This window comes from Saccopteryx bilineata, chromosome X (genome assembly GCF_036850765.1).
Source record: "Saccopteryx bilineata isolate mSacBil1 chromosome X, mSacBil1_pri_phased_curated, whole genome shotgun sequence".
NCBI classification, from domain to species: domain Eukaryota; kingdom Metazoa; phylum Chordata; class Mammalia; order Chiroptera; family Emballonuridae; genus Saccopteryx; species Saccopteryx bilineata.
The window spans coordinates 110,165,848-110,237,571 of NC_089502.1; the positions used below are offsets into that span (position 1 = coordinate 110,165,848).

Consider the following 71,724-nt stretch of genomic DNA (forward strand, 5'->3'; position numbering starts at 1 on the left):
TGGATGCCCATAGAGATTTTTTTCTAATACGGGGTTTGGGTCTTAAGATGTTTTCAATAGGCCCTGGCCAGTTTGCTCAGTAGTAGAGCGTCGGACTGGTGTGCAGGAGTCCCGGGTTCAATTCCCGGCCGGGGCACACAGGAGAAGCGCCCATTTGCTTCTCCACCCCTCCCCCTCTCCTTCCTCTCTGTCTCTCTCTTCCCCTCCCACAGCCAAGGCTCCATTGGATGTAAGCTGGCCCGGGCTCTGAGGATGGCTCTGTGGCCTCTGCCTCAGGCGCTAGAATGGCTCTGGTCTCAACAGAGCGAAGCCCTGGATGAGCAGAGCATCGCCCCCTGGTGGGCATGCTGGGTGGATCCCCGTCGGGCGCATGCAGGAGTCTGTCTGACTGCCTCCCTGTTTCTGGCTTCGGAAAAATACAAAAATAAATAAATAGATAGATAGATAGATAGATAGATAAATGTTTTCAGTAATAAAGAAAACTTACACAAGTTTCAGAGAACTACCAACTCTCTAGTTCATTTTCATGATGTCTGGATAGTAGTATGGTTTAGTATTAGTGTTTAACCTTAAAAGAAGAAATTGGTTCTTATTTGACACCTTTTTTTTATCTGCCAAAATGCCATTTCAGAATGTATTGAAGTACTTTCAGAATTAGGGAAAAAGTGAAAACTTCAACAGAACATACCAAGTTATTAATAATGGGCTGAACCTTATATTTAAAAATTAACTCTTAAGTGTAAATGTAAATTAAAATACACATGATTTTGAATTTGAATACCACTAATAACTTGACTGTTGCAATTAATACAGTGATCTATCCAGGCACAGGATACTAATAGTTTGTTAGTCATTGTGTGGATTGTGGTTAATTTGATAATTTCAAGAATCATAATTTTACTATAAATTCAGACCCAGTTTCAACATAAAAAGTTGGTTTGCCTGACCAGTGTTGGCTCAGTAGAAAGTCCACCCAGAACACTGCAGTCACCAACTAGAGTGTGGCATTGCTGGCTCAATCTTGAGATTGCTGGCTTGAGCACAGGGTCACCGGCTCAAGCCTGAGGTTGCAGGTTCAAGCCTGAGGGTGGCAGATTCAAGCCCTGGTCAAGGCAAGTATAAGAAACAATCAGTGCACATCTACATGGAGCAATAGACTGATGCTCTCTCTCTCTCCCATCCTTCTTCCCTCTCTCTCTTTCTCAAAAAAGTAATTGATTTATAATAATATAATAAAGTCTTTTTTTAAGTTGTTTCTTTCATTTTTCCCTCAAAGAAATACCTATTACATTTTGCTTTAATGTTTATTACCCAGATGTTCTTGATATAAAATCAATACACTGAAAATTTTTAAGAGAACTTACAGTCAGGGAAATTAAGGGATAGAAAAGGAAAATGTTAATGTATATTTTATTGTTTCTTGTGGAATTTTCTTTTTCATTTATTTGATGGGAATGGACAGTGTGTCTTAAGGGAATGATTTGAAATTTATTTAGGATAGATTTAATATTAAGGTTAAGAAAAAAAACAACCAGCATTGTGCTACACAGTTCCAGGAGACCAAGATCTCACAAGTTTCTGTAAATTGCCTCCACTTCCAAGTGGCTGTGATTTTGCCCAGGAATAGGACTGATTGATGAAAGGGCACATTTAGGGCAATATAAAATAATAGCTAATATTTACTGAGAGCTTACTATTGCCAGGTACTGTTACAAGTATTTCAGTGTGTATTTAATGCTCACAACAGCCCAAATGGGGTAGGTATTAATATCTTCCTTTTACAGGTGAGTAAACCGAGGCCTAGAGAAATTTGCTGAGATCAAATTTAAGATTGCCTAAGATCAAACAGCTAGGAAGAGGCAATTTGGGTTCAGATCTAGTTCTGAACACTGCCACTTTGCCATGAAATAGGAAGTCAGGACAGGATTCAATGTTTAGAATCTTCCCTCAGAGCCTTTTGACTACACACAATTTAACATGTTTTCCAAGCTCAAGAAGCTCACTAAACATTGCCTTCTGACCCTCATGGCACAATTATTTGGAACTTAACTCAGGTTCCCTTATGGGAGGAACACTAGTTATCGTGAAAACAATGATCTAAGCTCAATGCTTCAGAACCAAAGTAGTAGCCTTTATGTGGCTCGGGGCAGTGCAGCCTTCCAGAATCAGGTGATGTGTTGTCCACTTTGCTCCTACTAGGTGGCCTAATGGCGAACGTTTTTGTGCTTTATGTCACCTCGGCACACTGTAAACCAGGGGTCCCCAAACTACGGCCCCCTGAGGCCATTTATCCAGCCCCCACCGCAATTGCGGAAGAGGCACCTCTTTCATTGGTGGTCAGTGAGAGGAGCATAGTTCCCGTTGAAATACTGGTCAGATTGTTGATTTAAATTTACTTATTCTTTATTTTCAATATTGTATTTGTTCCCATTTTGTTTTTCTTACTTTAAAATAAGATATGTGCAGTGTGCATAGGGATTTGTTCATAGTTTTTTTTATAGTCCGGCCCTCCAACGGTCCGAGGGACAGTGAACTGGCCCCCTGTGTAAAAAGTTTGGGGACCCCTGCTGTAAACGTGTGTGGTACAGGCCACTAATTTCACTAATGCCCCGATTTACTACGGCCATTCTGTGGGTTTAGGAACCAGTTAAGGAAACTTCCTAGAATTATATAATGCAAGTAACATGTAATTCAAGAAGTGAGTTAAGCACATCCCTACCATAAAAAACAGGAGCATAGACATCAGGAGAAGGAGGAAAGGACAGTCTGGCGGGGAATCTCAGTTTGGGGTAATAGAGAAAAGGGCGTAAGAGGTTCAGGTAGAGGATTTCGGGCTTATACGTCTGGGGTCCCCTAAGACTAGGGTGGGGCCCACGAGCACCGGAAGCCAGAATGCCTGCCGAGGACGCCGCGCTGTACATCCCGCTACCCACCCTTGTACGTAGAGGCTGCTTACTGGCTGCGCCGCGCTGCTTCCGGCACCGCCTAGGGTTCTGCGCCTGCGCACTGCCGTTCGCCCCGCGGCGCCCAGTCCAGGAACCGGACGTGGTGCTGTGTGAGTTTGATGTTCGCCTCAACTGCGCGGAGTACAAGAACTGGTTGAAGGCGGGCCACTGCCTGCTGCTGCTGCGCGGCTGCCTGCAGGGCTTCGTCGGCCGGGAGGTGCTGGCCTTCCACCGCGGCCTGCTCGCCTCGGTCCCCGGCCTGGGCCCCCGCGCCACCTGCCGTAGCGGCTGGCGGTGCAGCCCGCAAGCCCGCAAAGGTGAGCACCTGGCCCCGGGCCTTGACCACCGCCTACCAGCCCCTTGACCACCGCCTACCAGCCCCTTGACCACCGCCTACCAGCCCCATCCCTGGCCCCATCCCAGTCCCCGATCCTGTCTCCGTCCCCGATCCTGTCTCCGTCCCCAGTCCCGTCTCCATCCCCAGCGCATTGTCCGGTGCCTTCCCTGGTGCGGGCGACCGCAATGCCTGGGGCTCAGATGCCCAAGTATCCCCCCAGCTCCTCTCACCGCCACCCCTTGTGGTTTCAACCTCAGTGTCAGGTGTGCGCAGAGTGGAAACGCGAGATTTTAAAACATCACACCAACAGAGATGGAGAAACTGCCGGCCGGACCGCTGGCCGGTGGACGCTTGGGAAGTTGCCAAGGTAAGCACCTGTAGTCTATAGAGTTGGACACACCAGGTAGGAGTCCCTGGAGCCTGGGACCTCATAACCAGATCCAGAGAAATTGGGTGTTTAATATAAGGTCTGGTGTCTAGGAGGTTTCAGGGTTGTATTGTACCCAACCCAGCTTAGTGGAATAGAAGTTTCTGTCTGCTTCCTGAAGGCATCCGAGTTTGCTACCCCTGCTTGCAAAGCTATAAGAAGGATTTCTTTCTTTTTTCTTTTTTCAAGATTTTATGTTTATTCATTTTAGAGAGGAGAGAGAGAGAGAGAAAGAGAAAAAGAAAGAAAAGGGGGAGAAGCAGGAAGCATCAACTCCCATATGTGCCTTGACCCGGCAAGCCCGAGATTTTGAACCCGGGACCTCAGTGTGCCAGGTGGATGTTTTATGGACTGTGCCACCACAGGTCAGGCCTTTTTTTTTTTTTTTTAAGATTTTATGTTTATTCATTTTAGAGAGGGGAGAGAGAGAGAATGATTTCAACAAGAGATGCTGGGGCAAGTTACAGAGTGAGCATCATGAGCAAAGGCACAGAGGAAGAAACATGAAATGCATTTTTGAAGTAAGATCCCACAGCAGCTCATTTTGGTGCTAGGATACCAGGAGGGTGGCAGAGTAAGCTAAAGGAAGAAAAGGCTAACATATAAAAGATTTTAAGTGCCCGTCTAAGCTATAAAACTTCGGAGATGTGGTGGGTAGCCAAATGGAAGGGTACTATTAGGCCTGTGTTTAGGTTTTGGCAATGTGATTTAGTAGCTGGGTCAATTGGGGATTTATTTTCTTTTTTGTCTTTTTTCATTGTTGATATTTGCCAGAAACAAGGTAGGGGGTGGGAAGGGTCAGTCAAAGTGGTCTCCTAACACAAAATAGCTTTTGGAGTCAGCCGTCATGCCAGTCTTGCCAGTTAGCAGCAGGCACAGGCTTGGTGCTGGGAAGCAGAAATCAGAGTCCCAGCTCAGCTGCTGTGATGTGATACTAGGCCAGCCTCTGTTCCTTAACCTCAAAAATGAAGTTGAACTGTATCACCAGCCCCCAGACTTTTGGCTGTCATGGACCAGCAAACCCACCACACCTGCACCCTCTTCCCATTTTATTTTAAGCTGCTATAGAATTGCCAGTTTTTCCTTTTACCTAGAAAAAAACCCACAACTCTACCTTTTATTGTGACTTGCTCACCAGTTTGGTCTCTGTTGTTGCTTTCATACCCTCGGAATCCTCTTGAAGCACAAGCCACCTGTTTATGCCACTTTTTGTTGCTGTCACCTATAGTCCAACCCTATATTCATTTTTTTTTCCAGTCCCATTCTCCTTTTTTCTCCTTTCTCTGAACTTACCTGGCCCAGCTACAGCCCTAATTTCCCTATTTTTTTCTTTAATGACAACATGCTTATTTATTTATTCCCCCCACCCCACCCCACCCCTTTGGCAACCATCAGCTTGTTCTGTATATCCATAGGTCTGTTTCTGTTTTGTTTTGTTTATTCATTTGTTTTTCTAGATGCCACATATAAGTGAACTCATACAGTATTTGTCTCTCTGTCTGACTTATTTCACTTAGCATAATACCCTCTAGACCAGGGGTCTCAAACTCGTGGCCCGTGGGCTGCATGCGGCCCGCCAAACAATTTTGTGCAGCCCACAGACTAATCCACGAAGTTCAAAATATTTTGGATAAAATTAAGTAAGCCTAGGGGCCTACTTGTATTTTTCATTTCTCTAGCATCCTAGCTAGATATTAGCTTAGTTAACAGCAGTTGTGATGCGAACTACAGTTTCTGGTCGTTTTGTGACACTGAGTAAACTGCATGTACGATTGTGCTTGTTGTACTGATTTTTTTTTGTTTTCAACTGCAGTGAGAAAAGTGTTGCGTAACAGTTGCCTTTTGTAGACCTAGTGCGGCCCGCCGAACGGCTGTGATCTTGCTCTGTGGCCCACATGCTGAGTTGAGTTTGAGACCCCTGCTCTAGACCCATCCATGTTGTTGCAAATGGCAAGAAGAGAACAGAAACACATTCAAAAAGATATATGCACTCCTGTGTTCATTCTAGCACTACTAGTAATAGCCAAGATATAGAAGCAGCCTAGGTGTCCATCAGTAGATGAATGGATAAAGAAGTTATGGTGTATATATAGATAAACAATAGAATATTATTCAACAACAACAACAAAAAGTGAAATCTTGTCACTTTTAGTTTGGACTCAAGAGCTTCAGCAGTCTGACCATGTCTCTCTCTAGGCTTCTGTTCCTGGAGAGAACTTGTTGCCTTTCCCTTGCCAAGATCCCACTCGTGTTCCTCCACCCTCAATCCCAGCTGCTTACCTTGTTCACTCTTCCTGGAGTTGATGAATGTCCCCAGATGCATGCTTCCTCATCAGGACCAGACCTACCAACCTACCTCTGTGAGCACCATCTTCGTTCTGCTATAAAGGAAGAAGGGTGTCTCCTCTCGTCGCCCCGCCCCTCCCCATGTGCGTAGGACTTCCCCTCCCATCTGCCTAAGGACTTTGAGTCTTCATTTATCCAGTCTTCCTACCAGCTTATTCCCATTACCATACAAATAGCTTTAATCATGCCTTGGTTTATTTATTTTTTAAAAAAGAAAAGAAAAGATTAAACATAGAGTTACCATAAGACCCAGCAATTCCACTCCTAGCTATATACAGTGTGTCCGTAAAGTCACGGTGCACTTTTGACCCGTCACAGGAAAGCAACAAAAGACGATAGAAATGTGAAATCTGCACCAAATAAAAGGAAAACCCTCCCAGTTTCATACTTATTCAGTGCAGTTCGATGTGGGCTCACGCACAGATTTTTTAGGGCTCCTTAGGTAGCTATCCCGTATAGCCTCTACAGACTCGTCACTGACTGCTGGCCTACCAGAACGGGGTTTCTCCACCAAACTGCCGGTTTCCTTCAACTACTTATCCCACCAAGTAATTTTATTCCTATGTGGTGGCGCTTGGTTATAAACGTGCCGATATTCACGTTGCACTTTGGTCACGGATTCGAATTTAGAGAGCCACAGAACACAGTGAACTTTCCTCTGTACCATCCACATCTCAACTGGCATGGCTGTGGGCTGCTCCGCTGTATACATGGTGTTACATCATCATCTGCACGTGCGCACATGCTGCCACATCATCCTACAGAAACTGGGAGGGTTTTCCTTTTATTTGGTGCAGATTTCACACTTCTATCATCTTTTGTTGCTTTCCTGTGTGCCGGAGTCCAGCCCCGGGGGGGAGGGGAATCCAGGGGTCCCACAGGAAGAGACGGCGTCGGCACGAATCGAGTGAGAGAGCCGAATTCTGTTCTTTCTCTTTATTCTCTGGTTAGCATTTACTGCCAGGCATCTCCGCCAATGGCTGGTCTAACTTTACTTTTTATGCACACACACTAAGTTACAATCACATGGTATTTTGAATACATCATTGTTTTAGTTTCACTATGGTTACATATTTCCAGATAACAGTTAATTCATATCTATAAGCTACAAATCAGGTGGTAAGTCATTCAAAGTACAGTTATACAATAACTTGAATAGTAATAACAATATCGGTACAAACTTCTAAAAGATTAGTACTAATTAATAACTCTATTTTACTGTTGTTGTGAGTCAAGGGCGCAGAAAGAGATAGCAGACCAAATCATCAAGGACTAGCAAAGGACCACCGCTTGCTCAGGCAAATAGCCTTGAGTTCATGTAGTGTCCTAATTCTTTTTTTCACAAGACTACAAAAGGCTTGCTATTTAAGAAACTGACATAGCATTAAGAGTAACTTTTACTTAAAGATACATAGAGTGCACCTGCAAGATAGCTAGTAGCAACATATATCAGAAGGCATTAATTGCTATTGCTGCTATGAATCCTACCACATTCCTCTCCTTATTCTTGGAAAATACAAAAATCTCATGAGAATGTTTTACTGAGAAAAACCCAGCAACTGCCTTCAGTGATAAAACAAGTCTTTTAACAAAACATTCTTTACTTGCCAGCTGTGCTCCCATCCAAGGCCACTCAACGGGCCACTCCACTACACTTTACCTAAGATTCTAATGTCTAGTTAAACTTTATTCATTTACTATATTCATACACTAGTTAAGTTCTAACTTTATTCTTTCTAACATGATTAATAAGAAGAAATTCTCCTACAAACTTAACCCTTTATGAGGGATATCATGGCCAGCCTCTTATGTTTATGAGCCCAGTTCAAGGGGCTTACAGGCTTTTCTGTGGAACTTACACCTTCTGTCTCATTTCCAAAGAAATTACTACGAATCTACATGGAAAGCATGGTACTATTATCCCTGTGCCATAAATAATAGCACACACCCAGAAAAGGGGGGAATATAAGGCCAGATTAATTCAAAAGATCAAAGGGGAAAGTATTGTTGTGCCTTTCCTATGCAGCCGTTGGCCTTCACTGCGGTGACTATCAAACAGTAGCCATCGATCTTCTTTTGCTGTGACTTTGTCAATCAGCAGTTGTGGATCTTCTCCTGCTGTGACCTAGTTAGCCAGCATTAGTGGATCGGCTCCCGACACCTATGGCCCGTCAAAAGCACCATGACTTTACGGACACACTGTATATACCCAATGAAATGAAACCATACATCCACACAAAAACCTGTGTATAAGTATTCATAGCAGCACTATGTATAATAGCCAAAAGGTAGAAACAACACAAACGTCCATCAATTGATAAATGGATAAGCAAAATGTGGTTTATCCAAACAATGGAATATTTAGCCATAAAAAGGAGTGAAATATGATACATGCTGCAACTTTGGAAGAACCTTGCAAACATTATAGTAAGTGAAAGAAGCTAGGCATAGCCTGACCAGGCAGTGGTGTAGTGGATAGAGCATCAGCCTGGGAAGCTAAGGACCTAAGTTTGAAACCCCAAGGTCGTCAGTTTGAGTGCAGGCTCATCCAGCTTGAGCGCAGGTTCACTGGCTTGAGCATGGGACCATAGACATGATACCATGGTCACTGGCTAAGCCTAAAGGTCACTGGCTTGAGCCCAAGGCCGCTGGCTTGAGCAAGGGGTCACTGACTCGGCTGGAGCCCCCCCACCCCGGGGTCAAGACATATGAGAAAGCAGTCAATGAACAGCTAAGGAGCTGCAACAAAGAACTGATGCTTCTCATCTGTCTGCTTTCCGGTCTGTCCTTCCCTGTCCTCTCTTTCTTGATAAAAAAAAAAAAAAAGAAGCAGCAGTAGCTTGGTATATATTGTATAATTCCATTTCTGTGCAATGCCCAGAATAGGCAAATCCATAGAGAGTAAATGGATTAGTAATTGCTAGGGTCTGGGCAGAGAGGGAGGTGATAGGCAATAGAGGATTTCTTTTGGGGGTGATGGTTGCACAATTCTGAATATACCAAAAACCTCTGAACTGTATACTTAAAAAATTTTCTTGAGGTATAATTGGCATATATTAGTTTTTGGTGTACAATGTAATGATTCATTCAGTATTTGTATATATTGCAAAATAATCACCACAGTAAGTCTAGTTAGTATCTGTCACCATACAGTTACATATTTTTCTTGTGATGAGAACTTTTAAGATCTACTGTATTAGCGACTTTCAAGTATACAACACAGAATTATTAACTGTAGTTGCCATGCTGTACATCCCTGAGACTTAATTATTTTATAAAAGGAAGTTTGTACCTTTTGACTCCTTTCACCTATTTCTCCCACCCCTGCCGCTGGCAGCCACCAATCTGTTCTCTGTACCACGAGCTTGGTGATATGTTTTGTTTTTTAAATTCCACAAAAAAAGTGAGATCATACAGTGTCAGTATTACTCTCTCTGACTTATTTCACTTAGCACTTGCCCTCAGGATCTATCCATGTTGTGGCAAAGAACTGTACATTTTAAATGGGTGAAATGTATGGTATGTTATTTATATTTCAATAAAGCTGTGTTGTTGTTTTTTTAAATACACACTTGAATGAATACTTGAAAAATAAAATTTTTAAAGGAAGAAAAACTTCCATTGATCTATTCTCTCAAGCTATCTCTCTCCTTCTCTGCCTCCCATATGCACACTCAGTAGAACTTCTCAGAAAAGAGGGGTTTATGCCTGTTTTCCCTTTTCCTAGCTCCCATGACTCTTCAACCCACTCCACCCTGGTTTCCACGCTTGCCACTCTACTGCAGCTGTCTTTTCAGGGTCACATGTGACTTTCAGTTCTCCACCCTCGTTTTTCTTGCATTTAGGCGTTCAACACTGCTGGCCCCTGAGACACTCCTGGCTTTGTGACATTCTCTCCTGGATTTACTTCTACCTCCCTGGCTCCTCTGCTGCCTCCTTCTGAGTGTTGGCCTTTCTCAGGCCTCGTGAGGCTGCCCAGGTCTATGGAGTTAAATATTAAATATTACCCTTATGAGAAGCAATCATTGAACAACTAAAGTGCCACAACTATGAATTGATTCTTCTCATCTCCCTTCCTATCTGTCTGTCTCTCTCTCCCTCTTTTTCTTGCATGCACACATGCAAATAAATACGTACATACTACCTTTACGTTGGTGGCTCCCAGATACGTGCCTAGAGCCCTGCCCTCTCTTCTGAGCTCCACATGCCCATCTCCCACTGCTCACTTGACCCCTCCACTTCATTACCTCCTAGGCACTTCGCATTGACTTCTCAAGCAGTACTCTTCATCTTGCCCTCCAAACCTGCGCCCGTGCCCAGCCACTGACTAGCTACAATCATTCTTGCTTCATTTCTTTCTGAACTGCACCTTTTTTTCTCCCAGATTCTACTTCTTTCTTTCTTTTTCTTTTATTTCTTTTAGAAAATCAAATTTAACAGGGTGACATTGATCAATAAGAGTACATAGGTTTCAGGTAAATGTTTCTACAGCATTTGAACTATACACGCATCGCCCAAAGTCAAATCATTTTCCATCACCATGTATTTGTCCCTCTGCTCTCTTCCCCCGTATGCACCTCCCCCACACCCACCTCCCCCTGGTAACCACTTCATTTTTATCTGTGTCCATGGGTCTCAGTTTTATATCCCACCTATGTGTGAAATCATGTAGTCCTTAGCTTTTCCTGATTTACTTGTTTCACTTAGCATAATGTTCTCAAGGTCCATCCATGTTATAAATGGCAATAAGTCATCATTTCTCATTGCTGAGTTGTATTCCATTGCATATATGTACTACATCTTTTTTATCCAATCCTCTATCGAAGGACACTTTGGTGGTTTCCATGTCTTGGTCACTACCTTCTTTGTACCTGAAGAACGGTTACAGAATCCTCCTTCTCTTTATTTCTGCACCACAACTCGCTCTCCTTCCTGGCCTCTGGTTGCAGCCTCCCACCTAGCCACCTGTGCTGCTGTGGCCGCCTCTGGTCTGTTCTCCACACAACAGGATGTACAGTTTTCAAGTGGGAATTAGATCCTTTTATTCCCTTATCCAAACCCCTTGGATGGCTTCCTGATGTCCTTAGAATAAATTCCAACTCCTTTGCAGAGCCAGTAAGGCCCAGAGTGATCTGGCCCCCGTCGATTTCTCCAACCTCACCTCCTACTACTCAGCACAGAGACAGTAGATGATAGCGAGAGGCAATAGGTGTGTCTGACAGAACTGTGTGTTAACACATGGAACACGGTGTTATGTGGCAAGATGTTAAGAAACAGCTTTCAGAGGGTAAGAAAGTAGCAGAGCCTCCCTGTTGGCTTCTATTTCTAAAGAAAGGGAAGAATTACTAAAATAAAATTTTAGACAGGTTTATATTGGTGAGAAAATGCCAGACAGAACAGAACATACCTTGTAACAGAAAAGAAAAACAATGAAAAAAAACTGCCTGAGTTTGAGGCAACTAATGCCCCTCTAACTTTGTATTTTTTTCTCAGCTATTAGAGTAAGCAGTTTCTTCTTTTCTTCCTTTTCATTGAATTAGTTTGCCTGTGATGTGTCAGCTCACTTCTTTGTTAACATTTGTAGCATCCATAATAGGCTTCTTTCAGAGGGCTGGCAGGTCGGTGGCTGTTAAGACGGAAAGACAATGATGATACTGACTACCGTACCTGTTGATAGGGATCGTAGGGTATACAAGATTTTTCTTCATTATGTGAGGCTCAGATGTAGGATTTCACCACCACCAAGATGGCCCTCCCTCTCCCTGGGGTGTGTCAGCAATTCCCACCAGCCGTTTTTGGAATGCCATTCTAAGCAGCACTGTGGGAAGCATTGTGGTCACTTGCCTACTGATATTAGTTTTTTTTCAAGGGAACTCTTTATTTAGAGTTTTCATTGCACGAGATTTTTTTATCTGTCATCTTTTCTAGTCCCTTGGCAGGAACGTACTCTTGAGCTTCTTAGCTTAGTAAAGTTGTTGCCTTCAGATATAAATTTGGAAATATTTCAGGAAAGAAATATGCCCAAGCCTTGCTATAACACCATTTTGGGAGTTTGTTCCAGAAAATACTATGAAAGGCAAGATCGTGCTAGAACAAGGCCTTCTGATATTATCTAGTGCCTCAGACCCTGGGACTCCATCTGTAACTGCAACGGAGGTCCTACTCACCCTGGGCCGTCAGCATAATGCCAACGCTTATGGCGTGTTTATTAGCATCTGCCAGGCACCAAACAAATGCTTTACTTGCATTGACTTTATGTAATTCTTTTGTGTGTGTGTGACACAGACAGAGAGAAGGATAGATAGGGACAGACAGACAGGAAGGGAGAGATGAGAAGCATCAACTCTTTGTTGCGGCACCTTAGTTGTTCGTTGATTGCTTTCTCATAAGTGCCTTGACCAGGGGGCTCCAGCCAAGCCAGTGATCCCTTGCTCAAGCCAGTGACCTTGGGCTCAAGCCAGTGACCTTGGGTTCAAGGCAGCGACCTTGGGCTTCAAGCCAGCGACCTTTGGGCTCAAGTCAGTGACCATGGGGTCATGTCTATGATCCCATGCTCAAGCCAACAACCCCGCGCTCAAGCTGGCAACCTTGGGGTTTTGAACCTAGGTCCTCTGTGTCCCAGTCCTACACTCTATCCACTGCGCCACCACCTGGTCAGGAGACTTATTTAATTCTTGCAGCATACTTCCAGATAGACGAGAACAGTTACCCCCGTTTACTGATGAGGGATCTGAGGATAAGGAACTAAGCCAAGGTCACACAGCTGGCAAGTGGCAGAGGTGGGATTTGAACCCAGCCCTGTTGCACACACTGCAATGCCCAAATTCTTAACTGTGTTCAGTACTAACCACACTGAACTTTCTCAGGTCATTTTAGTGTCTACTTTGGAGTATATATTATTTTGAAATTTTAAACCTTCTTTAACAACTCAGCCACTGGCACATCAGTAAGCAAAAGAAATAAGGTGCTTTCTACCCATGCTTCTGCTTATATGCCATTAAATGAGGACAGAACACCAGTTATGTAAAAGTTTGCGTGTCTCTAAGAGCAGAAGGATGGATAGAGCAACCCTATTGCCCTTGACCATGGCTTAGCTGTCACCTGTTTCCTGACTTGGGTTTTGAGCTCACAAAGCTCTAACTTGAAACTTCAGTAAGAGAATTTTAGTCAACTCTTGTGAACAGACAAGTGACATCGGCCCCAGTAGCTCATAGGGTTGGAGGAGACTTCAGGTGCCCCTATGCCTCCCTTCCTATAGGCCTTCATGCCCCGAGGACTGGCAGACAAAACAGGACCTGAGGAATGCATTGCAGTTGCTCTTTTAAGCCTCATCAACTCCTGTGATCACTTCGTGGATGATCGAAAGAAAGTCACAGAGGTAAGAGTTGTGGATTTCACACCATACAACGGAAGTCGGTCGTGTAGGTACTGTGAAGACCAGCTGAGAAACCCCCTGGGTTGCTAAAGCAGAGTGCCGACATAGCATACTGTCTCTTCCCAAAACGGTTGTGCAAAGAAACTTAGACTTTGCTTCAAAGTTGGCATCACTCAGCAGGCTAGTGGGGCTCACATCCCATGCACCTTCTGTGCTGTCCAAGAACCACTGTGCAAATGCAATCAGGAGACTGACTCTTCAGTTCTCCCTAATGAAAGCTTTCTGACAACTTGCTGTCCCACCTTTTGCCACTAAACTAGGTGAACCTCAAATTTCTCTTATCTGTTCTGCCATAAACAGAAGCGAAGTTATTTTCAGGGTTAAAAATATACATATACAGAGCAATGATGCATCATTCTGTTCACTATATGCCAGCATTTGAGTCCTGCCCTTCTAAATTTCATTGGCTAGACAGTTGCAAGACCAAGCTCCATAGAACTGGAGAAAATAGAAACATTACTGAATAAACAAGGTCAGAATAGATTGCTCATCAGATTTTCTCAGAGATTTACACTTCTCTGTTTCACCAGAGAACAGCTCTGGCACCTTTACTACTCTGAGGGTCATTGAAGAAAGTATATTTGAATGGAATGTTTATAATATGTAGAGAGCCCTGGCCGGTTGGCTCAGGTGAAACATTGGCCTGGTGTGTAGAAGTCCTGGGATTGATTCCCAGTCAGAGAACACACAGGAGAAGCAACCATCTGCTTATCCACCCTTCTCCCTTCTCTCTCATTCTCCCTCTTCCCTTCCTACAGCCATGGCTTGAATGGTTCGAGCAAGTTGGCCTTGGGTGCTGAGGATGGCTCCATGGCCTCGCCTCTGGTGCTGAAATAGCTCGGTTGTTGAGCAACGGAGCAGTGGCCCCAGATGGGCAGAGCATCGCCCAGTAGGGAGTTTGCTGGGTGGATCCCAATCGGGGCACATGAGGGAATCTGCCTCCCTGCCTCTCACTTAATAATCAAATATATATGGAGAGAGAGAGAGATATGCATGTAGAGAGAATGCCTGTATATTTTGCTAGGTTTCCAGCTGCTGAAAGAACTGAGAATCCTATGGCATCAGCAGAGACAAAAACTCACAAGACAAAGTTGACTCCTTTGATATCTCTTAACAAGGATGTGGAAGACTACATGTCTTAATTACTATATGATTAGACAGCACCATCTGTCTTAAAATACAGGCAAAAATTGGTCTTTTCATCATGGTTTCTGCAACAGGAAACTCTTGACCCAGCACTGTCTGCTTTAGCCTTTGTGTGTATGTAGAGCCGATAGCCAGTGCTCTTGCTCTTTGGCTGTTTTCAGTTAAGGGATATGGGGGATTGTAAGACATATCCAGCTAGTCACAAGATTTCAAGGGCTAACGATAGTCAGTCCTAAGCTTTTTTATATATTTTACCCCGGTGAACATATGTAAGGTCTACCGGAAAGGTCTGTCCGTTTCTATCACAACAAGTTTCGACACGTAAGCACATGTTTATTTGGCGCATGTGTGCCTCTCTATTTTTATCACTTAATGTATACATACTGACGTAGCAAATTAACTAAAACAAAGTTGATTCACATTAGTCTTATGTGTGAAGCCATAGTGTACCCATGGCTACTGATAAAGTTCATTTACGCCACTGTAATTTTTACGAATTTCAACAAAGAAGAAATGCTACAGAAGCATGTCTGTCGCATCCACCATATTCCCCGGACTTAGCACCCTCCGACTATCACTTGTTTTTGTCCTTACAAAATTTTTTGAAGGCAAAAAATTCAAAAATGAAGAAGATACCAAACAAGCACTGGTTCAATTTTTCACATCAAAAGATAAAACATTTTTCAAAAATGGGATATACAAATTGCCCTCACGCTGGCAAGAAATCATTAATAATAATGGCAATTATATTATTTAATAAAGTTTATTGACGGTAAGAAAAATTTGTATTTTGTTTTATTCCAAAAACGGACAGAACTTTCCAGTAGACCTTATATATTATTCAAGCAGCAGGGAGCAGGGGCATTTTTGTAACTAACAAAAAACCTTTCTGCAACTTTCCTTTGGAATTACAAAGAAAAGTTTACCCCGCTGTGTGACTTTGAAACCTTTTATCTTTTTTTTTTTTGTCTCTCTGTAGGTGATTACATGTCGTAATGAAATCATGCACTCTTCAGAGATGAAGGTATCTTCTACATGGCTTCGAGATTTCCAGATGAAGATCCAAAGTTTTCTGAATGAATTCCAAAATATCCCAGAGATTGTGGCAGTGTACTCCAGAATAGAACAGGTAAAAATGAGATAAAACAGTTCTGGCGTCAAGAACTAAGGAGAAAAAAGCAACCATAGTTACTCATTTAGAATTTGAAGTTTATTAGTTTCAAATGAAATTTTAGCACGTAAACGGAAAAACACGTTGATATGAAATGTAGAATAGTGCTGGACTGCCTGACCTGTGGTGGCACAGTGGATAGAGCATCAACCCACAATGCTGAGGTTGCCGGTTCGAAATCCCAAGCTTGCCCAGTCAATGCACATATGAGAAGCAATCAGTGAACAACTAAAGTAAAGCAACTTGAAGTTGATGCTTCTCTCTCTCCCTCTCTCTCTCTCTCTCTCTCCTCTTTCTCTAAAAATCAATAAAAAAAATCTTTAGAATTGTGTTGGGCTGAGAAGCTTTTCTGTGGTCACAGGATGTTATTAAAATGGATCCAGTCAGTGGATTTTTTTTTTTTGGTGTATTTTTTTGAAGCTGGAAACGGGGAGAGACAGTCAGACAGACTCCCACATGCGCCCGACCGGGATCCACTCGGCACGCCCACCAGGGGGTGATGCTCTGCCCACCAGGGGGCGATGCTCTGCCCCTCCGGGGCGTCGCTCTGCCGCAACCAGAGCCACTCTAGCGCCTGGGGCAGAGGCCAAGGAGCCATCCCCAGCACCCGGGCCATCTTTGCTCTAATGGAGCCTTGGCTGCGGGAGGGGAAGAGAGAGACAGAGAGCAAGGAGGGGGGGGGGGTGGAGAAGCAAATGGGCGCTTCTCCTGTGTGCCCTGGCCGGGAATCGAATCCGGGTCCCCCGCATGCCAGGCCGACGCTCTACCGCTGAGCCAACTGGCCAGGGCTAAAATGGATTCAGTCAGTGATATTTAATTATAAATTCTTTGAGTAATCCAGTGGAATATCTTTTCCATTCAATCAGTTCATGTATTTGTTTGGTAATCCAACAGCTGTTGTCATCTGAGTGGGCTGTTCATATCCCCGAGGAAGAGTATCGAGATGGGTGTGAATATGAAACAGGCATTTACCTGAGTGAGAGCCAAGTAAATGAAATAGAAATGGAATTACTAAAGGAAAAACTTCAAGAGACATATCTTCAAGCAAAAGAACAGGAGGTGTTGCCAGAAGAGGTAAAAAGTGGGGGGAGGGGGGGATATCCTTTGTGTGAGTCAGCGGTACAAAGAAAGACCAGGGCGGAGGAGTGGGCCATTTTAACATACTGCCAGTTATGTTTCTGATTTATATATAAGACAAATAACTTCCAGAACTGAATATTCTTTTGGCACAGGTTAATATTACCTTTATTTATTTTTAATTTTTTTTAATTTTTTTTTTTTTCTGAAGCTGGAAACGAGGATAGACAGTCAGACAGACTCCCGCATGCGCCCGACCGGGATCCACCCGGCATGCCCACCAGGGGGCGACGCTCTGCCCACCAGGGGGCGATGCTCTGCCCCTCCGGGGCGTCGCTCTGTCGCGACCAGAGCCACTCTAGCGCCTGGGGCACAGGCCAAGGAGCCATCCCCAGCACCCGGACCATCTTTGCTCCAATGGAGCCTTGGCTGCGGGAGGGGAAGAGAGAGACAGAGAGGAAGGAGAGGGGGAGGGGTGGAGAAGCAGATGGGCGCCTCTCCTGTGTGCCCTGGCCGGGAATCGAACCTGGGACTTCTGCACGCCAGGCCGACGCTCTACCACTGAGCCAACCGGCCAGGGCCAATATTACCTTTAAACAGTTATTTCCACTTTATCAGCAAACATGTGAGTGCCTACTATGTACCACACAGTGGACAGCACAGGAAGGGCGACCACCAAGAGTTCTGAATAAAGTTTTTGGAGTTTCTCTGCAGGTTGGGGAGGGGGTTGGTTGCAAAAAGGCTTTGCTGGGAAGGTACGTTGAGCTGGGACTGACAGAATCAAATCAGAGTTTGACAAATTGGCAAGAGAAGAAGGATGTTCTTCATGGAAGGAATAGCAGCTGCCAGGCCTTGAGAGAATAGCTGGGCCTGCGCACTGACAAGGCAAGCATAGGAGGTGTGGTCAGGCACGAGGTGGTCAGGTAGGTTGAAGCCAGATTTTGAAAAGTTTTCTGTGCTGCACCAAGGGGTTTGGACCTTATTTCTGGAAGGGGGTAGAGAGCCAATAGATGTTTTTGTAAGCAAGAAAGAGTAAATAGAACAGATACGGCTTTTAGAAAGTTAATTCTTACAGCAGTTGGAGTTGGAGACTAGCCCGTAGGCTCTTGCAGTCCTGAAAGGATTTGAGAAAGAGGGCAAGAACTAGAGGTGTGGGGGAGGAGCAGGAGATTTACTTGGGCAGAGCTGACAGCTCTTAGTGGCTGGTTAGATTACTTGGAGCGTGCCATGGGACTGGAATGAGGTGGAGAAGGAGGCAGTTAAAGGATCAACAAGGTTTCTAGCTTAGGATGCTGCAAGCCAATGGTGATTTTACTTCCTAATAGGTAGTACAAGAGAAATGAATCACCTTTGTTACATGTAAGGTATAAAATTTTTAAAAAAACAAACAACAGGCCTGACCTGTGGTGGCGCAGTGGGTAAAATCGTCGACCTGGAACGCTGAGGTCACCGATTCAAAACCCCAGGCTTGCCTGGTCAAGGCACATATGGGAGTTGATGCTTCCTGCTCCTTCCTCTGTTCTATCTCTTTCCTCTCTCTGTCTCTTTCTCTCTCTGTGTCTCCTTCCTCTCTCTATAAAAAAGAAAAAAATGAACAACAGAATTGTCTAATAGGAAGTTTCTGAAATATTCTAGCACTTGCTGGATTAGAATTCTACATCACCAAGAGATCTCAGACAAAACATTTTACTCCTGGATTCCACCTTGTCCGAGGAAAGTAGTTTTTCTGGTTACCTCATTAAACACAGAGAGGTGTTTACGGACTATAAAGCATGGCTTTCATTCACTGAGCTGTGCCCCTCACTGGTGCCCAGGCCGAGGCGGCCTGCTCTGACCTCGACCCGGATGCTGCATTCCGTTGGGTGAGCCCCTTCAGCACCTGGGCTGGGCACTGTGGGGTTTTTGGCCGCGCCCTCCCTGGCACACCATAGGTATTTAAAATGAGGAATAAGACTTCTGTTTCCTACTTCTTTCTTTCTTTTTTTCTTGTGACCGAGGTAGAGAGAGGGACAGATAGACAGGAAGGGAGAGGGAGGAGAAGCAGCAATTCTTCATTGCAGCACCTTAGTTGTTCATTGATTGCTTTCTCATATGTGCCTTGATGTGGGGGGGGGAGCTACAGCAGAGCGAGTGACCCCTTGCTTGAGCCAGCGACTTTGGGCTCCAGCTGGTGAGCTTTGCTCAAACCAGATGAGCCCGCACTCAAGCCGGTGACCTCCACATTTTGAACCTGTGTCCTCTGTGTCCCAATCCGATGCTCTATCCACTATGCCACTGCCTGGTCAGGCAAGACTTCTGTTTTCTAAATCCTGTTATATCTTGCTTTATTTTAAAATGCCCTTAGCGGCAGCCCCAATTCTCTTTCTGGCTGCTGCTTTCAGAAGCAGAATTGAACAGAGAAGGCAACCGGGGGATTTGGTTCATGGCCCCTAAGTTGTCCATAGTTCCCTTTTCTCTCTTAAAGGAGCTACAGTTCTTTCCTCTTTGTGTAACAAAGAGCAAAACACATCAGCAGCAACACACTCAAGCCAGGAGTCTATGTGATTGCGAGCTGGAAGGGAACCTGGCAATCATCTTGTCACAGCCCCTGCTTTACACATGAGGCGCAACCCCAAGTAGCAGGCGCTGTCAGATGGAAGGCCACCGGCGGGCTCTGAGGCGGGCTCTGAAGGCGGGCTGTGAGGGGGGCTGTGGCTCTCGCTCTGGGCCTGCGCCTTCCTGCTCACTGCATCTGCTATCACCGGTGGGCTAGCGACTGGAAATCTCCACCCCTCGCCGTCTCTGTTTTGCAACGAGGAAGTTGGGGTTAACTGGCCTGTCCTCTGGATCCCCAAGTCTCTAGATAGAGTTGATAAGTTCTCACTTTGCGTGTTTTTGTTCACTGAACCATGGCATTTCTCTTGATTTTTCACTTGATCAAAATGTAAATTCAGATTGATTGGCATGTTATCTCTACAAAGTTGAAGATTGCCTTTCCATGATGTGTGGAACTTGACCTTGTTTGGAAGTTCAGTACCAGATATGGTTATCCATGTTCTTTAGGGTTAGTCTCCAAAGCCAGATGATTCGATAAACCAAATTTTAGTGACTCTAAAGTGCCATCAATTGCAAGACACACCATTAATTCCGTTTCTTCTAAGAAAGAAAAGAAATGCTGCCAATTTATTGTAAGACTCTGTCAGTGGTGAGATGGTAAAATATGAAAAAATATGCATCTAGGAATCAAGAGATAATGTGATTATATTATGACCCAGCACTTTGTTTGTGAATGTTTAACAAGACCTGTTTCTGGTAATCGTTAAAGCAGTAGGAGTGGCGTTAAAAAGCCAAGTTGAGAAAAAGTGGTTAATGTTGGTAATTAGTGTGATGGTTTCCAAAAATGCATCATGGAGCATGAGCATGAGTATCAAGAAGCGCGGAGCAAGAGAGAGCTCATCATCCCCATTCTTTTCTGTTCGCTCAACGAGCCTTAATGATCTATGACGTTATAGAAGGCCTCCCATGAAAATACACCGTGCAGGTATAACTGATTTTAGAGTGCAGTGCGTTCCACTTCAGAGCCACATGGGAGCAGCATCTGGTCGGGTCCCTCAGGACATGTGTGGAGGGTGGTGTCCACCAAGGGCCCAGCTGCAGCAGAATTCAGCTGCCAGCCAAGAGCCCTTCACACAGCCTGCCGGCCCGCCATACTCTGTTCAGACCTGGGAGTTGAAAAATTTAGCTAAAGAACACTGAGTGCAGTAAGTAGCTAAAAAACAAAACACAACATATAAAGAACTTGCACATTCTTAAAAATCATTATTGATTTTGTAAACCCTGATGAGGGAACCACCTTCTCCGAGATCCATGAGGAAGCTTGGGGAGAAGGGGCAGAGACGGAACATACTCGAGGCAGTCGGGAAAAGGACCGAAATGACACTTGATTTTTTATATTCCAGAAGTATTTACTGAGCAGGCACCTACTATGTTGCAGGCACGATTCTATTAATAGAAATGTGGTGTGTATCAGTGAACAACACAAAGATCCCGAGCGGCTAGAGTCCAATATTTGAATCTCTTATGCAAATGAAGAATGTAACTATTCTTCATTATGGTACAATTCCACCTATCGCATGTGAAAACCGCAGTAAAAATAAACCCAGATGCTAAATCATTCCTACAAAGGTTTGGCTGAAACTGGCAGAAGTTGAACCCTGGCCCTGGCCGGTTGGCTCAGCGGTAGAGCGTCGGCCTGGCATATGGGGGACCCAGGTTCGATTCCCGGCCAGGGCACATAGGAGAAGCGCCCATTTGCTTCTCCACCCCCCCCTCCTTCCTCTCTGTCTCTCTCTTTCCCTCCCGCAGCCAAGGCTCCATTGGAGCAAAGATGGCCCGGGCACTGGGGATGGCTCCTTGGCCTCTGCCCCAGGCGCTAGAGTGGCTCTGGTCGCGGCGGAGCGACGCCCCGGAGGGGCAGAGCATCGCCCCCTGGTGGGCAGAGCGTCGCCCCTGGTGGGCGTGCTGGGTGGATCCCGGTCGGGCACATGCGGGAGTCTTTCTGACTGTCTCCCCATTTCCAGCTTCATAAAAATACAAAAAAAAAAAAAAAAGAAGTTGTACCCTCTTTGTGTGTTAAGCAGCATCCAGTTTGATTCTTATTGCAATGTTTTACCAAGTGGTGCAGGAAACTTGGTGTTAATGTCTTTGTTTCATTTTAATCTTAGATTGAGAATATTTTTATTTTCTGTATAATGGCACCAAAGTATAAATGAAAAATGAAAGGAAGGTTTTCTTAAGTAGTGTAATACTGCAGCCATGTAGATAAAAATCATAGATATATAATTCATTAGGTTGAATAAGATGTGAAAAAATGCTTTTTGTTAGCAGAATGCTAAGCTACATAATAAAATTCTTTTACCAAAAAAAACCCCCCAACAAAAACAAAACCGAAAAACAAAGATCCCTGTAGGGGGAGACAGAGGGTAAACAGTCAGTATAGTAAGTAACTGATGGCCTTAGAAGAAGCACTGTGTTGAACAGAGGACTGGGGATCAGGAACTGCCAAGTGGGGATGAGTGTCGGGTTACAACAGGATGGTCAGGGTGGCCATCTCAAGAAGGAAAGAGTGAGCAACACCTTAGAGAGGTGAGGACTAGCCATGTGTGTATAAGGAGCAGGAGCATTCAGGCAGAGAGAACAGCAAAAAGTTGAGCCAGGTGGCTGGAGCAGGGTGAGGGAAAGAAGAGTGAGTGAAGGGCTGAGAGAGTGGAGATGGAGGGGGCAGGTCACTGTGGGCCTTGTGAGCCATTGAGATGGACCTAGGCTCTTACTCCTGAGATGGGAGCTGTGGGTGAGGTCCCAGCAGCAGAACGACAAAAGGAGCACACTGGCCACTATGTTGAGGATGGGGGGCGGGAGCATGGAGACACATTAGAAGGCTGCCAGTTACCAGGAAAGAGAGATGGTGGCCAGGCCAGGGTGGAAGTAGGGGGGCGGGGCATGGACAGGGTAGAAGGCTGCCGCAGTTACCAGGTCAGAGAGATGGTGGCCAGGCCAGGGTGGAAGTAGGGGGGCGGGGCATGGACAGGGTAGAAGGCTGCCGCAGTTACCAGGTCAGAGACATGGTGGCCAGGCCAGGGTGGAAGTAGGGGGGCGGGGCACGGAGACACGGTAGAAGGCTGCCGCAGTTACCAGGTCAGAGAGATGGTGGCCAGGCCAGGGTGGAAGTAGGGAGGCGGGGCATGGACAGGGTAGAAGGCTGCTGCAGTTACCAGGTCAGAGAGATGGTGGCCAGGCCAGGGTGGAAGTAGGGAGGCAGGGCATGGACAGGGTAGAAGGCTGCCAGTTACCAGGAAAGAGAGATGGTGGCCAGGCCAGGGTGGAAGTAGAGAGGTGAGGAGGTGGACAGAGGTGGCATGTGAGAAAGACGAGTCTGCCCTGGCTGGATAACTTACTCAGAGCATCATCCTGATACGCAAAACTTGTTGGTTCAGTCCCTAGTCAAGGCACATACAGAAACATTGATTTTTCTGTTTCTCTCTCTTCCTTACTCTCTCTCTAAAAATTAGTAAATAAATTTTAAAAAAAGAAAAGAAGGCATCAAAGACAAGCCCTAGAGTTTTGGCCTAAGGGACCAGAAGAACGAGGTACTAAGCATCTTCTGTCTATACTCGTCCCTGGCGCCTGGTAGACTGATCCTCACTAGACACTTGTTAATGGCTGTAGGAAGAAAGGAAGTGCAGGTACAGGGCTAAGTGCTTTAGTAGCTTATTTCTAATCTGGCAGGAATCCTAGGTGGGATTGATATCTTCACCCTTTATTTGCATATATGGAAGTAAGCTTAGAGAAGTCAAGTGCCTTGCCCAAAGTCACACAGCTTTAATATCCAAGTCTGCTGACTGTATTCCATAATTTTTCTAGTATATACTTTAGATTTTCCATCTCTACTTTCTATTCCTCCTTTACATATAATTAATTAAAAAAACTTCTTTTGATTTTTTCTCCCTTCTTCCCACCTAACCAAGCTACAATAATTGCCTCTTAAGGACATTTCAAGGGCAGAGAGGATCAGGAGATGACAGCACAAAGGATCACAGCTCCCAAGTCATCAAATGAGAAGGTCTCCAAAAGGGGAGGGAGGAGCCCCCTCCAGCTTGGAGCATGTGTGTGGTGCACAGACCCAGCCAGCGCAGTCACAGGCACAATGGGAAGGACCCTGGGGGGTGCTTCTAGAGCGCCAGGCTTAGGCAGTAAACACTAACAGTGCAGTGCCCACGCGGTGCTGTGTATGCTGTGAATAATGTCATTGATGTAATCTTCATTTTACATGTTTATGGTTTCCAGATTTATTATTTAAAGCCCAGGCGTCTTTCAGGAGTGGTACGCCTGTTTGCAGCCATGCAATAAACAGCTCCAGCTGAAGGGCACGCCCCCATGTACTTACTAACCTATCAGAAGACCTCCTCCCTGGCCCTGCCTGCTCCCTGTTCATTCTGGTGATAAGCCGCAGCCAGTCTTTCCCCTCCCTTCTGTCCCTAGCAGACATTAACCAGCATCTCTGGCTGTTTCATTCACTGACATCACAATCACCTGGTTCTTCCTTAGTCTCCGCCCTCGCCCTACTGCATCAGAATCAGTCATGGACACTCTAGCAGGGGTCCCCAAACTTTTTACACAGGGGGCCAGTTCACTGCCCCTCAGACCGTTGGAGGGCTGCCACATACAGTGCACCTCTCACTGACCACCAATGAAAGAGGTGCCCCTTCTGGATGTGCGGCAGGGGCCGGATAAATGGCCTCAGGGGGCTGCATGCGGCCTGCGGGCCGTAGTTTGGGGACGCCTGCAGTCTAAAGTTTAGAACCGCCTTTCTGTGAGGGGTAAGGTACTCCACCAGTTTTCTTCATTAGGTTTAGATCGCCTTGACTTAGCTTGGAGTTCGGGGTTCCCCATTAAAATTCGCACCCAAAACTATGAGTAACTTTCATCTTTGTAATAAGCACAGTGGCCTGCGAGGGTGTCCTGAAATAAGCCCTTACTATTCTTCCATGGTCGTATCTGAGAGTACTTTTATTAGTTTAAATATCAGGAAATACATTATTGATGAGAGTTTAAATTGGTACAACCTCAGCAGACAGAAGTTTTGGCAAAATCTATTAATGAAACAGAAAACTCCATTAATATTAAAACTGTGTTTCACTTCTAAAAACATCCTACAAATAGACTTGTCATTTACGCAAAATGACACATATACAGCATTATTGGTCTTAACAGAAGGTTTGAAATAATATGTGTTTTGTTTTATTTTGTTTAAGTGAGAGGAGAGGAGGCAGAGAGACAGATTCCCAAATGTGCCCTGACCAGGATCCACCCGGCAAGCCCACTAGGGGGCGATGTTCTGCCCATCTGGGGTGTTGCTCCATTGCTCAGCAACCAAGCTCTTCTTAGAACCTGAGGTGGAGGCCACGGAACCATCCTCAGCACCCCGGGCCAACTCGCTCCAATTGAGCCATGGCTGTAGGAGGGGGAGAGAAAGAGAGAGAGAGAAGCAAGAGGGGGAGTGATAGAGAAGCAGGTGGTCACCTCCTGTGTGCCCTGACCAGGAATCGAACCCAGGACATCCACATGCTGGGCAAACCGGCCAGGGTGAAATAATATGTTAAAATGTAAAACATGGCCCTGGCCAGTTGGCTCAGCGGTAGAGCATCGGCCTGGCATGCGGGGGACCCGGGTTCGATTCCCGGCCAGGGCACATACGAGAAGCGCTCATTTGCTTCTCCACACCCCCCCTTCCTCTCTGTCTCTCTCTTCCCCCCCCCCCCCCACAGGCAAGGCTCCATTGGAGCAAAGATGGCCCGGGCGCTGGGGATGGCTCCTTGGCCTCTGCCCCAGGCGCTAGAGTGGCTCTGGTCGCGGCAGAGCGATTCCCCGGAGGGGCAGAGCATCGCCCCCTGGTGGGCAGAGCGTCGCCCCTGGTGGGCGTGCCGGGTGGATCCCGGTCGGGCGCATGCGGGAGTCTGTCTGACTGTCTCTCCCCGTTTCCAGCTTCAGAAAAATACAAAAAAAAAATGTAAAACATCCATAACTGAAACATTATTCAGCCATTAAAAATTATAATGAGGCCACTCTTTACAACCTGATGTAGGAAAGATCTGTTGAAGAGCAATGTCTAGCATGCTGCCATTTGTATTTTTTAATATGTGTATACAATATATACACATGCTCACATGGAAATGCATAGAATATCTCTGGAAGAAACACAGGGAATTTCATTGTGGTCACCTCTGGGGAGGAGCTAGATGACTGAGGACAGGGTTTTGGAAGAGGACCTATTATTTACCTTCATCTTGAAGTTTTTACCTGTGTATGTGTTACTTCTAAATATATATACACAGATACATATACATCCCTATGGATAACCATACACACATATATCTATATGTATGGGTGTGTGTGTGTATAAATATATACATAGTAATACATGTATGGGTATAAAATTCAAAATGAAAGGGCTTCATTTTATTTTTATATATATACATATATATGTATATGTGTATGTATATATATGTGTATGTGTATATAGATGGTCCCTAACTTATAATGGTTTTACTTAAGGTTTTTCAACTTTATGATGGTACGACACAGCGCATTTCAGTAGAAACCATACTTTGAATTTTTTTTTTTTTGTATTTTTCTGAAGCTGGAAACAGGGAGAGACAGTCAGACTCCCGCATGCGCCCGACCGGGATCCACCCGGCACGCCCACCAGGGGCGACGCTCTGCCCACCAGGGGGCGATGCTCTGCCCCTCCAGGGGTCGCTCTGCCGCGACCAGAGCCACTCTAGCACAGGAGGGGAAGAGAGAGACTGCGGGAGGGGAAGAGAGAGACAGAGAGGAAGGGGGGGGTGGAGAATTAAATGGGCGCTTCTCCTATGTGCCCTGGCCAGGAATCGAACCCGGGTCCCCCGCATGCCAGGCCGACGCTGTACCGCTGAGCCAACCGGCCAGGGCCCGTACTTTGAATTTTGATCCTTTCCTGGCTAGTGTGCAGTATGATACTCTTATGGTGCTGAGGAGCAGCAGTGAGATGATTTTGCTCAGCTGTAGGCTAACGCAGGTGTTCTGAGCACGGTTAAGATAGGCGAGGTAGGCTAAGCCAGGCTTGGTGGATTAGATGTATTCAATGCATCTTTGACTGGTATTTTCAGCTTACAGTGGGCTTGTCAGAATATGACCCCATCGTAAGTTGAAGATCATCCTTGTGTGTCATGTGTATGGCCCTTTCATACAAATGCAGGGTGTTTTAAAAAATTTTGAGGAGGCAAGCAGACACCCCCTTGTGTGGCCCAGAACCAGCTAGCCTGGGTCTTCCTTTGTTTGAGTAGAAGATGCTTTGCGTTTAAAGGGTTTGTTTGGTTTTGTGTTTCGAACCCTCACCTGTTTGTGAATAGGTCCCTGTAGCCAAGGCGTCTGTCTCTTGGTGGACTCGTGAGCAGGACCAGGCTGGGAGCTGTTACGTTTTCACCTGAAGGCTGCCATAGAATGCTCTGAGCTGTAAACGGTATGGTTTTTTCCTTGCAGATCTTAAATAGACTGGAAGTGATAAAAGAATTTCTGAGAAACAATGAAGATCTCCGAAATGGTCTTACAGAAGATATGCAGAAGCTAGACAGCCTCCATCTACCCCATCAGAAACCGGAATCAAAGGAGCCCGGGGCCCAGACACCTGAAGGGGAAGCCTGAGGTGAGTTTAGGCATTTGCTGTTAAATAAGGATAGAACAGCCTCATCTCTTTGATGGCTGTTCTTTTATGTAAGGTCAGATTGAACACACACTTAGTCTCATCTGAAGTTTCTCTGCATCCTTATTATTTGAGAGGGAGGACCCTGGGCTTTGTGCTCCTTCTAGTTGATGGCTGTCACATTTGAAGTAATTCAACATAAACTCCCTGCCAGCTTTTTTTAGCCAAATACATCTGAAATTGTTGCTCTAGTCTTAAGTGAATCAACTTTATAACATAATCAAAAAGCATGTCAGCCCTAAAGTGAAGCCTGGCTCTTAGGTGTATTATTAATGGCAACTGTCAATTTCCATGAAAAACTTGTTAAAATAAATAACTCTTCAGTATTTTACTTTTTTTCTCCCTCAAATAAAAGTAAATATTTTCTTTTCTTTTAGGTTGCGCTTTGACAAAAATCGGACCTGTTCTGTGAGAGTCGCACTGCTTCCACCTCAGTCACCCTTTTCTGTGCACAAGTAAAAACTCGCCCTAGTGCTCTACCCAACCAAAAAGGAATTTTTGTTGTCTTTTCCTGGAATTTCTGTGACTCTTTAGGAGTATATTTTTATATATATATTCATAAGCTTGGTATTATAAGATCTATACTGACCAAAAAATATTAAATACTCTCTTGCCAAAATTGTTATCCAGGAGTTTTTGATGTTTTTCTTTTGTTCATTTTGTTTTGTTACATTTTAAAAGGTGAGATCCTTTTCTGGTCCTAAACGCTAGCTGCTTAACACAGGAAAGCCTGTTTGGCTGGGCCTGCAGAAGGGTCATGCAGAGCTCTCTGTCCGCGGGCAGCCAAGTCCTGTCCCGCCCCGCCCCCTCCTTCCTGAACGCCTCATTCAGGAGGACGCCCAAGAGGCAAGCTGTGATGGAAAAGTTGAGACAGAAATCCTTCTTTTTCGGAAGAAGACAAGAAAAATTGCCTAAAAGGCCATTTTCTAGCCATTTCCAATTAGTTCAGAAATGTTACTACCATTTCTGGTAGCCTGAGGCGGTAGGACAAGGAAGTGGGCCCAGGCTGGTCAGTGGGGTGGGGAGCTGGAGAACATGGTGACTTGACTGACTCAAGCAGGTGGGGTGCAGGCCTGCCTCACAAACAGGGAAGCCGGGGGAGCTCTGCGGAGGCTGGCTTGTTCGTGGCACTCAGGAAGAGGAAATTCATTTGACAGTCACAGCTCTTCCTGTTCAGTTAGATCCCAAGTGCTGAGCACAGGGACTGGCCCTGCTGTGCTCAGTGATCATTTGTTGACTGCAGGGTCAACTGATAGCTTAGGGATATCCATATATACATGTGCATGTTAGTTATGCTATTATCTAAGCCTGGTCCTTGCTAGGCAATTTAAGAATAAAGTTGCAACATTCTTAGGGAAATTCAAAGACATCATTTGCTTCCAACAGACTTGCAAATTCGTTCATACTTCCTCTATTCCTTTTACCCAAAAAGTCACCCACTTCTGACTTTGTTCAGTTTGTTTCCTGAACTGTGAAACCACCGTACCATTGTATGCAGTGATGCTTAACTGGGCCCGTTGCCCTGCACATTCAGCAGCAGAAGGGCCACGTCCCCGCGCGTGCAGGAATAGCCCGAGGGAAGCGCAGCCCTGCCTTCCACACTGCCCCTCACGGATGTGATCTGGAGAGAAGGAGCCAAGAGTGGAGGTATATTTGGTATATTTTTACATTAAAAGGCATTTAATGTAATTTTGTAAAACCTGGATGAATACAGATGTGCCTGTAACTTCCCGATTTAATCTTTCCTGTGACTCTGCGGTCTTTCATCTTCCATTTCCTTTCTCGCTTTATCTCTGGGAGTTCTTTGAGATGACTTCAGTAGTAAAGTAAGAATTTTCATTCATCTTGCAACTCCCCCAAACTAAGAAACTTTTGAATTATTTCCTAGCTTCTAGGTATAAGATACAAAACTCGGCATCAAATTAAATCTCGGTTTAGTAACCAATGTAAGACCTCACTTCCTACTTTAGGAACTTGGGCTTACGAACACTTGGTTTTCATTCCTCATGTCTGGTTAGCTTTCCCTTATCTATCCAACAAACGTTTAGCAAGTGTCAGCCACACGCCAGGCACTGACATAAATGCAAATGTAAGGATTTTAAAGGTATGGACGGTGGTCTGTGAGGTTTCATCTTATTGGATTTAATGTCTGCTCTGATAAATTAAACATATTATTCAGAAAACTATACTGGCAGCATTTAATTACATTGAAATTGAAACAACGGAAGGAAGACATTCCCAGAGAGGGCTTAAAAGCAAATTTGGCGTGTACAGGACATCAACCTGTGGGCCTCTCTTCTACAGACCCGGGCATGTGGGCACAGAGTATGCACCAAAGGGTATTCACAGCGTGCTGGCAGCCAGCCAGCAGAGGAGGATGGGTCAAATAGATCACAGCACGGTCACACTAACAGAGTATTACGCAACTGGTAAAAAGAGTGAGGAAATGCTACAATGCAGTAATATGGAATGATCTCTAAGACATACCGAATACAAAAGCAGAATGTGTAACTGCATAGCATGCTGTAAAACTACTTGTATTTTAAAATAACAGGTCTAGAAAGTTGTATGTTTTCCCTAAGCTTTTTTGCTGTTACCTCTGTGAAATGAATTTTGGTTGAGAAGAAAGTTTCAGTGAAATTTGGCTTTTCTGCTTTGTGTCCTACCCTGTACGATTTTTACAACAAACATGTACTTGTATATTCTTGAAGTTTTATTTTAAATTTTAAATTTTGAAATAAAGAGACATGAACAATATGCATTTAAACTGCAAGACTTATATGTCACGTTTCCTGTGATGCGTCCTAGCCCCCGTTTCTGTGGGCTGAGCTCCACTCCAGGGGTCCTCGCGTGTTGTCAAGGCCAGAAGCAGCCAGAGGGCGGTTTTCTCCCCTCACAAGGCTTTGTTTTATCTCAGAGTGCCTTGTTTTCATCCAGAAATATGATTTGCTCTCGGCCTCTCCCTGGGACACAATATGTGGTTCATGGTTTTGAAAGAATTAGAGGAGAAAACCGGTTTTGGCATTATAGTTGCAAAGATAAGGCAGTTCTTTGGATTTTAGCCTGTGTTTTTCCAGGAAGCTCAGGACATAAGGAGGAAGTCGTGACTTATTAAACTCAATATAAAACACAAATTCTGGGAAATAATAAACGTGTGTCAGTAACAAAAACTGGGAAAAGTCATTGCCAATTCAGAAAATTACTGACTTCGTGAAGTAGTGGTAGAAATTGTAGACAGTTTAAGTTAAATTGCAAAGGCCAGAAAGGATCATGTTTGAAAGGTTGGGGAGATTATGAAATGATTGTTACCCTAATGAAAGATTCGCTTTTATTAAAGGATTAATCACTTATATGGCTGTAAGCATGAATGTTTTAGGCAACAAAGGGTTAGATCTCTTAGTTGGGTGGGCATACTATGAATTGAACCCTGTAAATGCAGCACTGCATTAGAGTAGAGGTGTTGTAATCTTTTGAATGTTTTTGCTAATCGTTTTGCCCACTAAATTATAAATATAGAGTGATAGGAACTTATCAGCAAAGAGTACCTCCTTTTCCCTTACTAGGATAATTAGAAACCTGCCAGCTCTGAAATGTGTTCAACAGACAGTGGCCTTTTATTGAAATATACTCAAATTACAAAGTACATTTTGTAATATGAATCTAAAAATATATTAATTTCTACTCATGTAATAGTGAAGGGAAAAATCCTTCAAAGATTTAATAAAAATCTTTTTTTTTTTTTTTTCGAGAGAAAGAGAGAGGCAGGGAGAGAGACAGAAGCACCAAGCTGCTACTGTATGTGTCCTGACCGGGGAATCGAACCAGCAGCCTCCGCCCTCCAGTACGATGCTCCGGAGCTATCTGGCCAGGGCTGAACTTTAATTGATTTTTAGAGAGACAGAGTGAGGAAGGATCAGAGAAGGGAGGAGGAAGGGAAGCATTTGTTGTTCCACTCAGTCATGCATTTTTTTTTAACAGGGACAGAGAGAGAGCCAGACAGAGGGACAGACAGGGACAGACAGACAAGAACGGAGAGAGATGAGAAGCATCAATCATCAGTTTTTTGTTGTGACACCGTAGTTGTTCATTGATTGCTTTCTCATATGTGCCATGACCGCGGGCCTTCAGCAGAGTGAGTAACCCCCCGCTCGAGCCAGTGACCTTAGGTCCATGCTAGTGAGCTTTTTGCTCAAGCCAGATGAGCCCGCGCTCAAGCTGGCAACCCCAGGGTCTCGAACCTGGGTCCTTCCGCATCCCAGTCCGATGCTCTATCCACTGCGCCACTGCCTGGTCAGGCTCAGTCATGCATTTTTTGGTTGCTTCCCATGTGTGCCCGGGCTGAGGATCCAACCCGCAACCTTGCTATTTCAGGACGACACTCTTTTTTTTTTACAGAGAAAGAATCATAGAGAGGGATAGATAGGGACAGACAGGAATGGAGAGAGATGAGAAGCATCAATTCTTCATTGAGGTTCCTTAGTTGTTCATTGATTGATTTCTCATATGTGCCTTGACCGGAAGGCTACAACAGACCCCGAGTGACCCCTTGCTCAAGCCAGCGACCTTGGGTCCAAGCTGGTGAGGTTTTTTTTGCTCAAACCAGATGAGCCTGCGCTCAAGCTGGAGACCTCGGGGTCTCAAACCTGGGTCCTCCGCATCCCAGTCCGACACTCTATCCACTGCGCCACCACCTGGTCAGGCTAGGACGACACTATTTTTTTTTTCATTCTTCTAAAGCTGGAAACAGGGAGAGACAGTCAGACAGACTCCCGCATGCGCCCGACCGGGATCCACCCGGCACGCCCACCATGGGGCAACGCTCTGCCCACCAGGGGGCGATGCTCTGCCCATCCTGGGTGTTGCCATGTTGCGACCAGAGCCACTCTAGAGCCTGAGGCAGAGGCCACAGAGCCATCCCCAGCGCCCGGGCCATCTTTGCTCCAATGGAGCCTTGGCTGCGGGAGGGGACAAGAGAGACAGAGAGGAAAGCACGGCAGAGGGGTGGAGAAGCAAATGGGCGCTTCTCCTGTGTGCCCTGGCTGGGAATCGAACCCGGGTCCTCCGCACGCTAGGCCGACACTCTACTAGGATGACACTCTTAACTGACTGAGCTAACCGGCTACAGCCATAAAAATCTTGATCGAAGGTTATGTGATTCATTTTGGAACTTTTAAGAACTTTTATTACTGCATGAGAATTTTTATTTCAGAACCATGTGTGTGTGGTAGCCAACCTAGAAGATGGCTCCCAAGGGTGCCTGCCTCCTGGTGTTTCCGCCCTTGGATTGTCCTCCCACAGTGTTCCAGGGTTGGTCCGTGTGACCAATAGAACACAGCTCAAGTGATGGTATATCACTTCTGAGGTTAAGCTACAAAAATGTTTAGCTTCCATCTTGGGCTTTCTCCTCTCTTTTGGAACACCTGCTGTGGGGGAAGTGTGTTGTAAGCACAACCCAGTGGCCAACATGATGGAACCGAAGCCTGCAAATTGTGTTTGGAAGTGGGATTCTCTAACCCCAGGCAAGTCTTCAGAAACTGCAGCCGCAGTGGGCAGCTAAGCGACCCTTAGCCAGGGGCACGTACCCAGCTAAGCCATTCCCATTCCTGACCCTCAGAAATTGTGTGAGATAAGTATTTGTTGTTGTTTTTATTTTAAATACTTCTTTAAAGCTAAGTTTGGGGGTTATTTGTTATATATCGATAGATAACTAAATACACTATAATTTTCCAGCGTTTGCTCCCCCGCCATGTAGAATGAAATGCAGAAACTGCCTATGAGGACTTCTGCTTAGATGCCACCAAAGATAAAGGGAAATCTTCCAGAGTTCCTCTAATGTGCCTGTCTTATCTAAAACCCGGTAATTTCATGTCTTTGCATTTGAAATATTTAACAAAAGCGGTGTTTAAGCAGCCTTAAACACATACATTGGGGGTCCCCAGTAGACCACCTTGGAACTTCTTGCATCCTCCAGAGGTAGGGGGAGATTTGGGGTCAACTCCTTGTGGGTACCCTTAGCTGCAGAATGGCCTCACAACCACAACCCCACCGTCTCTTTTCCCTGCTCCCCTACTCCCTGGTTTAAGAAACCTCCATAGCACCTGTGAGATTCCTAGAGGGATATTCTGGGCTGATATTGTTGATCGCAGACCCTCAGCCCCAACCATAGCTAGTGTTCAACACACGGTGAGAGGTTAACCAGTTTTACAGACTGCCATTTCCCCCATCTTTAGGCATGAGGAAAAGAGGAAAGGATTATGATTTTGTCATTTTTATTTTTTAGTACAGGGTTGACAGCAACCGACCTCAGAGTTGTTTATCAACTGTTTCCATGGAAGATTCTATAATTGTTCTGTCACCAAGAGATTCTAGATTCTCTTAATCAGAACTCCTTAAAAGTCTAAACTGAATTTCACTGAGTTCATTTAAACTCACTTCTAAGTATTTCCATCTGTAGATATAGTCCCAGACTGTGTGTGTGTGTGTGTGTGTGTGTGTGTGTGTGTAAAGAGATTTGTGGCTCTACCAAGTTTTAAAAGCCATGTGTGGTAAGCATCTTTATTTGTCCTGGACACCCAAAACAAGTAACAAAAACATGTTCCCAAGAGAGTTTTAATAAAAGAAAAGCAACGAGCTAGGTAATTTAAAGTATCTTTCATTCAAACAGTCTTTCTTCCCCATGTAAAACTAACCCTCAAGTTGCAGGTCCCATGAAGAAAAGCCCAACCAATCTACCTCCCTCACCCTCTACGAAACATTTTATTTTCAGGTCAAGAAAGAGGCGACACTCAGTTTCAGTTTTGTATTACTTTCTATCTTTTATTAACCAAACTGCAGGTTTAAATGAGATTTGCATTGTTTTAGAGTCAAAGCCAAACTTTTCAGTGGTCTTTTCTTTAGGAAGAAGAATAGTTCAGTGCTTGGAAGCTGCGCAGATTCGACAGGGCCATTTCAGTCAGTAAGAATCTCATTTCGAGGACTGCAGCTTGGGGCTGGTGGCCACCTAATCATAGTGGCAGTCGCAGGTTGTGGTGTCGGTGTCAGTGTCCGCGGCGGCGGCGTTGGTGTTGGCGGCGGCATCGACACCGGCATCGACAGCAGCAGTCTTCTTGGCGCCACCCCCATAATGATAGATGAGGTAGCGGTTCGCCTGCACACTCTGTGCCACCATGTTGGTGCCATGACATGCCATCAGCAGTAAGTTTCGAGGCTGTACGCAGTAAGCGAAGCGCATGAAAGCCGTCAAGTAGAAGATGAGTGCCGTTGGTATGCGGCGGCTGATGATTTCTGGCGATGCTTCATGTCCTTAAAGGCAGCCAGCAGTAGGCCCCAGTTGCCCACGGGACCCCAAAAGTGGGTGCCGGTCAGGTAATCCCGGAACTCTTTGGTCTTCATGTAGTCCTTCACCTTCCACCACAGTGCCACTATCGCCACCATGATCGCGGAGTCTTGGGAGCAACAACGGATGAACAGCCAGCTCACAATGCCCTGGGGCTCACGGACTGGAAGCCACAGCCTAACCAGATGTGATATCATCTGCCCGTGACTTCACGCCTTAGCTTAACCGCCTAAAGTGCGACACATGTGCTGCTGCTGCTGCTGCTGCTGCTTCGGCAGCTGCTGTGTGTGCAAGCGTGCACGTGTTTATGGGCGCGTCCACACGCGTCTGCTTTGTGGGCTGGGATTGTGGCCTCTCTTTCGAGCCTTCAGTGACTTGTGTTACTTTTGGGGCAGAAGAGCAGCCTCTTCCTTGTGCCTTTACATGACTGCCGTAAAGTGCGTTGGACAGCACAGGACGCTGTCCTGAGTGGCTTTGGGAAACCAAGCATGGCCCTATCCTTGTGCCTTCCTTCATGTGTACCTGAAGTGTGTAGAGTGTGTGTGTGTGTCTGTGTGTGTGTGTGTCCCTCTAGCAAGGTGGAACCACAGCCTTGTCATTTGCACCCATCATGCGGTGGCCACCTTAAAGCTCTTAAGGCTCCACTAACCACACAGGAAGGTGAGGGTTCAGCTGCCTGCTTCTCCATTATACAGAAGGAAAGTTTGTTTTGTTTAGTCCATGAGTAGTATTGACTAGATGCTGATAAAAAATTCTTCAACCAGGTAAAGAATTTTAGTCCTTACACAATTTGTGAGAGTATTACTTGCAAACATAGTGACAGTTCACCCCTAAGTATTCCAGCATTTGGTTCCTAACAAAGACATTTTCCTAACTGAACCACAACACAATAACCCAGTCAGATACAGTGCTGTTACCTAATAGGCAGTGCGTATTTAAGTTTTACAGTTTTATGGCTGTCGTTTTTTTCTTGTTGGGGTAGGGCAGATTCAGGATGCAATCAAGATTCACATTCATCATTGTTTTTATAACAACCTCCCTTAATCTAGAAGAGTTCTCCAGTGTTCTTTGTCTTTAGAGACATTGGTATTTTTTAATAGGACAAGTCAGTGATTTTTCAAAATATTCTTAATTTGGATTTGTCTGTTTTCTCATAATTAGATTTAGGTTAAACATTTTTTGGCAGGAATACTACACACATGATGTTGTGTCCTTAATGCATCACAATGACAGGCACTTTGTTCCATCATTGTTGATATTAAGTTTGATCATTTGGTTAAGGAGTTGTCTGCTAGGTTCCTGCATTGTAAAGGCACCTTTTCCCTCATCAACATAATCCAAGGGGAGCCTGTTTGAGAGTGTATGGATATTCTATTCTCCAACAGTCTTTCACCTACTAAAGTCCATTGATGAAAATTCTTAATGACAAAACTGATTATTATTTTCCTGGTGTTTTCTACTTTTTCCAATAAAAATAATAATTGTTGAAAAGTAATTAAGTACACTGAAATATTAATACTTTAGTGATTTATAAACAAGCACATTGTACTTTTAAAAGCTATTGCATTCATTATGTTCATTTACATCCCAAATATTTCACACATATTGCTTAAAAATATATAATATAGCCATTGCTCAAAAGGAAAGCAGAATAATTTTTAGATAGCCCTTCTAAAATAGTAGGATTCCAAATATAGATGACTGGTACACTGTTTGAATTAACAAGTCAGCAAGCATGGGTTGAATGCATTTTAGGCCTACACTACTACCCAATGTCCTAAAAGAAATGTAAGTTACTACTCCTTGTCCACAGAAGCTTTTAGTACTTGTAGTTCCTCTCACTTGGATTGTTACTTGGTTTCAGTTACCTATTGCTGCATAACAAGTCACCCCAAAATTTAGTGACTTACAACAACAATCCTTTATTTTACTGATAAATTTGCAATTTTGGCTGGACTCAATGAGGAACAGCTCATCTGCTCCATGAACTGCCAGCTGGGGCAGCTTAGCTGGAGGCTGAAACAATTACTTTCAAAATGGCCCACTACATGGTTGACAAGTTAATACTGGCGTTTGGTTGGGAGCTTGGCTGGATTATTGGTGGGCAGGTCTCAGTTCCTCTCCATGAGCTGCGTGTTCTTCCTCACAGTACAGTGGCTAAGCTCCAAGCTCAAGCAAAACAAGAGAATCTGACAGAAGCTATGTGGTAGGCAGAATTCTAAGATGATCCCCAATGACCCTCTGAGAACTTGGTCTAGCCAACACTTTCATTTTGGCCTCATGAGACCCTGAACACAGAGTCTAGCCATGCTAATATACAGAATTCTGACCTACAGACTGTGAGCTAATAAATTGGTATTGGTTTTTTTTGTTTGTTTTGTTTTTAATCTTTCTGAAGCTGGAAACGGGGAGAGACAGTCAGACAGACTCCCGCATATGCCCGACCGGGATCCACCCGGCACGCTCACCAGGGGCGATGCTCTGCCCCTCCGGGGCGTCGCTCTGCCGAGACCAGAGCCACTCTAGCGCCTGGGGCAGAGGCCAAGGAGCCATCCCCAGCGCCCGGGCCATCTTTGCTCCAATGGAGCCTTGGCTGCGGGAGGGGAAGAGAGAGACAGAGAAGAAGGAGGGGGGGGGGTGGAGAAGCAAATGGGCGCTTCTCCTATGTGCCCTGGCTGGGAATCGAACCCGGGTCCCCCGCACGCCAGGCCGACACTCTACCGCTGAGCCAACCGGCCAGGGCCAAATGGGTATTGTTTTAAGCCAGTAAATTTGTGGTAATCTGTTGTGCAGCAATAAAAAACTAATATAAGTTCTGTTGTATTTTATGATCTAGCCTCAAGTCACATAACATCACTTCCTCCAGTCACAAGCATACCCAAAATCAATGAGAGAGGACATAGACCCACCTTTCAAAGGCATGAGTGCCAAAGTCATACTTCAAGAAAAGCATATAGGATGGGAATTATTGTGGCCATCTTTGGAAAATACAGTTTACCATGTTACTTAACTTGAAATCACATAATTATAGAGCATTGGAGTTAAAAGGATCTTATAGATTATCTGTCAGATGCAGATGATAGTCATATTTACCTGCCAGCAGTATCTTGAGATTTTGATATATTAATCTTTGTTCAGTGCTGAGTATTGGGCCTGGTGTATAATAAGTGCTCAGTGAATTTAAGCTATTATCATCATCCAATCCAACTGCCTCATTTTACAAACAAGGCATGAAACCTTAAGAGATCATGTCATTTGCCATGGTGACACAATGAATTCATGGTAGACCAGGATTAAGGTTTCCTATTTCTCACATCTATCCTCTGCACAAGTCACTTAAATGTCTGATGTGTTTCTGTCCTTCCAATTATGTTGTAAGTTCCCTTAGGCCGGGGAAAGTATCACCAAATGATATATTCCTTCTCCTCACAGGTTTTCTAATGTGTTGACTGGATGTGGCTCAAATTGAACAAGACAAGATCTGTCTGTTCAGAAGGGCATTTTACAGATAGAGAAATGGAGGTATGGAGAATGTATGAGCCTCATGGTAAATTCCAGCCTTTCTATAAGGTTTGTGCCTAGTAGATATTTGTTACAGTAGCAATAAATGGACCAAACAGAAGGTAAGACATTGTAATGGAATTTGACCAGCACTTGGATACTTCAGAAAGATACAGGGCGAGAAATGTGCAAAGCGGTAGAGAATTCTGCAGCTGAAACAAAGATAGTGACAAACAGTTTTGGGCTTAGAGAACATCAGTAGTGCCGTTCTGTGACTACCATACTTCCTCACTGGTAAATTAATCCTGCTGTATACTTCACTATGTTTTAATAGATGAGACTAAACAGCTAAAGGTTTATCATTACTTTACTTACTAGTTCTTTTAATATTATTGGAAGTGGCATTTCCACTTTCTGTGGTGCCTCTCCAACATAAAGCTGTCAGGGCCTACTGTGTGACTCAACCAGAGACACTAACATGAACTTGGTTAGCAAGTTCACCATCATTTTTCAAAGGAGAGGGATGGGAGAAGACAAACAAATGCAAAGATAGATACTAGTCTATTGAAAATGTGCCAAATATACTTTCGTCTAACCAAGATTCCAGGTCAGAGGTCCTATGAAAGCCTACTTAATGTTAATGACACTGAACCTATGTAACTTTTTCATTAAATTTCAATAAAAATGCATCATAGAGAGTGCACCTTTTTATTTTAATTGTTCTTTTCAATTTTTTATTTTTAAGTGAGAGGTAGAGACAGGAAGAGAGAGATGAGAAGCATTAAGTTGTGCTTCACCTGTGGTGGCACAGTGGATAAAATGTCAACCTGGAACACTGAGATCTCCAGTTTGAAACCCTAGGCTTGCCCAGTCAAGACATATACGAGAAGCATACGAGTTGATGCTTCCCACTCCTCACCCCCTCTTTCACTCTTTCTCTCTCTCTCCTCTCTCTAAAAAAATCAATAAATAAAATCTTTTAAAAAAAACCGCATCAACTCATAGTAGTGCTACTTTTAGTTTTTCATTGATTGCTTCTCATACGTGACTTGGGGGGTGGTTTAAGCCGAGCCAGTGACCCCTTGCTCAAGTCAGCCACCTTGGGCTTCAAGCCAGTGACCACGGGGTCATATCTGTGATCCCATACTCAAGCCGGTGACCCTACGCTTAAGCTGGTGAGCCCACGCTCAAGCTGGATAAGCCTGCGCTCAAGCCAGTGACCTTGGGGTTTTGAATCTGGGACTTCAGTGTCCCAGGTCAGTGCTCTGTCCACTGTGCCACCACCAAGTTAGGTTCTTTTCAACTTTTTATGTTGAAATAATTTCAAACTCAGAGAAGTGAAAATAGTTTAAAACAAGAATAAGAAACCAAGAAGTGTCAAAAGACCTTTCATATATCCTTTATCCAAATTCACCAACTGGTAACATTTTGTCACATTTACTTTATTGTTTTCTCTATCCTAAGGGTATTTCTTAAGAACTTCAGTATTTCCTTAGCATATGGACATTTATGGGCTTTCTTTTGCATTACCACAATATACCCATCAATATCAAGACGTTTAACATTGATATAATACCATAATCCACAATCCATATTCAGATTTTTCCAGTTGTCCCAGTAATGTCTTGTATAGTACTTTTGTTTCTCTAGTCCAAGGTCCACACCAGGATTGCACATTGTATTTAACTGTGATGTCGCTTTAGTATCTTTTTTTAAATCATTTTTTAATTTTCTAATTACAGTTGACATACAATATTATGTTAATTTCAGGTATACACCCCAGTAATTAGACATTATGTAACTTACTAACTGATCATTCTGATAAATCTCATGTCCATCTGACACCATTCATAGTTAACTAGAATATTATTGACTATGTTTCCTATGCTGTACTTTACATCCCAAGGACTATTCTGTTACTACTAATTTGTACTTCTTAATATCTTCACCTTTTTCACCCAACCCCACAACCACTTTCCCATCTGGCAACAACCATCAGAAGGTTCTCTGTGCTTGGCCTGTGGTGGCGCAGTGAATAAAGCATCAATCTTGAACGCCGAGGTTGCCAGTTCGATACCCTGGGCTTGCCTGTTCAAGGCGCATACAGGAAAAGGTTCTCTGCATATATGAGTCTGTTTGTTTTGCTTTTTCTGTTTATTGTTTTTTTAGATTCAGTTGTTGATAGATATGTATTGATTGCATGTTATTGGTCGTATTTTTCTTCTTCTTCTTCTTACAGCAGACCCTTTAACATTTCATGTAATACAGGTGTGGTGATGATGAACTCCTTTAGCTTTTTCTTGTTTGGGAAGCTCTTTATAAGTCCTTTGATTCTAAATGCTAGCTTTGCTGGGTAGAGCAATCTTGGCTGTAGGTCCTTACTTTTCATCACTTTGAGTATTTCTTGCCAATCCCTTCTGGCCTGCAAAATTTCTGTTGAGAAATCAGCTGACAGTCTTTTTCTTTTTTTAAAGTAAGTACTAATCCTTATTTATTTATTTATTTATTTATTTTTACAGAGACAGAGGGAGAATCAGAGAGAGGGATGGATAGGGACAGACAGACACGAATGAAGAGAGATAAGAAGCATCAATCATCAGTTTTTTATTGTGGCACTTTAGTTATTCAGTGATTGCTTTCTCATATGTGCCTTGACCAGGGGGCTACAGCAGACCAAGTAACCCCCTTGCTCGAGCCAGTGACCTTGGGTCCAAGCGGGTAAGCTTTTTGCTCAAACCAGATGAGCCTACGCTCAAGCTGGCGACCTCAGGGTCTCAAACCTGGGTCCTCTGCAGCCCAGTCTGATGCTATGTCCACTGCGCCACTGCCTGGTCAGGCAGCTGACAGTCTTATGGGAGCTCCCTTGTAGGTAACTAATGGCTTTTCTCTTGCTTTTAAAATTCTCTCATTGTCTTTAACCTTTTGCATTTTAATTATGATGTGTCTTGGTGTGGGCCTCTTTGGGTTCATCTTGTTTGGGACTCTGCACTTCCTGGACTTGTATGTCTATTTTCTTTACCAGGTTCAGAAAGTTTTCTGTCCTTAGTTTTTAAAAAATAGGTTTTCAATTTCTTGCTCTCTCTCTTCTCCTTCTGGCACCCTCGTGCTGGGAATGTTGGAAAGCTTTTTCAAGTTCTCCCGGAGGCTCCTTACAACTCTGTGCTTTTGGATTCTTTTTTCTTTTTGCTGCTCTGATTGGGTGTTTTTTGCTTCCTTACATTCCAAATTGCCAATTTGATTCTCGGCTTCATTTACTCTACTGTTGATTCTCTGTAAATTGTTCTTTATTTCATTTAGTGTGGTCTTCATTTCTGACTGGTTATTTTTTATGGTTTCCATGTCCTTTTTTTATGTTGCTGAAGTTCTAAGTTTCTCTATTCCTCCCTTAAGTTCATTCAGCATCCTCATAACCAATTTTTGAATTCTACATCTAGTAGATTTCTTATCTCCATTTTGTTTAGTTCTTCTCGAGCTATGCTCTTTTCTTTTATTTGGGACATGTTTTTTTGTCTCCTCATTTTGGCAGCCTCCCTGTGTTTGTTTCTGTGTATTAGGTAGAGTTGCTACCTCTCCTGGGTTTGGCAGAGTGGCATTATGTACTGGGTATCTGTTAGGGCTTAGTGGCATAGCCTCCCCATTTACTCAAGCTGGGCACTCTGGGTATACCCCCCCCCATGTGGGCTGTGTACACCTATCTGTTGTAGTTGAGCCTTGATTGCTATTGGCATATCAATGAGAGGGATTTCCTCCAAGGCCCATTGGCTTCAAGGACTGGCTGTGACTGCTACAGAGGATCAGCTGTGCAGGGACCCACCCCACAGAGCAGAACTTACTTCAGTGGGGCTCTGGGGCCTTCAGGGTCTGCCTGTCAGTGTTAGATTGACTATTATCAACAAGACAGGTAATAACAAGTGTTGGAGAGGCTGTGGAGAAAAAGGAACCCTTATCACTGCTGGTGGGAATGCAAACAGGTACAGCCATTATAGAAGAAAGTATGGTGTTCCTCAAAACATTAAGAATAGAACTACCTTATGACCCAGCAATCCCTCTACTGTGTATCTACCCAAAGAAACTCAAAAACATTGGTGCACAAAGACACACACACTCCCATGTTTATTGCAGCAATATTTCTAGTGGCCAAGACATGGAACAACCAGTGTCCTTCGATAGAGGATTGGATAAAAGTGTGGTACATATATACAATGGAATACTACTCAGCCATAAGAAATGATGACACATTGCCATTTACAACAACATGGTTGGACCCTGAGAACATTATACTGAGTGAAATAAGTCAAGTAGAAAAAGCTAGGGACTTATGATTTCTCACATAGGTGGGATATAAAACTGAGACTCATGGACATAAAGTGAAGTGGTTACCAGGGGGAGGGGTGTAGGTAGAGGGAGTAAAGAGGGACAAATATACAGTGACAGAAAATGATTTGACTTTGGTTGATGGGCACACAACACAATCAACTATTCAAATGCTATAGAAATGTTTACCTGAATCCTATGTAATCTTATATATCAATGTCACCCAATTAAATTTAATTTAAAAAAAAGAAAAACAAAAATTTGGATTTAATTTATCTATAAAGATAGGTGGAAGCCCTGGTTGATTGGCTCAGCAGATAGAGCGTCGGCCCTGAGTGATGACCTCCTGGGTTTGATCCCTGTTCACAGCACACATGAGAAGCAACCATCTGCTTCTCTTCTCTTCCCTCTGCCCCTTCTCTCTCTCTTTCCCTCCCACAGCCAGTGGTTCGATTGGTTCAGGTGTCAGCCCTGGATGCCACCGAGGATAGCTCGGTTGGTTCGAGCATTGGCCCCAGACAGGGGTTGCTGGGTGGATGTTGGTTGGGGCGCATGCGGGAGTCTTTCTATCTCCCCTCCTCTTGTTTAAATTAAAAAAAGAAAAGAAAAAAAAGTAGGTGTAAAATATTTAAACTATACAAAATTAAGTGTAGGTGTATGTTAATGAAACACTTTTAATCAATGCTAAGGAGAGGTGTCATTTAATAGTCAAACAGTCGCATTTAAATGACAGTTTGATGTCTTCGTGGAAATGACACATTCACAAACGCACGTCTCAGCCCTGATAGTTCTATCTTTCTCAGTTGTATTAATGATATTAACCAATTTAATTCAATCTAGAATGCAAACTCAAGTTGTTTTTAATAACTTTTATAAGCACTAGAATAGATTTTCTTTCAAAGTCTTATTTTAATTGGAATGGGCTCTGTAGCCCGATGAGAAAACACAAAAAGGTACTTATACATATAAAGCAAATTAGGTATTCTTTCTTTTTTTCTCTTTAAGGTAAGGCAATGCAACATTGCATACTTTTGCTTTCTACCTTTAAGGACTGATATGGAATTGCTGAGGCCAAAATCTAAAATTATATCGACTTATTGCTAAAGGTTCCTTGACAGTGTTGGGGGAGAAAAGGTCTCCGTTGCTACCAAAGGGCTGGAAGCCTGATACATTTAACTGTGGATCTGCTGCTACCACTGAACTGGGTAGGGCTCGTTTGGTGGTTAACAGAAACGGATTCTCGCACTTGAAAGACAAACTGATGGTAAATAAGGTGTACTGATTTCAACTAGAAATTTTTAAATCACTGTAGTGTATCTAATGTTATCCTTGTATCAAAAACTTAGTTTCGGCCCTGGCCAGTTGGCTCAGTGGTAGAGCGTCGGCCTGGCGTGTGGAGGTCCCGGGTTCGATTCCCGGCCAGGGCACACAGGAGAAGCGCCCATCTGCTTCTCCACCCCTCTCCCTCTCCTTCCTCTCTGTCTCTCTCTTCCCCTCCTGCAGCCAAGGCTCCATTGGAGCAAAGATGGCCCGGGCGCTGGGGATGGCTCCTTGGCCTCTGCCTCAGGCGCTAGAGTGGCTCTGGTCACGACAGAGCGACGCCCCGGAGGGGCAGAGCATCGCCTCCTGGTGGGCGTGCCGGGTGGATCCCGGTCCGGCGCATGCGGGAGTCTGTCTGACTGCCTCCCCGTTTCCAGCTTCAGAAAAATACAAAAAAAACCAAAAAAAAAAAAACAAACAAACTTAGTTTCAAGATCCTTCTTCAGAGTCAGAAGAATAGCAGGCACTGAAGATACTTCTGAAAGATGCCAGCTCTTGCTGTTACTGTTTCAGGAAAGGAAATAATATTTAGACAATTTTTACATACATTTCAACAAACAAAACACCCCAATGCTCCTGTCCTTCCTTAGTTCTGAATATTAAGTATACACTACTTACCTCGTCCTCCATGGTTTTGTTTAGCAATTTGACCACTTCTTGTATACATTGTTCTGTTTTATCGGTAACAAGATGGTCATAGTCCTCTTTTAAGTGCTGTATATCCTAAAACAAAAAGCCTAGCTCAGTTATAAACCACTACTTTTCATCTCAAGTTCTAAACATGTACAATTAAGCTTCAAAAGGAACAACTCTTGCCTGGCCAGGCGGTGGCGCAGTGGATAGAGCGTCTGACTGGGATGCGGAAGGACCCAGGTTCGAGACCCCGGGGTTGCCAGCTTGAGCATGGGCTCATCTGGCTTGAGCAAAAAGCTCACTAGCATGGACCTAAGGTCACTGGCTTGAGCAGGAGGGTTACTCAGTCTGCTGAAGGCCCGCGGTCATGGCACATATGGGAAAGCAATCAATGAACAACTACGATGTTGCAACGAAAAACTGATGATTGATGCTTCTCATCTCTCTCCGTTCCTGTCTGTCTGTCTATATCTATCCCTCTATCTGACTCTCTGTCCCTGTAAAAAAATTACAAATAAATAAATAAATAAATAAATAAATGAACAACTCTTAATGTTCATAGGATATTCATTATTTATTCCCAATAAAAAGATTATAAGGAATGCACACAAATCAAACTGCCCACCTAAGAGAAATTTTAAATATCACAGTTGAGTCAAATATTGTTATTGTAGAAGTGCAGAGATAGTACCCTTTACTGGGACAGTTCACGTCAAGGTGGGGCAGATAAAACAAACATGAAAAAGACTGAAAGTCCCATATCATGAAATACTATTATTAAAAACTCTCTAGTAAACTCTCTAAGCACCAGGTAACAACGTTCTTGTAAGTGACTGGTAATCAGTGTAATGTGATTCTGTTGGAGGGACTACAATGATCTGTATGTAATAAGGCCTCTGAAAGTTATGAAAAACAAACTTATGTTCTAAACCTTTCCTCTCCATTCAACAGCTAGTCATCTAGCACACCCTATATAAAAAGTACTCTGTGAAGGGTTGTGGAGGAACTTAAAAACTGATGCACTATCTCTTCCTTATTCCGGTGAGCAAAACAACCATATAAATAAAAATAACACCAAAATTAAAAAAAAATTTAATTTTTTTTTACAGAGACAGAGAGAGAGAGTCTATCTCAGAGAGAGGATAGATAGGGACAGACAGACAGGAATAGAGAGAGATGAGAAGCATCAATCATTAGTTTTTCGTTGCGAGACCTTAGTTGTTCATTGTTTGCTTTCTCATACGTGCCTTGACCGTGGGTCTTCAGCAGACCGAGTAACCCCTTGCTCGAGCCAGTGACCTTGGGCTCAATCTGGTGAGCTTTTGCTCAAACCAGATGAGCCCGCGCTCAAGCTGGCAACCTCGTGGTCTTAAACCTGGGTCCTCCGCATCCCAGTCTGACGCTCTAGCCACTGCGCCACCACCTGGTCAGGCTAAAATTGTTTTTACCTAACAATTAAGGAAACACATCTTCCCGTGACTATGCAGTGAAAAATAAGATGATTATTGAGTTGGCAAAATAATACGATTTCAATAAGTAAAGGAAAAGAGGAATTAAGAGTATTCTAGCAGTGGTAGAGCATCAGCCTGGCGTGCAGAAGTCCCGGGGTTCGATTCCCGGCCAGGGCACACAGGAGAGGCGCCCGTCTGCTTCTCCACCCCTCCCCCTCTCCTTCCTCTCTGTCTCTCTCTTCCCCTCCCGCAGCAAGGCTCCATTGGAGTAAAAATGGCCCGGGCGCTGGGGATGGCTCCTTGGCCTCTGCCCCAGGCGCTAGAGTGGCTCTGGTCGCGACAGAGCGACGCCCGGGAGGGGCAGAGCATCGCCCCCTGGTGGGCAGAGCGTTGCCCCTGGTGGGCATGCCGGGTGGATCCCGGTCGGGCGCATGCGGGAGTCTGTCTGTCTATCCCCGTTTCCAGCTTCGGGGAAAAAAAAAAAAAAGTATTCTAGGGGGAGGAGCACAAGCAAAGGACGTCGTGGTGAATTAGTTCAGAGGAAGAGACCTGGAGGGGTGGGAGGAAAGAAGGAATGGAAGAATGAAACTACAAAGAGAGTCTTATTATGGGGCAGAGGTTAAATATTATATACCCGAGAATTCAAAGTGGGAAGCTAATGACAGGTTTTCAGGGGGGAAGGTGTATGTTTTGGAAGATGATATTGCAGAACTGCAAAGGATGGATTGGAGAAGAGAGAAATCAGATACGAATGCAATAGTACAAGCTAGGAATGATGAGGTCCTGAGCGAGGGCAGCAGCAGTGGGAATTCAAAGAAAGAAATTAAAGTACAACTGCAGAGGTAAGAACTGCAGGTCTCAGTAATAACTGAATGGGAAGGATACGGGACCCTGGAGGAGACAAAGACAACACTAAGTTCCTACACCAAGTGCTGCCATTTAGTAATAAACTTTAGAAGAAATCTGCCTTAGCGCTTTATCAAATCTTCACACCAATTAATAACTGGTTCCCAGGGAGCATTAGAGCAATGTGCCGTCTACTTGGAAACGCTTGTGAAATAGTGGTTTCATATACATAATTCTCAAGTTTTTAAAGAATATGTATTTTAAAACTCTCCTACTACTTTACTTAAACCATCTCAACTAGTTCAGAAGAGTGACACAGTAACATGTGCTTGAACGAGATGAATGAAAAGAACATCCCATCCAAAAAAGGAAGGGGAATATCTGGGATCCCATCCCCTGCTAAGTAAGTGTGTGTGTGTATGAAGCAGAGGAGAGCGTCATGAAGACGGCTTGCTCATGTGAGAACGGGCCACTGCGTGGTTCTCAATTCATACCTTTGTTTGCCCCCTGTGGCTTTTTCATGCGGTCATGCAGCCGGGCCTTCTCCCTGTGATTGTAAGTTTGCATAGAAAGCCATTTTTAGTCACTGTAGTAATTCTAACAGCAAATGTGCCGTAAGACACTCATAGAATATATGTGAGAATAATAGAGATATTCAATAATTACAATTGCTACCTCCTATTTTACATAAATCAGTGGTGCAACACAAGTAAAAGACATTGGAACCTAACCATAGACTTTTTTGAGCCATAGTCATTGCTAATCTCTTGAAAGCTGATTGCTGAGCATGAATTTATGATTAAAGCATCAATTTTAATCACGTGTCTAAGTAATCTTTCCATTTTACCATTCCTTGCTTTAATAATACCACAACACTCTAAATAAATCCTAAAAATAAAAATAAGTTCAAATGGAAAATAGCTAAGATCAGCCTGACCTGTGGTGGCGCAGTGGATAAAGTGTCGACCTGGAAGTGCTGAGGTCGCCGGTTCAAAACCCTGGGCTTGCCTGGTCAAGGCACATATGGGAGTTGATGCTTCCAGCTCCTCCCCCCTTCTCTCTCTCTGTCTCTCTCTCCTCTGTCTCTCTCTCCCTCTCTCTCTCCTCTCTAAAAATGAATAAATAAAATAAAAATTAAAAAAAAAAAGTCACAATGGAAAATAGCTAAGATTTAAAATATCTAACCAAAATGTCATTCCCATAAATTATGAAACAATTTAACTTCTCCTTTAGAATAGAATATGTTTTTATCAGAATGTATTGACCAAATACAACAGACCTTTAAGAACTGGCTATGTAAACTTTTAAGTTTTTTCAGTTTCTGGCTCTGAGCAGTTATAGTTTGTTGAAGAAGCTTTTGTTCCTTGCAAAACAAATCCTAAAAGCATAAAGAAAAAGAACTGAGATAAAACATGGTTAATTTAATATTCAGCAAAACATAATTCTGCATTAAGTTGAAATGATTATTTTTAAGTCGATATATTTTTTTTTTTGTATTTTTCTGAAGCTGGAAACGGGGAGAGACAGACAGACTCCCGCATGCGCCCGACCGGGATCCACTCGGCACGCCCACCAGGGGGCGACGCTCTGCCGCGACCAGAGCCAGTCTAGCACCTGGGGCAGAGTCCAAGGAGCCATCCCCAGCGCCTGGGCCATCTTTTGCTCCAATGGAGCCTTGGCTGCAGGAGGGGAAGAGAGAGACAGAGAGGAGGGGGGGGTGGAGAAGCAAATGGGCGCTTCTCCTATGTGCCCTGGCCGGGAATCGAACCCAGGTCCCCCGCACACCAGGCCGACGCTCTACCGCTGAGCCAACCGGCCAGGGCCTAAGTCAATATTTTTAACAGTTTCCGTGTTGCCTGGCACCATCCATAGTTATTACAGTAATTCCTGGTAGTTTCAAAATCCACCACATATGGCCCTTACAATCATTAGCAAAAGAAGTAAAAAAGTGTGCAACAATCCTACTTAGTAATTAAGTAAGGAAAGTCCTTTCCTAACAATATTCAAAACATGTAATTACTGGTCACCCAACATGGACACAGATGAGTTTTCCAGTAATGCAGCCTTTGAATTCTCTGGCCGAACCTCCAGAACAGTTCTGTCTTCTCCTCTAAGCCGAGCCATTGGCTGACATGTTTGTACTCTAGATTCTGCCGACCCCAACAATCGCGACATCTATAGAATATGAAGGAGAGCAGCCTTATATAGGAACCGTGTGTCAGGTCTGGTTTGGAAGAGTGTTAAATGAACTCATTACGTAAAGGACCTCATTTCTCCTTAGAACAAGCCTATGATGGAGGTACTCCTATTACGTCCCCTTCATAGACGAGGACGCTGAGACACAGAGATACACAATCTGCCCCTGGCTCCACAGCTAGTAATTATGTCCATCAGAGCTGGATCGCAAGCACCATGGTTCCACAGCCCAGGGTCTTGACCACTCTATACTATATGCTGTTTCTCCATTTCCCCCAACGTTTGTCCTCCACCTCTCTGTGTTCGTAGTTCAGTCCCTTTCATACTACAGCTAAGGTCTCTATCAAGAACTAACACCCACTGAACTGAACACTTCCCACCATCCCTTATTCCATTCACGGTCGATCATAACACCTACACCTTTGCATATGTGCCTCGCCCCCTGCTCATTTTGTCCATGAGTGTGTGTGCGCCCCACCCCGAAACGTCCAACCCCCCAGCTGCTCCGCCACAGCATGCGTACTAGTCCCACGAAGGATTCTCCTCACTATGACACTAACTATAGACCTGGGCCTGCAGTGATGCTTGGCAATGGTATTTCCCAAGTCCAGTCACTGGCCCCTCTCCGGAAACATCTCCACTCCTTGTCCTCTGCCCTCCAAAAGCAACACCTCCTCCACCATCCGTCCTCCTCAATGTGATCAGGTAAGCCCACTAACAGTGAACCATGCCCGACCGCAACGAGCGGCTCAGGAGTGAGCAAATGACTCAAACTGGGCGAGTGCTACTCCTCCAGAGGGCTTTTCTGCCAAAAAGGGCTGACAAAGATTGTCTTTACTGAGAAAGATTGTCTCAGTGGGTCTAAGACATGTCCAGCCTCTCCATTCTTGCTTGAGACTTGCTCACAATAAAGTGATTATAAAGCTAAGCCTGGTACCAACCGTCAGTGTTTCTTCCTTTTCCGTGTTTTCTGCACCTCTCCTTCCCACTCGTGAAGCAAAGTCAGAAGATTCTGAGACTATCTGTCCTCAGGCTTCTGCCTGTGAAATGTAACAGTGAGCACTGTCAGACTTCACATTGCTAAGAAGAAAGTAAACACACCTACAACACGATGCATTTGACAAAAATTCTACTGTAAAGGGAGAGGGAATGAGAGGAGCTGAAACCTTCCGATGGGAAATAGGGAAATGAACTGCACGATTCACAGTCACTGCAAGAGTATTTGTCCCTAACTGGCTAAGAGGGGAGCTATCTCACATGTCTTAGCTCTTGAAAACTAAGATTTAACTGTAGTAGAAGTTTTCGAGAAAACTGCATTGTATCTACAAGGGGTTTTGACATCTTTTCCTTACAAAACATTGCATGTGCTATGGTAAATAAAATCATTCAAGGTGTTATAGCCATTTACCATATAACATTCCCAAACTGGAACATTTCACTTTTTACCCTCTTTGGCACAATAAAGATTTTGTACACATGGAGGATAAACCCACTTCAGGTAAATTTAGAAATTATTTACAATATAAAATTAACTTTCTTCTACTTAAGTGAATATAACTAAATAGCATGATACATTTATCTTTTATTCAGTTAGCAAATTCTTAGAATGAAGATATATATGTTTTTCTTTAATAGCAAGGAAACACGGCTGAAATTTGAAAGGGGGAAAGGGTCATGTCTAGTGACCCCTAGTTAATACATCTCCATTTAGTTAAGGTGTGTACATTTAGAATAATGGAATTTTTGTTGTTTGCTTTGCTTTGAGAAAAATTGAGCCTATTACATTTTTCAATAGAGCCTTCAATAAATGGAAAATAACAGTATTATTCTTAGGGAATTTGTACCCACAAATACTAAGAAATGATACAAAAATTCCACCTCTGAAAAACCAACAACCTTACCATTTCTCTTGACGGTTTTTGCTGTAAGCCTACTTTTCTGGTTAATGGTTTTGAGGGCAGTGTCGAATTTGCTTGCGGATTTCTTTTCCTCTGCACGAATAATCTTTTTTACATTATCTACATTAAACATATATATTTATTAACAGGCCATGTTGAAATGACTTTTCCCTGCTTGTTCAAGATAGTATGAGCAATGTCTATTCAACAGTAGTGGAGAGACAGTTAGTATTGAACAATAGGCACCAGTTGAAAATCCAAGATTATCTGCTTCCTTGTATGTGCTGTGCAAACTTTCAATTAATAGTACCTCCATTCTAAATTTTCTAACTGCGCAATGTTTTTAGGGTGCAGAAAGATCCAAGAAGCAAAAGTTTCTATTTTCCAAAATGTATTAAAAGGATCTCAGAGGCAGCCTTTTATTTCCTCATGAGGAAACAATTACAAAGGCTCATTTTTGACAAATTTATAACATATCCTCCAATTCAAAGGACACATTTTAGATCAGCGGTTCTCAACCTGTGTGTCGCGACCTCGGCGGGGGTCAAACGACCAAAACACCCCGCCGGGGTCGCGACCCACAGGTTGAGAACTGCTGTTTTAGATGGACATTATTAGATCTTGTTATATAGAACACACAACATTACTCAATTCATAAAAGTTTCCAAAGGAGATCAAAATAATTTTATTGATTTATTTTTTTAGAGAAAAAGAGGGAAAGAGACAGACAGAGAGGAGAGAGAGACAGGAAGGGCAATTGATGAGAAGCATCAATTCGTAGTTGCATCACTTTAGTTGTTCATTGATTGCTTCTCATATGTGCCCTGACCCGGGGGCTCAAGATGAGGCAGTGACCCCTTGCTCAAGCCAGCGACCTTAGGACCATATTGATGGGATCTCTCACTCAAGCTGGAGACCCCGTGCTCAAGCTGGTGAGCCTGCACTCAAGCCAGCGACCTCAGGGTTTTGCACTTGGGACCTTAGTGTCCCAGACTGACGCTCTATCCACTGTGTAACTGCCAATCAGGAGAAAATAATTTTTAACACTGAGAAAATTATTTTTAAAAATTAGTTGGAGAGGGCTCTGGCTGGTTGGTTCAGTGGTAGAGCGTTGGTCTGGCATGCAGGAGTCCTGGGTTCGATTCCCGGCCAGGGCACACAGGAGAAGCGCCCATCTGCTTCTCTACCCCTCCCCCTCTCCTTCCTCTCTCTCTCTCTCTCTTCCCTTCCCACAGCCAAGGCTCCATTGGAGCAAAGTTGGCCCGGGCACTGAGGATGGCTCCATGGCCTCTGCCTCGGGCACTAGAATGGCTCTGGTTGCAACAGAGCAACACCCCAGATAGGCAGAACATCGTCCCCTGGTGGGCATGCCGGGTGGATCTTGGTGGGGCACATGCAGGAGTCTGTCTGCCTCCCCGTTTCCAACTTCAGAAAAATACAAAAAAAAATTAGTTGGAGAGGCTTTTGAACATATATGACTAAAAGAGAACCACCATGCATGGTTTGAGGAAATCAATGTTATTCAAGAACACTTTCTAGACACCTTCATGGAGGTTTTAAGTGAATTTTTTTTTACCATAAAATGTTCCATTGTGTATCCTCAGGCACTGAGGATAGCTCGGTTGGTCCAAGCATTGACCCCAGATGGGGGTTGTCGGGTGGATTCCTGTCCGGTTGAATGGGGGAGTCTTGTCTCTCTGCCTCACCTCCTCTCACTTAAAACACACACACACACACACACACACACACACACACACACACACTGATATATCTCTATTTTGCCACAGCAAGTGCAACAGAGATTACTTCATGCAATCGCACAGTCCATCAAATGTGTCCAGGTATAAATTAAAAGCATCACCTTTGCTTTTTTTTTTTTTTGTATTTTTCTGAAGCTGGAAACGGGGAGAAACAGTCAGACAGACTCCCGCATGCGCCCGACCGGGATCCACCCGGCACGCCCACCAGGGGCGACGCTCTGCCCACCAGGGGGCGATGCTCTGCCCCTCTGGGGCATCACTCTGCATGACCAGAGCTACTCTAGCGCCTGGGGCAGAGGCCAAGGAGCCATGCCCAGCGCCCGGGCCATCTTTGCTCCAATGGAGCCTTGGCTGCGGGAGGGGAAGAGAGAGACAGAGAGGAAGGAGGGGGGCGGGGTGGAGAAGCAAATGGGCACTTCTCCTATGTGCCCCGGCCGGGAATCGAACCTGGGTCCCCGCACGCCAGGCCGACGCTCTACCGCTGAGCCATCCGGCCAGGGTCCACCTTTGCTTTTAAACTCTCCACATCCACAGTAAAAAGGGAAACTAAGGAAATCTATGAGGCCAAATCACACTAAACACTCATTGTAGCTAAGAACAAGGCACTAAATGACAGTCTTGAAGACCACTGATTAACATTTCCCATTGTAAATGGTATACAGTTTGACACAAGTTAATTCCGTCGCAGTGTTTCTTAAATCTTACCTGAAAATTCGTGCCCCAGATCCAGTAATTTAGCTCTGTAAAGAAATTACATTAAGTTTTTTTTTCTTTTTTTTTTTTCTTTTTTTCCGAGTGTCTAAAAGTGCCCATGGCATGAGCCCACTGAGGCTGAGCTCACTCCTCTGGGTGAATCTTCTAAGGTGCTCTGGTCCACAAACAAAACCTCGCAGGCCACAGGCTGACCAGCAGGGATTAGGATGGACCAGAAATTACATTAAGTTTTCATGAAGGGTACCGAAATTAATGCCATGCCAAGTACATGCCATTACGTACAATACTTGTTACCTGACAGACTTTTATTGTTTCTGTCGGACAAGCAAAAATGACTGTAAACACACCTCAATTCTGTTCCGGATGATTCTCGCCCATTGTCACGAACTACAGGATTGTTTCCTGCATCTAAATAAAAATGGAAAAACATATTAGGCCTGACCTGTGGTGGCGCAGTGGGTAAAGCGGCGACCTGGAACACTGAGGTTGCCAGTTCGAAACCCTGGGCTTGCCAGGTCAAGGCACATATGGGAGTTGATTCTTCCCTCTCTCCTCTCTGTCTCTCTCTCATTCTCTCTCTCTGCTTTCTAAAATGAATAAAATCTTAAAAATATAAATATATTAAGTGAATTTAATTATTTGGGTAACTGTTCAACGAGAAATCTCCTCATTGTGTGGTGTTTTAGGATCTTCGCCACCAAAAGTTTTTAAGGCAGACTTGTGAAAGCATCCTGTGTGTGCAAGTCATATGGAAAAAGGTCAAGGACCAGGACCAAGCCATGAAGACGCTGTCGCAAGCCTGTCAGGGTTAATGTCAGACCGACCCTGTAGGACACGTCAGATGCTTTGGACGGGCCTGCCCGCAACCAGAGGAGCTGCTGTGCCACCTTCTGTCACCCTGCTTGGGGGCACGAGGCTCCAGGGGGCCACCTCCTGGACATAAAACTGCTTTCCACACACGTGGATTTTACCGTTTTCCTGGTCAAGGGCTCAGACACAGGGACGTGAGGGACGCGGCCCCAGCCGCGTGTGCTATACCTGCAAAGGTCTGAGGCACCTTGGGGAACCCCCTTCAACTCACTCAGCTCTCTTCTTTCTTGGCTCCCAGAGTCAAGGAGCTACCGCAGCCTGGTCCGTCCCCGGGGCCTTCACCTCTGTCCTCGACCCTTCCTCCGACGCGATGCCATCCCAGTCTCCTGCGATGCACCGACAGCTCTCCTGCACCGTGTGAGCCCCAACACACGTTAAAGGAACGGGACACGGTCAGTGCGCCACACCGGGCAAGAGGCTTCTGCACAAGACCCAAGGGTCCCCGTGCCGACCAGAAAGGGGTCGAAGCAGATGGGGGCCGCCTGACCCTCCCCAGCCAGGGCGTCCCCTGGGACATCTGAGTGCCAGCCCCCTCTGCCATACTCTTTTTTTTTTTTTTTTTGTATTTTTCTGAAGGGAGAAGCGGGGAGGCAGTCAGATAGACTCCCGCATGCACCCGACTGGGATCCACCCGCACGCCAACCAGGGGGCGATGCTCTGCCCCTCCGGGGCATCGCTCTGTTGCAACCAGAGCCACTCTAGCGCCTGAGGCAGAGGCCAAGGAGCCATCCCCAGCGCCCGGGCCAACTTTGCGCCAATGGAGCCTTGGCTGCGGGAGGGGAAGAGAGAGACAGAGAGGAAGGAGAGGGGGAGGGGTGGAGAAGCAGATGGGCGCTTCTCCTGTGTGCCCTGGCCGGGAATCGAACCCGGGACTCCTGCACGGCAGGCCGACGCTCTACCGCTGAGCCAACTGGCCAGGGCTCTGCCGTACTCTTGTCCCTACGTTCGGCTCCCTCGGTCCCCAGAGGGAGGCCTGACTTTGGGCATAACAAAAGTAAGTGTCCCTCAGTTTGCACTGGGACTAAGCCTTTCTGCACATGTCGGGGGACAGACACGACTTGGGGCTTCCCAACGCGCCATCTTAGCTTCCCCCAGGATGGCCCCCGAGGACCGCATGTGCAGCCGTGCCGTCAGGGGCTTCGCTCTGTCTGTCCTCTGTGCTACAAGAAACCCTGGGGGACAGCACCTCAGAGTTCAGCCTCCCCGCCTGCTTCCATAGGCCGTTTTTCTCACGTCTGAGGAGAAATCGGAGCTGACTGCCACACACGACCCTGGGCCCACCTGTGGTGGCGCTGTGACCCTGGGCCTACCTGACGAGAACCCGGAGCCTTCTGCCACCAGGGACGGACGGACGGACAGACGACGCTCTTCTGAGGGACTCTGGACAGCAGACCCTCACTGATTGGCTAGCACAGTGCGCATGCGGGAGGACTTTTGCCGAGCCGCGCCCCCTGCTGGAACTGCTGGTTGCTCCTAGTCCACTGAAGTTGGCCTGGCTGACCTTAACAGTGGCAGCTCAACATCTCCATCTGGTGGCTTCCTAACACCACTGCCTTAGTTTTGCAAAGGCAGTCCGTCCATGCTGGTTTTGCAACTAGGAAACGCCTGTAAAACAAGAAACATGTAGAAACAGAAGACATCAATGGACTCTCTTAGGAGCCCGTGAATAACCAAGATTGAGTCATAACACCTTTTGGCATTTCTATCACCAACATTAAACTTCTCTGTATTAAACTTTTTTTTTTTGTATTTTTCTGAAGCTGGAAACGGGGAGAGACAGTCAGACTCCCGCATGCGCCCGACCGGGATCCACCCGGCACACCCACCAGGGGCGATGCTCTGCCCACCAGGGAGCGATGCTCTGCCCCTCCGGGGCGTCGCTCTGCCGCGACCAGAGCCACTCTAGCGCCTGGGACAGAGGCCAAGGAGCCATCCCCAGCGCCCGGGCCATCTTTGCTCCAATGGAGCCTTGGCTATGGGAGGGGAATAGAGAGACAGAGAGGAAGGAGGGGAGGGGTGGAGAAGCAAATGGGCGCTTCTCCTATGTGCCCCGGCCGGGAATCAAACCCGGGTCCCCTGCACGCCAGGCCGACGCTCTACCTCTGAGCCAACCGGCCAGGGCCTGTATTAAACTTTTAAGGGGAATCAAACCTATGCCTTTTATTTCTCATCCAACTACATGAAAACACAGGTATTGGATGACACTTATCTGCAGAGGATGACACCATGTTTTCATTTTTTACAGTACTGCCAAGAAGACTTTATGCATTTTCAGGTTATCCTTCCTGAGGTTAGCAATAAAGAGCACTCCACTTCCCGAAATAATTTAATATGGAGCACTCTTCCTTAACTTACATTCTACCGTTGAGTCTTTGTTCTACTTATAAAAGTAATAAATAACCTGTGAAATAATTGTTATAAAATATAAAATTTATGAAGGAAATGAAAGTCATGCTTCTTTCCCCTGTGCAGACAGACATACTATGCGATTTTAAAGTGGGAGAATCTTACTTATTTTCACTCTCCCTACATCTCTCTCTCTTCCTGCATTTCAAAGAAAATATTTTACTTTTTTTGTACCTGCCTTTATTTGCAGCCAGCTCTGTTATATTTTTTTCTGTTTTGAATCACATGTTTTATTTCTTTCATCTAAGGTTGGGAAGCAAAGCTTCAATGTTTTATTCACTCCGATCACATTCTCATATTGCCTACATCATCAGGTGATGTTCCTGTTAAGCCAACGGTTTATGTCTGACTTCTAATTCGCTCAGCATTTTGTTGGCTCCCAGAAGAACAACAGTGGACTGATGACCATTCAATGGAGGTAAGAATAGTCTCTTCACCGAGGGCCTCTGGGACAACTGTATGCACGTGCAAGTGAATAAAGTTGGACACTTAAGGTGTGCCATACACCAACAGTCACTCTCTCAAAATGTACCCAACAATTAAATATATAAGAGCTAACATTATAAAACTCGTGAAAGAAAGAAAACATACAAGTAAACCTTCATGACTGGATCTGGCATAATTTTTAAATGATTTTTTCACTGAATTTATTTGAGACTAGTTTTTTTTTTTTATTATTCATTTTAGAGAGGGAGGGGACAGAGAGAGAGAGAGAGAAAGGGGAGGAGCAGGAAGCATCAACTCCCATATGTGCCTTGACCAGGCAAGCCAGGGTTTCGAACCAGCGACCTCAGCATTTCCAGGTCGACGCTTTATCCACTGCGCCACCACAGGTCAGGCTCACTGAATTTATTTTATTGAATGTATTAGGGTGGCACTAGTTAACACAATTATACAGGATTCAGGTGCCCAATTCTACAACACATCTCTATACACCATCTTGTGTGCTCAGGACGGCCCAAGTCAAGTCGTCCCTCACCATTTATGCCTCCACGTCCTCCTCCACCTCCTCCCCTCTGCAAATCACCACACTGATGTCTGTGTCCGTGAGAGGTTGTTTTGTTTTTTTGTACTTTTTTGCTTTATCTCTCCATCTCCCTCACCCAGACCCCCCCACACACACACACACAGCTGTCAGCCTTCTCTCCCTGTATGAATCGGTCTCTATTTTGCTTGTTAGTTCATTTTGTTCGTTGCACTCCACACGTGAGTGAAATCATATGGTATTTGTCTTTCTCTGACTGACTTATCTCACTTAGCACAATGCTCTCCAGGTCCATCCATGCTGTCACAAAAGGTAAGATTTCCTTCTTTTTTATGGCTGAGCTATAGTCCATTGTGTGAATGTACCACATTTTTTTATGTACTCATCTACTGATGGGCACCTGGCCCCAAATTATTTACTAAAAAGTCCACCTTTACCCAGTGATTTGAGATGCTATCTTTATCATACACTAAATTTCCATATGGATTTCAGTCTATCTATGAACTTTCTAATGTGTTCCGTTGGTTTGTCAGTCTTTTAATATACCAGTACCATACCTTTTGTTGTTGTTGTTGTTGTTGTTGTTTTTTAGCAAGAGAGCAACAGACAGTCAGGGACAGACAGACAGGAAGGGAGAGAGAGATGAGAAGCATCAATTCTTCATTGCAGCACCTTAGTTGTTCATTGATTGCTTTCTCATATGTGCCTTGACCGGGCGGGGGACAGGCTCCAGCCAAGCCAGTGGCCCCTTGCTCAATCCAGCGACCCTTTGCTCAAGCTGGTGAGCCTGTACTCAGGCAGGCGACCTCAGGGTTTTGAGGCTGGGTCCTCTGCATCCCAGGCTGACACTCTATCCATTGTACCACCACTGGTCAGGCAGTACTATACTGTTTTAATCAGAGAAGCTTTGGTGTAATATCAGGCAGGGCTAGTTCACCTCTGTAACTTTCTCTTTTCAGTGTTTTTTAGTTTCTGGTTTTCCACATAAAACCTTTAGTTAGAATCAACTTGTCTAGCTTCATAAAAAGTTTTATTTTCATTGGGATCACATTAAATTTTGTTAATTAACCTAGGGAGAACTGACATTCTTATGATGTTGTTGGTTGAATTTTGTCTACCAAAAAGATGTGTTGAAGTTCTAACCCCTAGTACCACAGAATGTGACTTTATTTGGGAATAAGGTTGTTTCAGATGTGATTATTTAGTTAAGGTGAGCTCATACTGGAATAGGGTGGGCCCTTACTCCAGTCTGACTATTCTTATAAGAAGGAATTCTGGGCCCTGGCCGGTTGGCTCAGTGGTGGAGCGTCGGCCTGGCGTGCGGAGGTCCCGGGTTCGATTCCCGGCCAGGGCACACAGGAGAAGCGCCCATCTGCTTCTCCACCCCTCCCCCTCTCCTTCCTCTCTGTCTCTCTCTTCCCCTCCCGCAGCAGAGGCTCCATTGGAGCAAAGATGGCCCGGGCGCTGGGGATGGCTCCTTGGTCTCTGCCCCAGGCGCTGGAGTGGCTCTGGTCACGACAAGTGTCGCCCCCTGGTGGGCGTGCCAGGTGGATCCCGGTCGGGCACATGCGGGAGTCTGTCTGACTGTCACTCCCCGTTTCCAGCTTCAGAAAAATACAAAAAAAAAAAAAGAAGGAATTCTGCCTCAAGACTAACAGAAATACTGCTTCTTGAGTTTCCAGCTTGCTGGCTTGCCCCCACAATCACATGAACCAATTCCTTAAAATAAATGTGTGTGTGTGTGTGTGTAAAATATATATATTCCATGTATTCTCTGGAGTACACCGACTGATATATACATGTTGTTTTCCTATTCAAAAAGATCTCTTTTCATTCGTTAAGCCTATTTTTGTGTGTTTTAAGAGTCTTTTAATGTTGAAATGTGTTTTCTATATATACATGATTTCTTAAATGTCAGCCAGGCTAGATGTAAAATTCTTGGCTTGCATTTTCTTGCCCTGGGTTTCTTGAAAATGCTTTTTCCGCTCTTGCAATACTTTGTGTATTACTCTTGAGGTCTGATGCCAGGCAAATTTCCTCTTTTTTTATATTAGTAATTTGACCCTTTACCTGAAAGCCCTTAAGGTTTTTTCTTTGTCTCCAAAGTCTAAGATTTTTATTAAGATATGTCTCAGAGTTGATAGATTCAGGTCAGTTTTCCCAAGTATGTGGCAGGCTCTCTCTATATGTAGATTTTTCTTGTTTCTGGAAAGTTTTATTGGATTCGTTTTGAAAAATTAGCTCTCTACCAGTGTTGTTTTTCTTCAGGACTCAAATTATATCTCTGTTGGAGTTTTACTGTGTATTTTCCATTTCAACCACTTTTTTCTGCCCCTTTTTACTTATTTGTTTTCCATTCTCTCGGGTTGTTTTCCCCATCCTTTGGCAGTCGCCTTTATTAAATTTTCATTTGAATCTATTCTTCCTTGGGTGCCTGGTAATTTATTCACTTGAGATGGTTGTCTTTTACCTTGACTTCAATTTCTTTCCTGATTTCAGTCAATTCTCTTGCATTTATTTCTACCTTTCTGTCTATTTCCATTCTTAATTTTTATATTTCTGATTTTAGGATTTTTATATTGAAAAACATGTTTAAATGTATTTAATTTAGTATGGATTCTTCATGGTTAGCTTTAATGGGGAGAATTTTCATTAGCTGATTTTTTTTTCTGTTTTCTTCTTAGTTTTGCATTGAGTTAGTTTATTTATTTATTTTTCTAACTCCCAGGCATTTTGTAGACAGAATTCCTACCTCAATAGCATCTTCTTATTCTCAAAGAATGAATAGGGTTGTTTCCACACAAGGTGGGTGTGGGGTGGAGGGACAGGCAGGGGCTCCCTCCGCTGGGGCACTATTTCTGTGCTGTAGTAATGAACCAGCTTTACATTTTTTATTTTAAATCTATTGTGGACCAATATTTTTGTAAAATACAATGAAAATAATTTTTTTTTTTTGAGAGAGAGAGAAAGACAGGAAGGGAGAGAGAGGGTGAGAAGCATCAACCCATAGTTTCTTTTATGTTAGTTGTTCATTGATTGCTTCTCGTACGTGCCTTGACCAGAGCCGAGCCAGTGTCTCCTTGTTCAAGCCAGTGATCTTGGGCTTTTCATGCCAGTGACCTTTGGACTCAAGCTGGTGAGCTTTGGGATCATGTGGACGATTGCCCTGCTCAAGCCAGCAACCTGAGCTGAAAAGCCCGCACTCAGAGCCAGTGACCTCGAGGCTTTGCATCAGCAAACCCAGCACTCTGGGTCAACACTGTATTCACTGTGCCACCGCTGGTCAGGGAAAAAATGAAATTTTTTTTTTTTGAAGCTGGAAATGGGGAGAGACAGTCAGACAGACTCCCGCATGCGCCCGACCGGGATCCACCCGGCATGCCCACCAGGGGCGATGCTCTGCCCACCAGGGGGCGATGCTCTGCCCCTCCGGGGCGTCGCTCTGCCGCGACCAGAGCCACTCTAGCGCCTGGGGCAGAGGCCAAGGAGCCATCCCCAGTGCCCGGGCCATCTTTGCTCCAATGGAGCCTCGGCTGCGGGAGGGGAAGAGAGAGACAGAGAGGAAGGAGGGGGGGTGTGGAGAAGCAAATGGGCGCTTCTCCTATGTGCCCTGGCCAGGAATCGAACCCGGGTCCCCCGCATGCCAGGCCGACGCTCTACCGCTGAGCCAACCGGCCAGGGCCAAAAAATGAATTTTTTAATGATAAAAAATACAAACCCAACTGTTTTTATTATATTTAACAGATAAAATTGTATTAAAAAAATCTTTTTTCTTCTTTTCCAAGTGAGAAGAGAGGAGATAGACTCCTGAAAGTGCTCCAACAGGGATCTACCTGGCAACCCCCGTCTGGGGCCGGTGTTCTGCCCATCTGGGGCCATGCTTGCTACCATGCTATTTTTAGCACCTGAGGTGGAGGCCCCATGGAGCCATCCTCAGCACCTGGGGCCAATGCACTCGAGCCAATCAAGCCATGGCTGCAGGAGGGGAAGCAGGGAGAGGTGGAGAAGCAGATGGTCACTTCTCTTGTGTGTCCTGACTGGGAATCGAACCCAGGACATCCACATGCCAGGCCAACGCTCTACCTCTGAGCAAACTGGCCAAGGCCTAAAATTGCATTTTAAATCAACATAATCAGAAGAAACAAGAAAAATTTATTAAACTATGCATTCATTGAAAGTGAATATGGCCCTGGCCGGTTGGCTCAGCGGTAGAGCGTCGGCCTAGCGTGCGGAGGACCCGGGTTCGATTCCCGGCCAGGGCACATAGGAGAAGCGCCCGTTTGCTTCTCCACCCCTCCGCCGCGCTTTCCTCTCTGTCTCTCTCTTCCCCTCCCGCAGCCAAGGCTCCATTGGAGCAAAGATGGCCCGGGCGCTGGGCATGGCTCTGTGGCCTCTGCCTCAGGCGCTAGAGTGGCTCTGGTCGCAATATGGCGACGCCCAGGATGGGCAGAGCATCGCCCCCTGGGGGGCAGAGCACCGCCCCTGGTGGGCGTGCCGGGTGGATCCCGGTCGGGTGCATGCGGGAGTCTGTCTGACTGTCTCTCCCTGTTTCCAGCTTCAGAAAAATGGGAAAAAAAAAAAAAAAAAAAAAAAAAAAAGAAAGTGAATATGTAGGCCCTGGCCGGTTGGCTCAGCGGTAGAGCGTCGGCCTAGCGTGCGGAGGACCCGGGTTCGATTCCCAGCCAGGGCACACAGGAGAAGCGCCCATTTGCTTCTCCACCCCTCCGCTGCGCTTTCCTCTCTGTCTCTCTCTTCCCCTCCCGCAGCCAAGGCTCCATTGGAGCAAAGATGGCCCGGGTGCTGGGGATGGCTCTGTGGCCTCTGCCTCAGGTGCTAGAGTGGCTCTGGTCGCAACATGGCGACGCCCAGGATGGGCAGAGCATCGCCCCCTGGTGGGCAGAGCTTCGCCCCATGGTGGGCATGCTGGGTGGATCCCGGTCGGGCGCATGCGGGAGTCTGTCTGACTGTCTCTCCCTGTTTCCAGCTTCAGAAAAATGAAAAAAAAAAAGTGAATATATAGGCAATTAATAATCATTATTATATTCATAACTTTATTCCACAATTTTAACTAAAGTTATGAGTCAAAACAATTCCCCCACATTAAATGCCTATATATGCACACTTTGAACAAAAACCATGTATTTTAAATATTTAAGAGTTTTAATTGTGACAGATAAGCTTGGTTGCTTGTTAACCTATCTAATTGAGGTTGGATTGTTGACAGTGCTACATGTAAGAGATGATACAAACTATTTCTATCTTTGGTCTTAACATTTATGGTAGAGAAACTAGTCTCACAGAGCTATGTTGACAGGAAAGGAAGAAGATATTTTAAAGTAATTCAGCAAGCTCAGGATATTCATTTTTAATTTTCATCCAAAATAAAAGCAAGTGATGATTTATTCCAAAAATGTCTTCAAATCTTCATCCAGTTCTAACGGATTATGATGTAAAAGTTGGAGTTAATGATAAATTCTGAATTTTATATACTTTTGGGTAACAGTTGGCAAATTACCCTTAAACTGTCTTCCATTATAGCATGGTTTTGCTGTGCATGACTAGACACAACCTGTTCTGTATGACTCACCATGGAAGCTTTCCAGTACCCAAACTGGTCTGCACCTTGTTCAGTGAGATGAGTCTGTTGATCATGTGTTTGGAGATCATGTAATGTCAAATTGCTACAAAAATTTCTAAACACTGATATCAATTTTTTACTTGTCACAAACTGATATTAGCTCACACCTGCATCATTCTGTAGGCCGCTTTGATCAGCTCTCTTGGCCCACTGGCAAGTTACTTGGAGACTCCTTGGATCTTCAGGGAAAGTGGAAGGTAAAGGGAACATTGAAAGAGTAGTAGTTAAAAAAAAAAAAACTCTGGCCCTGGCCGGTTGGCTCAGCGGTAGAGCGTCGGCCCGGTGTGCAGGAGTCCCGGGTTCGATTCCTGGCCAGGGCACACAGGAGAGGCGCCCATCTGCTTCTCCACCCCTCCCCTCTCCTTCCTCTCTGTCTCTCTCTTCCCCTCCCGCAGTGAGGCTCCATTGGAGCAAAGATGGCCCGAGTGCTGGGGATGGCTCTGTGGCCTCTGCCTCAGGCGCTAAAATGGCTCTGGACGCAACAGAGCGACGCCCCAGATGGGCAAAGCATCGCCCCCTGGTGGGCATACTGGATGGATCCCGGTCGGGCGCATGCAGGAGTCTGTCTGACTGCCTCCCCGTTTCCAGCTTCGGAAAAATGAAAAAAAAAAAAAAAACGAAAAAAAAAACTTCGTAAAAATCACCCATGTCCTTGTTATCTTTTGAAGTGAAAACAACATCTACCCCTAATTTCTTCCTCGTTACCATGCATTATGTTTATATATTCTAGGGATACCACTTTTTCTTTTCTTACTTGTCCTGCCCATTTTTCTCCTCATCACTTAAAGTTACCACATGAAGGTGGTTTACTTGAAAATTTAGTCTATAAATATCATGTGGGGCCAGAGAGTAAACAAGTGCTAAAAAATAATCAGGACATGTCAAAAGGCACAGGGGCCAATGAAAGGGGTTCCCATTGGCCAAATCTAAGAGAATTGAGCAACAAACTAAATGATAGTGATGGATTGTAACAGAGACTAAGACAAACATCCATGAGTCCATGTGATATAAATAGAGGAAGTAAATTAATGGGAGAGAAGGGAAAGCTCTTCTTTATAGAATTCCAGTTAATAGAGGAAATAATGGATTGAGAAAATCATTATTTGGCAAATACCACAGCAGTAATAATTATTTCAGGCAAGAATCATCAATGGATGCTGAATGAATGGGCGAAGATAGGATGAAAAACGGGATGTGGCCCTGGCCGGTTTGCTCAGTGGTAGAGCGTCGGCCTGGCGTGCAGAAGTCCCGGGTTCGATTCCCGGCCAGGGCACACAGGAGAAGCGCCCATCTGCTTCTCCACCCCTCCCCCTCTCCTTCCTCTCTGTCTATCTCTTCCCCTCCTGCAGCCGAGGCTCCATGGGAGCAAAGATGGTCCGGGCGCTGGGGATGGCTCCTTGGCCTCTGCCCCAGGCGCTAGAGTGGCTCTGGTCGCGGCAGAGCGACACCCTGGAGGGGCATAGCATCGCCCCCTGGTGGGCAGAGTGTCGCCCCCTGGTGGGAGTGCCGGGTGGATCCCGGTCGGGCACATGCGGGAGTCTGTCTGACTGTCTCTCCCCGTTTCCAGCTTCAGAAAAATACAAAAAAAAAAAAGAAAAAAAAAAAAGGGATGTGAACATAGTTTTAAGATGTCTAAATGTTAAAGAAAAAAATAGCTTTATAGGGGAGAAACCTGTCATGTAGCACCTTAAGCAGTTACTGTCACCCAAAGGAGACATATTGACATCATATGTCCTAAGAAGGGTGCGCTGAGCTGGACGTGCCACTTCTGTGGTGTTCTTTCCAACAGCTCAGAACCTGAATTTCATCGTGAACAAATATCAGTCAAAGACAAACTGAGGGATATTTCATAAAATAACTGGCCATTACACTTCAAAAGTGAACTGTCCTACCATACTGTTATCTGTGTCTATGAATTTTTGTCTCATTTGTTCATTTGTTGTTTTCAGTTTATTAAAACATTTTTAAAAAGTGAACTGTCTGAAAATAAAGGAGACTAAGGATATATTACAACTAAATGCAATATGTATTCCTGAATTGGATCTTGATTCAACTATAGGTCTTTAGTAGGTACAGTAACATAATTTTAACCAGTTGCTAGTGTTTGGAACCAAGAAACTGGCTAGTATATATCCACAGTCCAATGATGGGTCCAAGCAGAGCTCCTTGAATTTAGTTCTATTATAGTTTATATTACGCATTTACAAACCTTAGAACATGTTATCCCACTGAATGCTAATTTTACAAACTTGGAGTATTACCACCAAGTAGATTAAAACTCTGATTCAGAGAGATTAAGGGATTTTCCCAAAATTATTCAGCCGGTAAGTGGTGAACTGAATTCATCTGTATGATTTGTGCATTGTGGACAGGGCCCACTGGGGGTAAGGACGACGGAGACGCAGAGACCCGATTCCAGAGACCAGGTTCACTGACGCAGATCCGATTTATTGAGGAAGTAAGCTAGCTTATATACACAGGTTCAGCCTATAGGGTGACACAGCATGTCTTCTTCACAGCCAATGGCTAAAAAGATCAGGGAGCTGCCTGGTTGGTGCTGAGTCACTTCCTTACAGCGGGCGAGCTCCCTCCTGGGTGTGCCTAGGAGGGTTTCAGGTGCTGGAGTGTTCTCAAGCATTGCGTCAGCCACAGCTGCTAGGAATGCGCTCTGTGCTCTACCTACAGTGCTTTTTTTTTTTTTACAGAGACAGAGAGAGAGAGAGAGTCAGAGTGAGGGGTAGACAGGGACCGACAGAAAGGAATGGAGAGATGAGAAGCATCAATCACTAGATTTTCGTTGCGCATTGCGACACCTTAGTTGTTCATTGATTGCTTTCTCATATGTGCCTTGACCGCGGGCCTTCAGCAGACTGAGTAACCCCATGCTTGAGCCAGCAACTTTGGGTCCAAGCTGGTGAATTTTTGCTCAAACCAGATGAGCCCACACTCAAACTGGCGACGTCGGAGTCTCAAACCTGGGTCTTCCACATCCCAGTCCAACGCTCTATCCACTGCGCCACCGCTTGGTCAGGCACCTACAGTGCATTTTAATCTTTTTCTTTTCCAAGTGAGGAGGAGAGACAGAGAAACAGACTCCTGCATGTGCCCCAACCAGGATCAACCTGGCCACCCCTGTCTGGGACCAATGCTCTGCCGAGCTGGAGCTATGCTCATAACCAAGCTATTTTCAGTGCCTGAGGTGGAGGCTCCATAGAGCCATCCTCAGAGGCTGGGGACAATATGCTCTACCAATTGGGCCATGGCTGCAGGAAGGGAAAAGAGGGAGAGAGAAAGAGAGAGAGAGAGAGAAGGGGAAGGGGAAGGGGAAGGGGAAGGGGAAGGGGAAGGGGAAGGGGAGGGATGGAGAAACAGATGGCTGCCTCTATTGTGTGTCCTGACTAGAAATCAAAGCTGGGACTACACTCTGCTACTGAGCCAACCAGCCAGGGCATTTTAATTTTTTAAATTTATTGATTTTAGAGAGGGATAAAAGGGGGGGGGAGAGAAGCATCAGTTTGTTGTTCCACTTATTTATGTGTTCGTTGATTTTTCTATGTACCCTGACAGGGGATCGACTCCATGACCTTGGCATATGAAGACACAATACTCTAAGCAACTGTGCTACCTGGCCAGGGCCTGGCCAGGTAACATTTTAATTACAATGCTTCTTCCTAATGGCGTTCTCCAACAACTCTATTTTTTAGAAGAAACCATTGCATAGTCATTCTATCATGAGAAAACTAGAAAGAAACTTTGCCTAAGTCCAAGGTGCGCTCCTGCACCCTGAGCTCTGCAAATGTTTTTGTGTCGGTCGTCACCATGCCTGGCCTTTGGGCATGCTTCTCCTCCTCCTTCTCCTCCTCTTCATCTTCGCCCTGTCCCGAACTCCCACCCCAGATCAGCCGCCACACTCAGCCTGGGGGCCAGTGGCCCAAAAAGAGGTGCTTGGCCCCCGCACGAGCCTGGAGAGCTCAGACTGAGTCTCTGGACAGAAGCAGCAGTGGCTTTGGGAGGGAGGAAGACTCGGCATACCTGACAGGGCTCCCCTGCCCAACTTCTAGCTGCTCAGACCCTGAGGAAGAGCACCTGTGTCAGTCCTATGCCGCTGCTCAAGACAGCCTGGCTCAGTTGTGTGTGGGCTCGTGGGGCCCTGCACACTTGCTGATGCTCGGACCGCTGGTGAGCCAGGTGGGCAAAGAACAACTGTGCCTGGCCTACAGCAAGCAGTGAAGCCTGTGTGCGGTGCTGCTGGACATCTACATAGAACAGGGCAAGAGCTGCCACAGCATCAGCCAGCTGGCCCTCAACTCCAGCCTGGTGCCCACCTTCCAGCTGACCCTCATGCTGCACGTAGATTCATGCCACTGGCCCAATATCCAGGGGCTGTTTAGCTCCGCCCACTCTCCCCTCAGCCAGTCCCTGACACCAGGCGCCGGAGTCTTCAGGAAGTGTACAGCTCGCACAGCTGCTCACTGAAGACCGACACTGCCCCCTAGGTAGACAGCTGAACTTTTGAGGCGGGCACTGGCAGGCAGGAGCTGAGGAACTGATGCCTGTCGTTAGAAAATGGACAACAGCTACTTGAGGGGAGGAAGGTGTGAGGGGGGCTGTTTTCTGGGAAGCTGTTTGAGGTGTAAGTGGCTTCTCACAAGGGGCGCAGGCTTGCCCCCTAGTACTGTAGCATGAAGCAAAGGCTTACAGACTAACCAGGCTTCTGGCTGGACATGTATGTAGCATGTCCCTTATCTTTACTGTTACTAACAGTTAAGTGGTATGACAGCCGAGAGGGCAGCTAGGCCGCACTGGCCTCTGCAGGCAGTTTGCTCATGGTGGCTGGCCCTGGTGGGAGGAGGTGTTTTCTGTATCTCATGGTCTGAAGGGGCCAAATGTGTTTGTTCTTTGTTTTTGCATTTTTTATGGGTTTTTTTTGGTATTTTTCTGAAGTTGGAAACCGGGAGGCAGTCAGACAAGACTCCCACAAGCGCCCGACTGGGATCCACCTGGCACGCCCACCAGGGGGCGATGCTCTGCCTATCCGAGGCGTTGCTCTGTTGCAACCAGAGCCACTCTAGCGCCTGAGGCAGAGGCCATAAAGCCATCCCCAGCGCCCAGGCCAACTCCAATGGAGCCTTGGCTGTGGGAGGGGAAGAGAGACACAGAGAGGAAGGAGAAGGAGAGGGGTGGAGAAGCAGATGGGCGCTTCTCCTGTGTGCCCTGGCCAGGAATCGAACCCGGGACTCCTGCACACCTGGCCAACGCTCTACCACTGAGCCAACCGGCCAGGGCCTGGTTTTTTGATTGGATATTCACTACTGATGTTCTAGGCAGCAATATACAGGTGCATGAATTGTAAAAGTAGGAAGGGATGGGTGTTGGGATCACTTGGAAGAAAGAAATACACCTGGGAGCTGCACTTGGCCCCTCCTCCGCTATGGACTGAAGCCTTTATCTGTGAGGGGTGGAGCTGATTGCGGTGGGACCTGGAACCCTTCCCCCAGAGGAGCACCATCTGGGTCTTCCATCTAGAACTGGTTTTTTGTGTGTTTTCGGGGTTTTCTTTAGCAAGACAGAGAGGGACAGACAGGAAGGAGATGAGAAGCATCACTTCTTCGTTGCGGCACCTTAGTTGTTCATAGACTGCTTTCTCGTATGTGCCTTGACTGGGGGTGGGGGTAGGTTTACAGCTGAGCCAGCGACCTTGGGCTTCAAGCCAGCAACTTTTGGGCTCAAGTCAGCACCCATGGGGTCATGGTTACGATCCCACGCTCAAGCCAGCAACCCTGCACTCAAGCTGGTGAGCCCGCACTCAAGCATGCGACCTTAGGTTTTCAAACCTGGGTCCTCTGTGTCCCAGTCCAATGCTCTACCCACTGCACTACTGCCTGGTAAGGCCCATCTAGAAACTCTTTACATGAAGCTACTGTTCATGATGTTCAAGTATTAAACCTATGCAACATATTAAAAATAAAAAAATTTAAAATATGGAAAAGAAAGACCTATGTAGTATTTCTTACTTTTCTAATAAAAAAGTATTTGTTGGCTCTGGCTGAGTGGGTCAGTTGGTTAGAGCATCATCCAGATGTGCCAAGGTTATGGATTTGATCTTCAGTCAGGGCATATACAAGAATCAACCAATGAATGCATAAATAAGTGGAACAACAAATTGATGTTTCTCTCTAAAATCAATTAAAAAAAGTATTTGTTAAAAAAGAAGTTTTTGGTACCAATGAAAATGGGTTGAGAATATCATTCCTTCAAAAAAGACATAGCAAAAGGAAAAAATCAATACATTATTCCTAATAGAATTAGGCTATAAGCAGTAATTACATGTAAAATCTCAGATGTTTTATAAACCCAGAATATCCTACCAATTAAATATAAAGTAATTGGATTTTCTCTTTCAATGCTAGTAAAATAGTCGGCCATGATGAGTCTGGCTTTCCTGCCTCTCACACACTGAGTTATGTTCTTGAACAAATTAGACTTAAGAGCAAATCATCAGCAACAGGTATAATAATCTTGGCGGAACATTTATTTTAATTGCTTTGTTTCTAGCATAGATAGAAGGGTGCTGATGCCATTTACCCTATAAGGATTAGTGCTGTCATGTAATTAATTTTTTTCCTTCCTCTAGAACTTAAAGTCTCATCACTTTTAAATTACAAAGGCATTGGTTTACTTCATATTTAATCATAACAATCTAACGTCTATGCAATGTGTATAGAAGAAACCTCTGGAAAAAAAATGAATTTTAGTCACTGCATTATAGATTCCTGCTCCCTAAGCATAGGCCCGTTTGGGTTCCATGGGGGTCAGTGTTTCGGGGCTAGGCAACTGAGAAAGCCTCACTCCATTAACTTGGCAGTCAGTAGCAGTGGAGAATACTTGAGTGACTTTAGAAGTGTTGTCTTTCTTCCTTGTGGAGCTGATTATCAGCTTCAGTATTATTTATAGTTTAATGAGAGGCAAAAAGAAAACAAAAATTTCCTTTACTCTATGGATGCTTAACACTGCTATTGTCAGAGGTATCTTGCAGTAAGTGGTAGAAAACACAACTAAATAGACTCCAGCTTCTCAAACCTGCCAACCCTCAATGTTATTTAGAAATGATTTGATGATCTTTCCAAAGCGGAGGCAGAAACAGCCAATGCTAAACCCAAGTAGGGTTCCCAGGCAGGGTAGTGTAACTCTCTTACTAAAATAATTTAGCTACATCATGAAATTTTAAATTCTAGTGCGAGAGTCTTAAGAAAATTATAACCTTTAAGCCTTTACATTAGATAGCACTTCATAGTCTAATCAATTAATTGCTTATTTGTCTTTTAAAATGCCATAGGGAAATTTAAGCCTTTCCTACCTAAAGTCTAGTGTGAATTTATCATGTATTCTGTATAAATTCAGTAACAGAAGTGGTAATGAAAGTGGCTACCTTCTATTTGGTACCATCTCAGGAGACAGTAAGAACAAATGTAAAAATAATTAAGCATGAAACTATAACAAAATAGCCAATTCTGATTAAATAAAATCCTGTTTAGTTAGGGTTTTACAATACAAAATAGATTCAGTATTAAAATGACGCAAATTTGAATTATTAACTTTATTTGTCACTCTTTATAGACACTGGTCCACTTCCACATAAAAAGTAGGGAGCATCTACTTACACTTAATATTCTACAATGACGTTGTACCACAAACCAGTGGCTTAGGCCCTGGTCAGCAAACTGCAGCTCGCGAGCCACATGCGGCTCTTTGGCCGCTTGAGTGTGGCTCTTCCACAAAATACTATGTGCGGGCGCTATCTCGATAAGGAATGTACCTACCTATATAGTTTAAATAATTTGGCTCTCAAAAGAAATCTCCCCATCAATAGATGACTGGATAAAGAAGATGTGGCACATATACACTATGGAATACTACTCAGCCATAAGAAATGATGACATCGGAACATTTACAGCAAAATGGTGGGATCTTGATAACATGATACGAAGTGAAATAAGTAAATCAGAAAAAAACAGGAACTGTATTATTCCATACGTAGGTGGGACATAATAGTGAAACTAAGAGACATTGATAAGAGTGTGGTGGTTACGTGGGGAGGGGGGAATGGGAGAGGGAAAGGGGGTGGGGAGGGGCACAAAGAAAACAAGATAGAAGGTGACAGAGGACAATCTGACTTTGGGTGGTGGGTATGCAACATAATTGAACGACAAGATAACCTGGACTTGTTATCTTTGAATATATGTATCCTGATTTATTGATGTCACACCATTAAAAAAATAAAATTATTAAAAAAAAAAAAAAAAGAAATCTCAATCGTTGTAACTGTTGATATTTGGCTCTGTTGACTAATGAGTTTGCTGACCACTGCCTTAGAGGAGAAAATGATGGGAATAAGAAGAATTTTATATTCATGCCCCAAGATATCCCCTAAATATTTGTTTTTGTCTGCATATTATGAGCATTTATAACTCCACAAAGCCAGTTTCTTCTTACATCAATGTAGTATCTTAATACCCACACTAGAACACCTGGATCACCAAACTCTGAAAAAAGGTTAAAAATTCAAATGTAGTTCCAAATCTATGCAACTGTATATGCATGCACAGGCACAGTTGAGGGCTGCTCTAAAGTTGAAAACCTGTTCTCCTGTTTCAGAGATATTTACACCAAATTAGGGCATTTACAATGGTTCACAG

The 71,724-nt window shown here is 44.8% G+C and overlaps 1 protein-coding gene, 2 non-coding genes and 1 pseudogene across 3 annotated transcripts; 2 read left to right on the top strand and 2 right to left on the bottom strand.

Moving 5' to 3' along the window:
* Nucleotides 1-3,613: 3,613 nt before the first annotated feature.
* On the top strand, nt 3,614-29,917 carry CXHXorf38 (chromosome X CXorf38 homolog). The gene is made up of 6 exons (XM_066250399.1): nt 3,614-3,649; nt 13,314-13,433; nt 15,616-15,765; nt 16,702-16,881; nt 26,941-27,103; nt 27,538-29,917. The coding sequence occupies exons 2-5, from the start codon at nt 13,320-13,322 to the stop codon at nt 27,100-27,102; spliced, it is 606 nt and encodes a 201-aa protein (XP_066106496.1). The 5' UTR covers nt 3,614-3,649; nt 13,314-13,319; the 3' UTR covers nt 27,103; nt 27,538-29,917.
* A 23,291-nt stretch (nt 29,918-53,208) lies between these two features.
* On the bottom strand, nt 53,209-53,343 carry LOC136318026 (small nucleolar RNA SNORA52). The gene has a single exon (XR_010727997.1). It is a non-coding gene; the product is annotated as a small nucleolar RNA SNORA52 (small nucleolar RNA).
* A 1,501-nt stretch (nt 53,344-54,844) lies between these two features.
* TRNAG-GCC (transfer RNA glycine (anticodon GCC)) lies at nt 54,845-54,920 on the bottom strand. Its single transcript has one exon. It is a non-coding gene; the product is annotated as a tRNA-Gly (tRNA).
* An 11,883-nt stretch (nt 54,921-66,803) lies between these two features.
* On the top strand, nt 66,804-67,623 carry LOC136317467 (DNA damage-inducible transcript 4 protein pseudogene; annotated as a pseudogene).
* Nucleotides 67,624-71,724: the final 4,101 nt, after the last annotated feature.

Excerpts from the sequence above, each read along its gene's own strand:
- CXHXorf38 (XM_066250399.1), top strand. The coding sequence starts at position 13,320 with ATGCCCCGAGGACTGGCAGACAAAACAGGACCTGAGGAATGCATTGCA. Across the intron at positions 13,434-15,615 it reads ATCGAAAGAAAGTCACAGAG|GTGATTACATGTCGTAATGA; the intron begins GTAAGAGTTGTG and ends GTCTCTCTGTAG. Across the intron at positions 16,882-26,940 it reads AGGAGGTGTTGCCAGAAGAG|ATCTTAAATAGACTGGAAGT; the intron begins GTAAAAAGTGGG and ends TTTTCCTTGCAG.